The sequence below is a fragment of the Artemia franciscana genome, unplaced genomic scaffold (genome assembly GCF_032884065.1).
Source record: "Artemia franciscana unplaced genomic scaffold, ASM3288406v1 Scaffold_1617, whole genome shotgun sequence".
Taxonomy (NCBI): Eukaryota; Metazoa; Arthropoda; class Branchiopoda; order Anostraca; family Artemiidae; genus Artemia; species Artemia franciscana.
Genome location: NW_027062888.1, coordinates 1 through 71820, shown reverse-complemented (window position 1 = coordinate 71820; position 71820 = coordinate 1). Strand labels below are relative to the sequence as shown.

General features: G+C 35.2%; 1 long non-coding RNA gene across 1 annotated transcript; it reads right to left on the bottom strand.

Moving 5' to 3' along the window:
• Positions 1–22010: 22010 nt before the first annotated feature.
• Positions 22011–46082, bottom strand: LOC136042624 (uncharacterized). Its single transcript, XR_010621365.1, has 2 exons — positions 45950–46082; positions 22011–22380 (listed from the first exon to the last, which is right to left on the bottom strand). It is a non-coding gene; the product is annotated as an uncharacterized LOC136042624 (long non-coding RNA).
• Positions 46083–71820: the final 25738 nt, after the last annotated feature.

Here is a 71820-nt window from a genome sequence, read left to right as displayed (position 1 = left end):
TGGGGTGGCGCTTCGCGCCACCCCAACACCTAGTTGGTGGGGGCGCTTCGCGCCCCCCCCCCCAAGCCCCCCGCACGCGTAAGTCGTTACGCGCCATATAGTTACGCGCCATTGTAGTTGTGTCCCTATGTCCCACCTGTGAATATAGATATATATATATATATATATATATATATATATATATATATATATATATATATATATATATATATATATATATATATATATATATATATATGTTTTTAACTACGTAAACTTGCGAATATACAACATTCTTTGCTGTCCCATTGTCTGTGCATATAAATAGATTGTCAGGTTTACCGACTCTTGAACATGCAACATATAATGGTCCATGGGAAAACAATCCGTATTCAGATCTATACCTCATGATTCTAATGATTGCCCTTGAGCTTTGTTGATGGTGATTGCTAATCGACCATTCCCTGAGTCGCCATCGTCATTTATATATCCCCCTGTGCACCCCAGCGTCCCCTTTGTAGTTATGTCCCTGTGTCCCGGTCGTCATTTATATTCCCTGTGTCCCGGTCGTCATTTGTGTCCCGGTGTTCCAGTCTGTGATTTCTCTTTGAGTGTCCCGGGCGTCATTTATATTCCTTGTGTCCCGGTGTCCCGGTCGTCATTTATATCCCCCTGTGCCCCCCGGCGTCCCCATTGTAGTTGTGTCCCTGTGTCCCGGTCGTCATTTATATTCCCTGTGTCCCGGTCGTCATTTGTATCCCGGTGTCCCGGTCTGTATATACATTCGTTTTTTAGTTTTGTTTTTCTCCTTTATTTTTTTCCTTTTTTCTTTTTTTTCTTTTTTAGTTTATTTAGATTTTTAGATTTTTTAGTTTTTTTATTAGTTTTTAGTTTTTTTGTAGTTTTTACCATTTTTTTAGTTTTTTTAGTTTTTTTTTTTACTTATGTCCTGGTCGTCATTTATACTCCCTGTGTCCCGGTCGTCATTTGTGTCTCGGTGCTTTGTTGATTGCTAATTTATATTATATTTATATTTATATTTTTTATATTTATTCATATTTTTTTAGTTTTCTTTTTCTCTTATTTTTCAGTTTTTTCCTTTGTTTTAGTTTTTTCTTTTTTAGTTTTTAGTTTTTTTTTGTTTTTTACCTTTTTTTAGTTTTTTTAGTTTTTTTAGTTTTTTAGCTTTTTTAGTTTTTTTATTAGTTTTTAGTTTTTTTTTTAGTTTTTGCCTTTTTTTAGTTTTTTCAGTTTTTTTTAGTTTTTAGTTTTTTACCTTTTTTTAGTTTTTTTTAGTTTTTTAGCTTTTTTAGTTTTTTTTCTTTTTAGTTTTTTTTGTAGTTTTTACCTTTTTTAGTTTTTTTTCTTCTTTTGTATTAGTGTGAAATAATTCAGACGTCATATGCGGACAAACACGACGTCACTCGACAGACAGACAGACAGACATAACCCACAAACAACTTATTTTTATATATATTTATTCATATTTTTTTAGTTTTCTTTTTCTCTTTTATTTTTCAGTTTTTTCCTTTTTTTTAGTTTTTTTCTTTTTTAGTTTTTAGTTTTTTTTAGTTTTTTACCTTTTTTTAGTTTTTTTTAGTTTTTTTAGTTTTTTAGCTTTTTTAGTTTTTTTATTAGTTTTTATTTTTTTTGTAGTTTTTGCCTTTTTTTATTTTTTTCAGTTTTTTTTAGTTATTAGATTTTTACCTTTTTTTAGTTTTTTTTAGTTTTTTAGCTTTTTTATTTTTTTTTCTTTTTAGTTTTTTTTGTAGTTTTTACCTTTTTTAGTTTTTTTTTCTTCTTTTGTATTAGTGTGAAATAATTCAGACGTCATATGCGGACAAACACGACGTCACTCGACAGACAGACAGACAGACATAACCCACAAACAACTTATTTTTATATATATTTATTCATATTTTTTTGTTTTCTTTTTCTCTTTTATTTTTCAGTTTTTTCCTTTTTTTTAGTTTTTTTCTTTTTTAGTTTTTATTTTTTTTTAGTTTTTTACCTTTTTTTAGTTTTTTTTAGTTTTTTTAGTTTTTTAGCTTTTTTAGTTTTTTTATTAGTTTTTATTTTTTTGTAGTTTTTGCCTTTTTTTTATTTTTTTTCAGTTTTTTTTTAGTTATTAGATTTTTACCTTTTTTTAGTTTTTTTTAGTTTTTTAGCTTTTTTAGTTTTTTTTCTTTTTAGTTTTTTTTGTAGTTTTTCCTTTTTTAGTTTTTTTCTTCTTTTGTATTAGTGTGAAATAATTCAGACGTCATATGCGGACAAACATGACGTCACCTGATCCATCCACAGATCCACACACAGACAACTTATTTTTATATATATAGATATATATATATATATATATATATATATATATATATATATATATATATATATATATATATACTAGCTGTTGGGGTGGCGCTTCGCGCCACCCCAACACCTAGTTGGTGGGGGCGCTTCGCAACCCCCCCCCCCAAGCCCCCCCGCGCGCGTAAGTCGTTACGCGCCATATTAGTTACGCGCCATATTAGTTACGCGCCATTGTAGTTGTGTCCCTGTGTCCCACCTGTGAATATAGATAGATTTATATATGTGTTTCAAACTACGTAAAAATTGCGAATATACAACATTCTTGGCTTTCCCATTGTCTGTCCATATACAAAGCCGTATGTACTAATAATGACGTCATATGCAAACGCTCTTTTTACAAACAAACAAACATGCATACACACAACTCGTTTTTATATAGATAGATAGATAGATAGATACAATACAAATTAACTACGTAAAACTTGTGAATATACAACAGTCTTCGCTGTCCCATTGTCTGTGCGTATAAATAGATTGTCAGGTTTACCGACCCTCAAAGATGCAACATACAATTGTACATTGGTAAAGCAATCTGTATTAAGATCTATACCGCATTTTTCTAGTGATTGCCCTTGAGCTTTGTTGATGGTGGTTGCAAATGCTAATCGAATTGGGAATTGCAATCTTTTAAATTGAAAAAGCAGATCCGTTGGAATCATGGGAATGCGAGGAATAAGAACAGCCTCACCCTCATAAGGCCCTGTCAAGATTGTGGCATCTATTAGGTTTTCCATTGTTTTTTTTTTACGGCAAGTCGCGTGCCATTGCAAAGCTTTGGTGGGTTGATATTTCTTAAAAGTATTATTGGTACGCCTATTTTTAGTTGTAGCAGGTGTGGTGGACACCCTGAAGGATCTATGGAATTTAAAAATTCAGATGGATAATTAACCGCTTCATTTGGTTCCGAAATACAAATTAACTGCGTAAAACTTGCGAATATACAACATTCTTCGCTGTCCAATTCTCGCTGCATATAAATAGATTGTCAGGTTTACCGACCCTCGAACATGCAACGTACAATTGTCCATGGGAAAAACAATCAGTATTAAGATCAATACCACATTTTTCTAATGATTGACCTTGAGCTTTGTTAATGGTGATTGTAAATGCTAATCGAATTGGGAATTGCAATCTTTTAAATTGAAAAGGCAGATCTGTTGGAATCATGGGAATGCGAGGAATAAGAACAGCCTCACCCTCAAAAGGCCCTGTCAGGATTGTGGCCTCTATTTGGTTTTCCATTGTTTTTTTTACGGCAAGTCGAGTGCCATTGCAAAGCTTAGGTGGGTTTATGTTACGTAACAATATTATTGGTACGCCTATTTTTAGTTGTAGCACGTGTGGTGGAAACCCTGAAAGATCTATGGAATTTAAAAATTCAGATGGATAATTAACCGCTTCATTTGGTTCCAAAACTGTGTCGACTGACTTGTAAAGGACTGCCTGGTCTTGAATCTTGGTCAAAACAATATTGTTGATTTCGTGGACGTCTATATTTTTGGGTGCGAGAATCGCTCTTTCACTTAGCCATTTATTATTTTTATAATTTTTTAGAATATTCGGAAATACTTTTTCAATCAATTCATTTTTGGACGTCACTAAATTACAGAAATCAGCAGGTAGTTGTATACGTCCTGAAATTGAGTCTACTGGGAGCTTTCCGTTTCCCATTGCCAGCAATTGATCTGAAAATGTTTGACCAGAGTCATCGTTTTGCAATCGGACACGCATATTTGTAGTTAATTTTAATGTTTTTACGTGTGCCCATAAATTAGAATTTTTCAGGCAAGCATTCATTTCGTCTGCAGGAGTTGATCTAGGTATTATAGGTAATGTTTGCCTGAAATCTCCCGCAAGCAATATTAAGGTGCTGCCAAAGGGTTTCGACTTCCCTCGCAAATCTTTCAAGCATTGATCCAGAGCCTCGAGCGATTTTTTGTGTGCCATTGTGCACTCATCCCAAATAATAAGTTTGAATTGCTGCAATACTTTACCCATCCCAGATGATTTGGAAATATTGCACGTGGGAGTTTCTGTAGAATGCAAGTTCAGAGGCAATTTCAAAGCGGAATGAGCAGTTCTTCCACCAGGCAGCAATGTTGCGGCTATTCCGGGCGACGCAATTGCCAACGCTATATCATTTTTAGATCGAATTGATGCCAGAATCAGTTTTATCACAAACGTTTTACCAGTACCTCCTGGCGCATCCAAAAAGAAAATTTCTCCAACGTTGTTATCGACACAATGCATTATCGTATCATAAATGTCTTTTTGTTCCGACGTTAACTTGGAAATGTTATTTTGTACATACGACAATAGATCACTCGTACTGTAACTTCGTTCACGATCCAATTCTACACATGTCGAAACAGCAGCGATACGGTTAGGTGAAGGCATTCCCAAATCCTGAAGAGGTTTGTTTGCCATACTTATGCACAAATCTTCTATAACAACTAAAGTGTAGTTATAAATTTCTGGTGTAAAATCAAAAGTCATGTCTGACGTCTCTAACTGTTTTCGATGAAGTATATCTTCGGACATTTTTGACTTATATTTTCCCATAAATCTGTAGGAGCTGATGGAGAGCAAGTTGTTAAAATGATGCCAAACAATGCACGAATTTGACTTGGGGTTGACGTTTCGCACGCGTCATTGATGCAGTTATCCCAGTGTTGGTCATTCTCCAATAAATTCAGAGCTTGGCATGCACTACGGTAAGTGTCATGTATAGTACCATTTACAGTCCTCAAATACTCAAAGGATGTCGGACCGGGTACATTCACCAAAAGCAGGCGTAGAAAGAAGCATTCATGTTGATTGGGGTGAACGGTGTAGAGTCTTCCTATCGTGGTATCTTTGAAGATGGTAGGTTGGCCGTCGACTGACTTACCCTGTTTTCGACGTTCAAATACTTTATTTTTAGTATTCCACGTGTAATACGAAGGCACTTCAGTATACAGCAGTTTTTTCGCAAAAGAATCATTTTTGCAAAGCGAAAAAAAAGCTGTTAATGTTGTATCCGGTGGATTCAGGACTCTTTGTTGCACGTTGGTTTCCGTGAAATAAACACGTTGACCATTCTGTAAATGTACCGCTAAGTGAACAACAGCTGGACTACGTTCATGTATCGGAAATGAAAGAATTCGCCAAACAGCTTCATTACTGCTTATGTATCTTCCAGCCTGATATTCTACGATTTCATCGAAATCTTTGATTTCGGACTGCAAGCCAAAAACTGCCATGTCACTGCCTTTGTTGACGTATTTACATATGTATTTGATTGCCTTTACGGAGTTACAGTATTCAACGTTTATGTGTGCATTAAATGTTTTTGATAATAAAGGGGAATATGGAACAACCCACTGGTTATCTACTTCGATGGTGGTACCGTTACGCTTCTTTATTATTGCTGTTTTACCGCCATCTTCAGTAGATCTTCTTCTATATTGTGGGTAACCATCATTGCCAGTAATTGTTTTGGGTACTAAAAGTCGAGGATATTGCTTTGTGCACCTTCCTTTGGCCATGCATGGTGAATTTTCGTTCAGTGCACCGCAAGGTCCATGTATCATATTTTTTACAATTATATCATGTAACCCCTTATCGACATTTTTATCAGGTATTTCAGCGGAAATCACATCATCAATTTCGTTTGAAGTAATTTTTTTATGTAGCCAGATTAGTATATGTGCGTGTGGCAAACCTCATTTTTGCCATTCCACTGAGTACATCCAGCATCGCACTGACCCAAACACTTCATGTTTTACAAGGTAGTTTATCAGTGATTTCAACTTTTGCCGGAAGACACGTGCCGTAATACCGTCATTTATAACTGCATCTCGCAAATGAATGTATTGTTCAGAGCGGAGCTTGGTCTGATTCAGGCGGATATATAGCAAACGTTCTGATTCAATTTTAGCATACATATCAACCATAAATTGGTGAAACAATTCACGGCATTTTAAAATATAATTTTCTTCATCCTGCCGAATCATTAGTCTATAGGAATAATAATGCATTGCACTGCATTTCTTATTCATTTCTTTGTTAGTGGCTGGATTCATCAATTTAATATTAAAGTGATAGCCGTCGGCTCCATCCCAAAAAATGATAGGATATTGTAGGGCATCGTAGCATCGATGAGTTTCAGCAATTCTTAACAACTGAGCGTTTCGCTTATGTAGAATAATATCTCGAGGTAAAAACTGATCACCGACCATAACGATTGCCACTTCGTCGATAGTCGGAGCATTGTATCTACGCACATGTTGGCCAGGAGGCGTTTTGTCAGCGGAAATAACAATTTTATGAGTATCAGTAGGCATCAAATCGATGGCTGTTTTGAACAGACGCACTAACTTATTATTTTCGTGGAAAAGATGTTGTAATTGGGAAACGATTGTCCTTTCAACGTTGGGAGAAATTTCGCAACGTGCATTCAATTCAGAATTTCTATCACTGATAAAGTACAATTGTAAAAATTTATGATTCTCGCCTGAGAATGGTAGAAGGGACCCTGCTTTATGATAAATTTGCCCTTTTACTTTGAAAGTAGACATAAATTGATCTGGATTTTCGATTTGGGCTCCAAACGACGTCATTTGGAAACATGAGTTGTATTGTCTGATTTTTGACAAAAAACGCTTAGATTCTGACGTAGTTCCAGTAAGGAAAGTCTTCAATGGCTCTGGTGGTGCAGCCAATAGAGGAAGTTTAACTTTTCCTGAGGCGCAACACATTCCCATTGTTTCACCATTGAATTTCAAGGCCTTGCAATAGGGACAAATTTTAGACATTGTCCCGATTTGAACACATCTACTCAAGCTATAATCATCGACTGGGTTGTACCTGAATGCCAGGCGATAACTTTCAGATTGCTCTGATTCCTCGGCACGCTTTCTTTTCTTACTTTCTCTATCAGCAGCAAGCCTGTTTCCCTGCTGGTCTTTTGATTCCTCGGCACGCCTTCTTTTTTCACTTTCTCTTTTAGCAGCAAGTCTGCTTCTGCGTTGCTCTAGTATTTCCTCGGCACGCCTTCTTTTTTCACTTTCTCTTTTAGCAGCAAGTCTGCTTCTGCGTTGCTCTGGTAGTTCCTCGGTATGCTTTCTGTTCTTTCTTTCTCTATCAGCCTCAAGCCTGTTTCCCTGCTGGTCTTTTGATTCCTCGGCACGCCTTCTTTTTTCACTTTCTCTTTTAGCAGCAAGTCTGCTTTCGCGTTGCTCTGGTAGTTCCTCGGCACGCTTTCTTTTCTGACTTTCTCTATCAGCAGCAAGTTTTTTGGCATAGACTCTTTGAGCATCTTCATCAGTCATTATAAACTTAAGCATTAATAGAATTCTACGCGAACATACGTCTTATATAACTTGAATGACGTCACGCCTTCAAAGCAAAAATGATGGCAACTAATTTCATGACGTCAGCCGAAACATGACGGCGAACATATGTCTTATATAACTTGAATGACGTCACCTTCAAAGCAAAAATGATGGCAACTAATTTCATGACGTCAGCCGAAACATGACGTCACCTGATCCATCCACAGATCCACACACAGACAACTTATTTTTATATATATAGATATATATCTATCTATATTCACAGGTGGGACACAGGGACACAACTACAATGGCGCGTAACTAATATGGCGCGTAATGACTTACGTGCGCGGGGGAGCTTGGGGGGAGGCACGAAGCACCCTCACCAACTAGGTGTTGGAGTGGCGCGAAGCGCCACCCCAACAGCTAGTATGTAATAAAAACATGAGAATACAAAAGTTCTTTACGTAAGCTAATTTATAAGTTACGTATATCTTTTACTAATAAAAAGATTCGTAAAAAATTAAAAGTTCTAATTGCCTTTTTAATTAACCAAAAAATCGGATGGCAATTAGGCTTCCTCCCCCACTTTTTTTTTCTAAGAATCATTCGATCAAAATTATGAGATAGCCATTTAGCCAAAAAAATAAATATACAAATTTCGTTTTAATTCTTCCTCTGCGGAGAGCCAAAATCATAACATGCGTTGATTCAAAAACGTTCAGAAATTAAATAAAAAAAACAATTTTTTTTTAACTGAAAGTAAGGAGCGACATTAAAATTTACAACGAACAGAAATTACTTCGTATACGAAAGGGACTGCTTCCTCATCAACGCCCCGCTCTTTACGCTAAAGTTGTTTACTGTTTTAAAAAGAAGAGTTGAGAGAAAGAGTCAAAATTTAGCGTAAAGAGCGGGGCGTTGATGAGGAAGCAGCCCCTTTCATATATGAAGTAATTTCTTTCGTTTTAAGTTTTAATGTCGCTCCTTATTTTCAGTTACAAAAACTTTTTTTTTATTTAATTCAATACAGAAGCCAATATACCCTAACTCTCATTGAGCCTAAAAAAAACCCAAAAAAACCTAGAATGAGTCTTAGCAAATTGAGGGGGGTTTACATTAAATATCTAATTCTTCTTGATTTACAGCAATATTTCTGGCTGACGCCTTTATCATGAAAGTAAAAATTACGTTAAACCTAAACACAAAGAAAAAATTTGCGTATAGGAGGGGGATTACGGCTTTTTAGCCCTCCCCCTACCTAGTGGTCAAAGTAACTTCAAAGGACTCCCGTTCAATCAGAAATTGAGAGTTGCTGAGCCCTTTTCAATTGGCAAAGTGATTTTAAATGATGACGAAGACCACACTGCCTTTCCATAATACAACCACAGAAAAGGGAATAATGAGGACTTCTTTCCCAAGACAGTGAGCCAACAAAACCTATTTGAATATTCCGGCCCTATATCTAAGGGCTGTCTTCAGCAAAGGAAATAGTAAACAATAAAACACTTACAATAAAAGCTCTCGGCTAAAGATTCATTTTCTTTAAATTTCCTTGGCATCATTACTTCTTAACGAAAAGTTGTCTGTAATAAAATTTAATTCTTTTTTAATATACGGCTCTGAACAGATATTAAGTACTCTATCCGCAAGAAATATTACCCCACCTCTTTTAACCTGTGAAGGATGGTTAGATTTGAAGTGAAGGTATCTATTGTTATGCGTAGGATTTCTGTAAACATAAAATCAAGTTTATTCACACTGCGTATTATCAATACATCTAAAAAAGGTATTTTTCCATCTGTTTCCGTCTCTAGAGTGAATTGCAGGTTTCTATCGTAAGTATTTAAATGTTCTAGAAAACTTTTAAGTTCATTTTCATTTGCCAAACTGAAATTACGTCGTCCATGAAACGTCCCCAAAACACATGATTAAGAAAATACGAATCCAGGGCCAAATTTTTACAAACCAATCCAAAAAAACAAGCCCAATCCCAAAAGAACTACAAGATTAGCTGCAGAGAAGGCAAATATTGCAATAAAAAAGTATTCCAATTTTTAATAAATACGGTTAGTTCAATGAATGAACCTTTTTAGCTTGTAAAATGTTAGCTTTCATCACACAGTAATGGCTCAACTTTTCGTTAAGAAGTAATGATGCCAAGGTTATTGGATTTTTAGCCGAGAGCTTTTATTGTAAGTGTTTTATTGTTTATTATTTTCTTTGCTGAAGACGGCCCTTAGATATAGGGCCGAAATAATCAAATAGATTTTGTTGGCTCGCTGTCTTGGGAAAGAAGTCTTCATTATTCTCTCTTCTGTGGTTGCAAAGTGATTGTAGAACCACAAGCCTCCTCCTAGAATTTTTTTTTGGGAAATTGAGAGTTCTAGTGGGTTCTTTAAAGTTAAAGGTGATAGGAGAGTAACCAATTCCCATTCTAAGGCCTTACATTTATATCTTGTGCTTTTATAGCCCCTTAGGATATCTGAACAACGTTTTGATGTACCTATCTTGTTTAGAACAGCTGAAAATATAAGTAAATTTGCATTTACGGATAGTAAAAACCCCATCTTTTCCTCAAATTTGACTATTTCCTCAAATAGTCAAATAGTATGGGGACCTTTCTTTCAAAAAGAAAGTATATTTGATTTTCGGATTCCCGCTGCTTACCCTTTTGTAGGGGGAGGAAGCCAGATACGTCAAAGTGTATAATTTAAAGCAAAAACAGCCTAACTCTCACTGAGCCTCCAGATAAATAAAGAGTGAGTTCTAGAGAAATGGGGAGAGGGAAGTAGAAATTAATATATAATTCTTTTTGATTTACGATAATATTTCTGGTCTAGTCCTTCATTATGAAACTAAAAAGTAACGTTGAATCTTAAGACGAGCATACTTTTTTTACGTGCTTAGGAGGACTTCCTCCTCCACATCCAATCCCCTAGTTATGGTCATAGAATATTTGGAGCATGATTATTTGTTCAGAAATGAAGATTTTTAGTGTTTTATCCAAAAGCCAAAAGGGATTGTAGATTCAAAAGCATTGGTCCTTGAACTATTTTCTTGGAAATTGTGACTTATATTCCCTTTTTTAAAGTAAAAGGTAATTGAAGAGCAGCAAGCCCCCATCTTAGACAAAGGCAATTCCAGAAATGGGTACAGGGTGCCCCTGCCCCCTAACGTAGTGGCGGATTTAGGCCTGAATTATATTAGCAACACGACGGCAAAAGACATGATGGAATTTTGCATTGAAGAAAGGGTAAGTACTATCAAACAGTGCGTGGTAACGAACTGTAGTAAGGAGCGACTCGGCTCAATAGTAACCAAAACTCTAAAAAATGGAATTTTGATACCAATAGCTATATCAAAAGAATCGCATTTTAATGCTGGTTTTAAATATATAAGTTTCATCAAGTTTAGTCTTACCCATCAGAAGTTACGAGCCTGAAAAAATTTGCGTTATTTTAGAAAATAGGGGGAAACACGCCAAAAAAGTCATAGAATCTTAACGAAAATCACACCATCAGATTCAGCGTATCAGAGAACCCTATTGTAGAAGTTTCGAGCTCCTATCTACAAAAATGTGGAATTTTGCATTTTTTGCCAGAAGGCAGATCACGGATGCGTGTTTATTTGTTTTTTTGTTTTTTTTTTTGTTTTTTTCCCAGGGGTGATCGTATCGACCCAGTTGTCCTAGAATGTTGCAAGAGGGCTCATTCTAACGGAAATGAAAAGTTCTAGTGCCCTTTTTCAGTGACCCAAAAAATTGGAGGGCACCTAGGCCCCCTCCCACGCTAATTATTTTTCCAATGTCAACGGATCAAAATTCTGAGATAGCCATTTTATTCAGCGTAGTCGAAAAACCTTATAACTATGTCTTTGGGGACGACTTACTCCCCCACAGTCCCCGTGGGAGGGGCAACAAGTTACAAACTTTGACCTGTGCTTACATATAGTAATGGTTATTGGGAAGTATACAGGCGTTTTCAGAAGGATTTTTTGGTTGGGGGGAGGGGTTGAGAAGAGGGGGATATGCTGGGGGAGCCATCGAGAATTTGTCATGGGAAAAGAAAACTTCCATGAAGGGAGAGCAGGATTTACTAGCATTATTTAAAAAAAAAAAAAATAAATGTGAAAAAGCTTTTTCAGCTGGAAGTAAGGAACAGCAATAAAACTTAAAACAAACAGAAATTATTACCCATATAAGGGGCTCACCTCCTTATGATACCTAGCTCTTTACGCTAAAGTATTTTTAGTAATTTCAACTATTTATTCTACGGCTTTTGTTATTCAGGGGTCATTCTTAATGAATTGGGATAAAATTTAAGCTTTAGTGTAAAGAGCGAGGTACTGACGATGGGGCGAATCCCCTCATATATGTAATAAAAACATGAGAATACAAAGTTCTTTACGTAAGCTAATTTATAAGTTACGTAAATCTTTTACCAATAAAAAGATTCGTAAAAAATTAAAAGTTCTAGTTGCCTTTTTAATTAACCAAAAAATCGGAGGGCAACTAGGCTTCGCCCCCGCTCTTTTTTTCTCAAAATCATTCGATCAAAATTATGAGAAAGCCATTTAGCCCCCCCCCCAAAAAAATGCAAATTTCGTTTTGATTATTCCTCTGCGGAGAGCCAAAATCAAAACATGCATTGATTCAAAAACGTTCAGAAATTAAATAAAAAAAAACGAGTTTTTTTAACTGAAAGTAAGGAGCGACATTAAAACTTAAAACGCACAGAAATTACTTCGTATATGAAAGAGGCTGCTTCCTCATCAACGCCCCGCTCTTTACGCTAAAGTTTTTTACTGTTTTAAGAAGAAGAATTGAAAGAAAGAATCAAACTTTAGCGTAAAGAGCGGGGCGTTGATGAGGAAGCAGCCTCTTTCATATACGAAGTAATTTCTGTGCTTTTTAAGTTTTAATGTCGCTCCTTACTTTCAGTTAAAAAAACTCGTTTTTTTTATTTAATAAGAACAAGAATCTATGAGGATGTACTTTACAGGAAGATAACTGACGAAACCACGGATGCATTAAATACTTCAAAACTTAATTTTTTCTTCACTTTTCAATTTTATTTTCTGCACTTAATTTTTTTCAAATAATATAAGAATAATACGCCTTTTCTTATATGTAATGACATATCAACCAGTCCCTTAAAAAAAAATTGGTGTTTCATTGGTTTTTGCATATCCAGCTACATATTACCCATATTACCAGCTACATTTAAAATTTAGTTTAGAATCTTATATGATACACCTGCACAAAAGAGGAATAGTACTACTGTTATCAATTCAGAGTGGCCCAAAGTTGCACTAAGCCAACATGTGGAAGCTGAAAATTGATTTTTTATGGCACTTGGTATTAACCAAGTGACATATAGCAGTCGCCAATTCTGTCGGTCTGTCGGTCTGTCTGTCGGTCTGTCTGTCGGTCTGTCTGTCGGTCTGTCTGTCGGTCCCGGTTTTGCTACTTTAGGCACTTCCAGGTAAGCTAGGACGATGAAATTTGGCAAGCGTATCAGGGACCGGACCAGATTAAATTAGAAATAGTCGTTTTCCCGATTTGACCATCTGGGGGGGAGTGGGGGCCCGGTTAATTCGCAAAAAATAGAAAAAATGAAGTATTTTTAACTTATCAGCGGGTATTTGGATCTTAATGAAATTTGATGTTTGGAATGATATTGTGTCTTAGAGCTCTTATTTTTAATCCCGACCGGATCTGATGACATTGGGGGGAGTTGGAGGGGGAAAACCTAAAGTCCCGGTTTTGCTACTTTAGGCACTTCCAGGTAAGCTAGGACGATGAAATTTGGCAAGCGTATCAGGGACCGGACCAGATTAAATTAGAAATAGTCGTTTTCCCGATTTGACCATCTGGGGGGGGAGAAGGGGCCGGTTAATTCGGAAAAATAGAAAAAATGAAGTATTTTTAACTTATGAGCGGGTGATTGGATCTTAATGAAATTTGATGTTTGGAATGATATTGTGTCTCAGAGCTCTTATTTTAAATCCCGACTGGGTCTGATGACATTGGGGGGAGTTGGAGGGGGGAAACCTAAAATCTTGGAAAACACTTAGAGTAGAGGGATCGGGATGAAACTTGATGGGAAAAATAAGCGCAAGTCCCAGATACATGATTGACATAATCGGAACTTATTTGCTCTCTTTGGGGTAGTTGGGAGGGGGGGAGTAAGTCTTAAAAATTAGAAAAATGAGGTATTTTCAACTTACGAACGGGTGATCGGATCTCAATGAAATTTGATGTTTAGAAGGATATCGTGTCTTAGAGCTCTTATTTTAAATCCCGACCGGATCTGGTGATGGGGGCGGGGAGTTGGGAGGGGGAAACCTAAAACTTGGAAAACACTTAGAGTGGAGGGATCGGGATGAAACATGGTGGGAAAAATAAACACAAGTCCTAGATAGATGATTGACATAAACGGAACGGATCCGCTCTCTTTTGGGTAGTTGGGGGGGGGGGGGGGTTAATTCTGAAAAATTAGAAAAAATGAGGTATTTTTAACTTACGAATGGGTGATTGGATCTCCATGAAATTTGATTTTTAGAAGGATATCGTGGCTCAAAGCTCTTATTTTAAATCCTGACCGGATCTGGTGACATTGGGGGAAGTTTGGGGTGGGGAGACCTAAAATGATGGGAAACCCTTAGATTGGAAGGATTGGGATGAAACTTGGTTGGAAAAATAAGCAAAAGTCTTGCATACGTAATTTACATAATTGGAACGGATCCGCTCAATTGCGGGGGGGGGGGGGTAATTCTGAAAAATAAGAAAAATAACGTATTTTTAACTTACGAAGGAGTGATCGGATCTTCATGAAACTTCATATTTAGAAGGACCTCGTAACTCTGATATCTTATTTTAAATCTCAACCGGATCAAACGTAATTGGGGGGGGGGGGGCAGTTGGGGGGACCGGAAATCTTAGAAAATACTTAAAGCGGTGAGATCAGGATGAAACTGGATGGGAAGAATAGAAACCTGTCTAAGATACGTGACTGACATAACTGGACCGGATCTGCTCTCTTTGGTGGAATTGGGAGGGGGGAGGTAATTTTGAAAATTGAGGTATTTGTAACTTACGAAAGGGTGACCAGATCTTAATGAAATTTGATATTTAGAAGGATCTTGTGCTATAAAGTTTAACTTTAGGTTCTGACCTTCTCACAAGTGCCAAATGAGCTCTTGGCTCTTGGCTCTTCCGACCTCGTACCATATGAGCTCTCGGCTCTTCCGACCTCGTCACAAGTGCCATATGAGCTCTTAGCTCTTGTTTTTTGCTATATTTACCTCAAAATTCGACACAAAAGGCCTACCCCGTCCATACCAAAGGCCTTGCGGCTGACACTTTTGTACCCTTGACTGTGACTTTTTACTTGACTGTTTATGACAGGAGTATTGTAGAGGACTTCGTAGACCATGTCCGAAATGAACTATATGAGTATAACTGAATATGAAACAAACATTACAGGTGAAAGCTTAGACAAGTCTGTGTTCAAGCTAATGAAAGACATTGAATTCGTCGTTGACAGTTTTATTGGCATAAGCTGCGTTAGATAAAGTGTCGACATTTTTGAAATGCAAGGGGCAGTATCAGAGATCCAAAAAGTTGCTAAAAGAAGCAGCCTTCGTGGATGCAAAAGTCATGCTGTTAACCAATCGATTTCCAAGTGCAATAAAAACCAATATGTCAAGAATGTTATAGATGGCGTTAAAGAAGCTGCCAGTTTTTCTTAGTGCATCAGCAAAATTATCCATCAGCATTTTATCCTTAAAAATGTTTAGGTCACCATATGCAAAGTTACTCGTTGGGTTGAACGTTACGAAAGAATACTGTAATTCAGATATGATATGCCTAAAATAATTGAAGCACTTGTGTCTTCATGGCTTGACAATTGTTCATTGACAAAAGCAAATTGCTAGCTGTACTCAATTTTAACCTGCGACTTTATTATCACTGTTTACTGTTGGAGTGACATAAGTGACTCTCAACTCTTACAGTAAGCAGATTACTTCAGACTGACATATTAGATTTATTTTTCAGCCACGGATTTGTTCTGGAGAGTTGACATTTTTATAGATTTTGACTAATACGAAAAGATAATTTACGTCATAATCTTTTTCTTTATTTTACATTTTAAATTAAAATGAAAGTTGCAATTTACTGCAACTATTAATTAGTTGTATTAGTTAGTTAATTATTAGTTAACATGCTAGGTTCTGGTAGAGGAAGACAGAGCTTTTTTGTGTTATCTTTTTTTCCTTATTTTAGAGTATAAATTATTTTATACTCTAATTATTATTTTATTATTTTATTATTATTTTATTATTTTATTATTTTATAAGAATTATTTTAGAGTACAATTTATTATATATATTAATTAGTTGCATTAGTTAGTGGATAGTTAGTTAACATACTGGGTTCTGGCAGAAGACAACAGAGTTTATGTCTGTTATCTTTCTTCTTTATTTTGCAGTCTAAATTAAAAGGAAAATTTCAATCTACTGTAACTATTCGGAAGTTGAATTAGTTAGTTCATTATTGAACTAACTAATTCAACATGCTAGGTTTTGGTAGAGGACAATAGAAATTTTTTGTGTTATCTTTTTTTCCTTATTTTAGAGTATAAATTATTTTATACTCTAATTATTATTTTATTATTTTATTATTATTTTATTATTTTATTATTTTATAAGAATTATTTTAGAGTACAATTTATTATATCTATTAATTAGTTGCATTAGTTAGTGGATAGTTAGTTAACATACTGGGTTCTGGCAGAAGACAACAGAGTTTATGTCTGTTATCTTTCTTCTTTATTTTGCAGTCTAAATTAAAAGGAAATTTTCAATCTACTGTAACTATTCGGAAGTTGAATTAGTTAGTTCATTATTGAACTAACTAATTCAACATGCTAGGTTTTGGTAGAGGACAATAGAGATTTTTTGTGTTATCTTTTTTTCCTTATTTCAGAGTATAAATTATTTTATACTCTAATTATTATTTTATTATTTTATTATTATTTTATTATTTTATTATTTTATAAGAATTATTTTAGAGTACAATTTATTATATCTATTAATTAGTTGCATTAGTTAGTGGATAGTTAGTTAACATACTGGGTTCTGGCAGAAGACAACAGAGTTTATGTCTGTTATCTTTCTTCTTTATTTTGCAGTCTAAATTAAAAGGAAATTTTCAATCTACTGTAACTATTCGGAAGTTGAATTAGTTAGTTCATTATTGAACTAACTAATTCAACATGCTAGGTTTTGGTAGAGGACAATAGAGATTTTTTGTGTTATCTTTTTTTCCTTATTTTAGAGTATAAATTATTTTATACTCTAATTATTATTTTATTATTTTATTATTATTTTATTATTTTATTATTTTATGAGAATTATTTTAGAGTACAATTTATTATATCTATTAATTAGTTGCATTAGTTAGTGGATAGCTAGTTAACATACTGGGTTCTGGCAGAAGACAACAGAGTTTATGTCTGTTATCTTTCTTCTTTATTTTGCAGTCTAAATTAAAAGGAAATTTTCAATCTACTGTAACTATTCGGAAGTTGAATTAGTTAGTTCATTATTGAACTAACTAATTCAACATTCTAGGTTTTGGTAGAGGACAATAGAGATTTTTTGTGTTAACTTTTTTCTTTATTTTAGGGTATAATTTAAAAGGGAAGTTGCAATTCCTAAGGCCTTGATTAAGTGAGCTGATGGAACTCGAAAATCCCATGTTCAAATCGAAAATTTATATTTAAAAAGTACTCAAGTATTCATTGGCGGAAAGATACCGCTTTTAATATCAGGCCGTAGCTTCTTGAAGATGCTACAAAGTTTTTGCTAGGATTTTGCTCTATTTCCTCTAATTGCTTAGAAATCTTAGAAAATGTCTCGCTCTTTTTCACAAGTGTACTCTATGAAGGATATTGTCTTTACAACAAAATCGGTACTATGATGAGCAGAAGACAATAACCTGTAAGATGATTGCAACCATTTTTCTATGTATTTTCCTGTTTTCTAACAGTCCTATAGAATGTTTCATCTAGCAAAAATTTTTGCAAGTCGGATGCCAGAAAGAATCGTTTCAGGTCGCCGATAGCACCCCTAGAGACTAGATTGACAATCTCGAAGAATTAACCTTAGCTGCTTGTTAATAGATTAAATAAAAAAACAAGTTTTTTTTAGCTGAAAGTAAGGAGCGACATTAAAACTTAAAACGAACAGAAATTACTTTGTGTATGAAAGGGGCTGCTTCCTTATCAACGCCCCGCTCTTTACGCTAAAGTTTGACTCTTTCTCTCAACTCTGCTTTTTAAAAGAAGTAAAAAACTTTAGCGTAAAGAGCGGGGCGTTGATGAGGAAGCAGCCCCTTTCATATACGAAGTAATTTCTGTTCGTTTTAAGTTTTAATGTCGCTCCTTACTTTCAGCTAAAAAACTTGTTTTTTTAATTTAATTTCTGAACGTTTTTGAATCAATGCATGTTTTGATTTTGGCTCTCCGCAGAGGAATAATTAACACGGAATTTTCAAGTTTTTTTTTTTTTTTTTGGCTAAATGGCTTTTTCATTGTTTGGACCGAATGATTTTGAGAAAAAAAGGAACGGTGGAGGAAGCCTAGTTGCCCTGCGATTTTTGGTTACTTAAAAGGGCAACTAGAACTTTTAATTTTTTACGAATGTTTTTATTGATAAACGATAAACGTAACTTATAAATTAGCTTATGTAACGAACTTTTGCAATCTCATGTTTTTATTACATATATGAGGGGTTCACCCCCTCGTCAGTACCTCGCTCTTTACACTCAAAATTAGAATTTGTCCCAATTCATTAAGAATGATCCCTGAACCACAAAAGCCGTAGAATAAATAGTTGAAATCGCTAAAAATACTTTAGCGTAAAGAGCGAGGTACTAGAAGGAGGTGAGCCCCTCATATGCGTAATAATTTCTGTTCGTTTTAAGTTTTAATGCTGCTCCTTACTTCCAGTTGAAAAAACTTTTCATATTTATTTTTTCATTGTTTTTTTTTTAATAATTCTAGAAAATCCTGCACTCCCTTCATGGAAATCTTCTTCCCCCTGACAAATTCCTCGATGGAAAGTTCCCCCAACATATCCCCCTCTTGTCAACCCCTCCCCCAACCAAAAAATCCCCCTGAAAACGTCTTTACACTTCCCAATAAGCATTACTATATGTAAGCACTGGTCAAAGTGCGTAACTTGTAGCCCCTCCCACGGGGACTTTGGTGGAGTAAGTCGCCCCCGAAGACATAGTTATAAGGTTTTTCGACTACGCTGAATAAAATGGATATCTCATAATTTTGATCAGTTGACTTTGGGAAAATAATTAGCGTTGGAGGCGGCCTAGATGCCCTCCATTTTTTTTGGTCACTTAAAAAGGGCACTAGAATCTTTCATTTCCGTTAGAATGAGCCCTCTCGCAAGATTCTAGGACCACTGGGTCGATACGATCACCCCTGGGAAAAAAACAAACAAATAAACACGCATCCGTGATCTGCCTTCTGACAAAAAATACAAAATTCCACATTTTGTAGATAGGACCTTGAAACTTCTGTAGGGTTCTCTGATACTGATGGTGTGGTTCTATTTCGAATAATCTGATAATCTGATTTCGTTAAGATTTATGACTTTTAGGGGGTGTTTCCCCCTAAAATAAAATCAGATCGATAATCTTACTTCGTTAAGATTCTATGACTTTTAGGGGGTGTTTCCCCCTTTTTCTAAAATAAGGCAAATTTTCTCAGGCTCGTAACTTTTGATGGATAAGACTAAACTTCATGAAACTTATATATTTAAAATTAGCATTAAAATGCGATTTCTTTTGATGTAGCTATTCGTATCAAAATTCCATTTTTTAGAGTTTTGGTTACTATTGAGCCGTGTCGCTCCTTCCTACAGTTCGTTACCACGAACTGTTTGATTGTGAAATTTTCACAAATTATTTCAATGCAATGAAGAAACCTAGAAGCGAAAAATAGTCAGCAGCTTTCAGTAAAGTTATGCACACAAAGCCGATATCATGGGGAAAATTAAATCAAAGCAAGGTATACATCTTAAAAGTGCTACCACACATAGCCAGAGCCTTTGTAAAAAGTATTTAGAGCTGGGTCGATGCAAATGTCGAAAATATCTAATAATGCGGTACGCAGAAGAAGTAGACAAGTCAAGAGATTTAGGTCAAACGACAAACCTTGCGGCGGAGCAGAACCCTGTAGCTTTTTCCCCCTTGCCCTACCGGACCATGGCTGGTGGTAGAAACTTTGATTGCGACGAATTGAAGGATTGCCGACGGAATTTTGATCCTGCATTTTTCATGCGCGATCTGGAGACTAAGGTTTTGTAGCACAGGTGGGCTGCTATTTTACGCTCTATTTATTAAGCCGAATTCTTAGGCGTTTTCAGTTAAAATATTTTTAAAAATCCGTGAAAAACTTTTCAAAGATTAAAAATTTTTCAAACAAAGAAAAAATCCATAATTTATGGGCTTTGATGTGACCCCAGTATAGTAGCCAATCTGGAAATTACGGTGGCAAAAGGAAAGCATTAGGCCGCACACAAAAATGAAAAGTGAAATCCATGTCGAGAGTACAACAACAAACGGAGAAATAAATTGAAAGTCCTTGCTTGAATCCTGACTCGGCGATGACGGAATAGTTCATTTCCCTTTATCAGTATTAACGCAATAATTTATGTGTAACCGGAGACAACATTAAAGTAAGCGCACAGAACCCATCTCTAGCGATCGCTGAAAAAGATTATTTGATACATTTAAAAAGATAAAAATAATAATTTGTCGGCGCGACAATCTTCGAGGTTTTTTTTTAATTTTAACAAAATGGCAGGCTCGTCATTCCAACTTCCCACTGCTGCAATTCACATTGCTTATGCCTTCGCAAAAATTTGTGCATCCGGTAAATTTCTTCAGAAATGTACTTTAAAAAACAAAAATATTTGAATTAAGGATTTTTTTTTCTGTTGAATGCGTCTTTTCCCCTTGGAGGAGTGAGTTATGGATTCTGTTAAAAATATTTTACAGTTATTCTCAAATTTGACCCCAGAGCCTGGAAGGGGGGGGGAGACTACTGACCCTCTTCCTTAATTTTCGGATCTTACTGCACTTGATAGTGAAGGAAGCTATTCTATCGGTAAAACATTGTAGTGAGTAAGGTCATGGATAAGCATAATTTTCTAGCTGTAAATATTTTAGAAAACTGAATCAATTATGCCTTAGACAATGCAGCATGTTGTGTTTGGATACAAATATTCTAGCCAAAAAGGGATGAGAGGCAGAGGTTTTTTTATATAGAAATGCCAAGATAAACTTTCTAGGTCAAATAAATCGAGACCAAGAGACTGTATTTGCAGGAAAGATAAGAAGTTTATTGTTTGATATACCATAACATGTACTTAATAAGCAGAAGGAAGTAGATTTACTGCCTATTTAGAATAAAAACGACATAGAAAAAATAATAGTGAAAAATAATACAGCGCATCAAAAATTGTGTGTTTTTTTGTGGGTACCGTATTATAAAGGTAGTAGTTACAGCGGTATGGATTATAATGGTCGATTGTTACAAAATAAAAATAATAAAGGACATCAAAGATTATAATTTATTTATGTGTATATAACGCCAAATAACGGAAACGTTGTCAATATTTAAGAAAAGTCTTTCAATGGTAAGTCTGCTAACCACAAAAGAGTCAAAGATTTTTATATGGTGAGCGGTAAATTACATTTCTAGATATATTAGCAATTACAAAGTTGTTGAAAAGGAGGCTGAGCAGCATAAAGTATATTATCTTCCTGCTTTAAGACCTACCTGAGTCAATTTTTGATTTCTGCTGATCAGAGTTTTGTTTGGATTAAATTCTTAGGAAATTTATTTATATTCAATTTTTTTTATTATATTTTTTTTATATATTTATTATATTTTTTTTATTATATTCAATTTTTTATATTCAATTTTTCAGCTGAATTCTATGTCAGCCAGACTTTGAGGATGCAAAAAAAAAACAGCAGTAAAGAAATTATTGCTCCAAACTGTAAATCAATTAATTTTTTTACATACTGGAGTAATACTTCTGTACTTTAGGATACAATAGAAACCCTCTTAATTATTGTAAGTATTACAGCCATCAACGACAATCAATTTGCCTTGACAAGAAACTCTTGAGAATAAATGTTTTACATAAAATTTGCTTAGATCTGTTATTATATTAATAGGTCTACCAGTTACATGAAGAATTAATTAAATTAATAGATCAATGAAGTTAATAGATCTACCAAATAACAAGTTAACATAAACCCGTTTCTTATATTTTCAAAAATTTAAACACACATAGAATACGTAACACTTTTAATCTTTTTAACCATATAGTACTTTAATCACAATTTAACCAAATCTATCATATATGTGAATATTCTAAAGCTTAGTAAATATCATTGACCAGATTCTCATAAATTATATCTTATCAAATATTGTGTTACAGGGATAATTTTCTTCCCAGTCGCATGCCTGAATATTTGGGTTATAAACAAGGTCTTCTGGACATTGCATCTTCTCTGCGTAGTGTCCGCCAATGCACAAATAGAAGCTATGACAGTCATATGGGTTTGCATAAATGCCATCTTCTATGCATAACATATTAGGACCAGTTCTCATATGGCCATCTGAAATGGGGAGATTATATGAAACAGAAATAAAATGATTTGTTCCAAGTCGTTTAAGGTAATAAATAAACAGTTCGTTGTAAAAAATCGAAAGTGATGAGTGACTAGGACTAACAGTATCCAAAATTTTGGACAAAGGGGAATTTTAATAGCAATACATAAAGAAAAGGAATCTGATTTTAATGGTAATTTGAAATATATTTAATTCAACAAGTTTAAATCTACACATCAGAAGCTACAAATCTGAGACAATTTTCCAAATTTTCACAAAAAGAAAAACACCCTATAGGGAGCGTTTTGACATTGTCCATCATGAGTCAACCCAAAGACTTGTCTCGTCTCCTTTGCACCCCATCTACCCTTGACTACCCATGACTATTAACCTTAGTTTTGCCCTAAAAATGGATGGAAGGAATGTAGACCATCTATGAAAAAGTGAAATGACATCATTTTTATACCATTCTGAAAAATGCTTAAGCGAGCTCTGCCTCTCACTTAGACTATCTAACATGGCTTTTTCTCCAATTAGCCGTGGCATGATGGCAACCTGATTTGAAGTCAAAATTAAACGGACTTGGTCTCTGGCCTTCCGCATCGACCTCGCTGGTCGAGGATGTTAATGAAAGTTGCGCAATTAACGCCAACACATCAGAGAGCATCTGTTATTAAGATTATATGCTCTCATCCACAAAAATAGAAAATTCGATTGTCTTTTCGAGAGGGAATATAATTTATGCGTTTATAATGGTTATTGTTGTATGTCATAAAGACAATTTTTACCTCAAGCGGGATTTTTTTATTTTTCATAACATCAACCAAGCAAAGAAAGAAAATCACCGTAATAACCATGACCAGTGACAAAATCAATCAAAGTAGATTGACAGTTAAATATATATTGACATCTTTTCCTGAAAGTCTGAGCAATTTATGAGTTACTAGCTGTTGGGGTGGCGCTTCGCGCCACCCCAACACCTAGTTGGTGGGGCGCTTCGCGCCCCCCCAATCCCCCCCGCGCGCGTAAGTCGTTACGCGCCATATTAGTTACGCGCCATATTAGTTACGCGCCATTGTAGTTGTGTCCCTGTGTCCCACCTGTGAATATAGATAGATTTATATATGTGTTTCAAACTACGTAAAAATTGCGAATATACAACATTCTTGGCTTTCCAATTGTCTGTCCATATACAAAGCCGTATGTACTAATAATGACGTCATATGCAAACGCTCTTTTTACAAACAAACAAACATGCATACACACAACTCGTTTTTATATAGATAGATAGATAGATAGATACAATACAAATTAACTACGTAAAAACAAATTAACTACAAATATACAACAGTCTTTGCTGTCCCATTGTCTGTGCGTATAAATAGATTGTCAGGTTTACCGACCCTCAAAGATGCAACATACAATTGTACATTGGTAAAGCAATCTGTATTAAGATCTATACCGCATTTTTCTAGTGATTGCCCTTGAGCTTTGTTGATGGTGGTTGCAAATGCTAATCGAATTGGGAATTGCAATCTTTTAAATTGAAAAAGCAGATCCGTTGGAATCATGGGAATGCGAGGAATAAGAACAGCCTCACCCTCATAAGGCCCTGTCAAGATTGTGGCATCTATTAGGTTTTCCATTGTTTTTTTTTTTACGGCAAGTCGCGTGCCATTGCAAAGCTTTGGTGGGTTGATATTTCTTAGAAGTATTATTGGTACGCCTATTTTTAGTTGTAGCAGGTGTGGCGGACACCCTGAAGGATCAATGGAATTTAAAAATTCAGATGGATAATTAACCGCTTCATTTGGTTCCGAAATACAAATTAACTGCGTAAAACTTGCGAATATACAACATTTTTCGCTTTCCAATTCTCGCTGCATATAAATAGATTGTCAGGTTTACCGACCCTCGAACATGCAACGTACAATTGTCCATGGGAAAAACAATCAGTATTAAGATCAATACCACATTTTTCTAATGATTGACCTTGAGCTTCGTTAATGGTGATTGCAAATGCTAATCGAATTGGGAATTGAAATCTTTTAAATTGAAAAGGCAGATCTGTTGGAATCATGGGAATGCGAGGAATAAGAACAGCCTCACCCTCAAAAGGCCCTGTCAGGATTGTGGCCTCTATTAGGTTTTCCATTGTTTTTTTTTACGGCAAGTCGAGTGCCATTGCAAAGCTTTGGTGGGCTTATATTTCTTAAAAGTATTATTGGTACGCCTATTTTTAGTTGTAGCACGTGTGGTGGAAACCCTGAAAGATCTATGGAATTTAAAAATTCAGATGGATAATTAACCGCTTCATTTGGTTCCAAAACTGTGTCGACTGACTTGTAAAGGACTGCCTGGTCTTGAATCTTGGTCAAAACAATATTGTTGATTTCGTGGACGTCTATATTTTTGGGTGCGAGAATCGCTCTTTCACTTAGCCATTTATTATTTTTATAATTTTTTAGAATATTCGGAAATACTTTTTCAATCAATTCATTTTTGGACGTCACTAAATTACAGAAATCAGCAGGTAGTTGTATACGTCCTGAAATTGAGTCTACTGGGAGCTTTCCGTTTCCCATTGCCAGCAATTGATCTGAAAATGTTTGACCAGAGTCATCGTTTTGCAATCGGACACGCATATTTGTAGTTAATTTTAATGTTTTTACGTGTGCCCATAAATTAGAATTTTTCAGGCAAGCATTCATTTCGTCTGCAGGAGTTGATCTAGGTATTATAGGTAATGTTTGCCTGAAATCTCCCGCAAGCAATATTAAGGTGCTGCCAAAGGGTTTCGACTTCCCTCGCAAATCTTTCAAGCATTGATCCAGAGCCTCGAGCGATTTTTTGTGTGCCATTGTGCACTCATCCCAAATAATAAGTTTGCATTGCTGCAATACTTTACCCATCCCAGATGATTTGGAAATATTGCACGTGGGAGTTTCTGTAGAATGCAAGTTCAGAGGCATTTTCAAAGCGGAATGAGCAGTTCTTCCACCAGGCAGCAATGTTGCGGCTATTCCGGGCGACGCAATTGCCAACGCTATATCATTTTTAGATCGAATTGATGCCAGAATCAGTTTTATCACAAACGTTTTACCAGTACCTCCTGGCGCATCCAAAAAGAAAATTTCTCCAACGTTGTTATCGACACAATGCATTATCGTATCATAAATGTCTTTTTGTTCCGACGTTAACTTGGAAATGTTATTTTGTACATACGACAATAGATCACTCGTACTGTAACTTTGTTCACGATCCAATTCTACACATGTCGAAACAGCAGCGATACGGTTAGGTGAAGGCATTCCCAAATCCTGAAGAGGTTTGTTTGCCATACTTATGCACAAATCTTCTATAACAACTAAAGTGTAGTTATAAATTTCTGATGTAAAATCAAAAGTCATGTCTGACGTCTCTAACTGTTTTCGATGAAGTATATCTTCGGACATTTTTGACTTATATTTTTCCCATAAATCTGTAGGAGCTGATGGAGAGCAAGTTGTTAAAATGATGCCAAACAATGCACGAATTTGACTTGGGGTTGACGTTTCGCACGCGTCATTGATGCAGTTATCCCAGTGTTGGTCATTCTCCAATAAATTCAGAGCTTGGCATGCACTACGGTAAGTGTCATGTATAGTACCATTTACAGTCCTCAAATACTCAAAGGATGTCGGACCGGGTACATTCACCAAAAGCAGGCGTAGAAAGAAGCATTCATGTTGATTGGGGTGAACGGTGTAGAGTCTTCCTATCGTGGTATCTTTGAAGATGGTAGGTTGGCCGTCGACTGACTTACCCTGTTTTCGACGTTCAAATACTTTATTTTTAGTATTCCACGTGTAATACGAAGGCACTTCAGTATACAGCAGTTTTTATGCAAAAGAATCATTTTTGCAAAGCGAAAAAAAAGCTGTTAATGTTGTATCCGGTGGATTCAGGACTCTTTGATGCACGTTGGTTTCCGTGAAATAAACACGTTGACCATTCTGTAAATGTACCGCTAAGTGAACAACAGCTGGACTACGTTCATGTATCGGAAATGAAAGAATTCGCCAAACAGCTTCATTACTGCTTATGTATCTTCCAGCCTGATATTCTACGATTTCATCGAAATCTTTGATTTCGGACTGCAAGCCAAAAACTGCCATGTCACTGCCTTTGTTGACGTATTTACATATGTATTTGATTGCCTTTACGGAGTTACAGTATTCAACGTTTATTTGTGCATTAAATGTTTTTGATAATAATGGGGAATATGGAACAACCCACTGGTTATCTACTTCGATGGTGGTACCGTTACGCTTCTTTATTATTGCTGTTTTACCGCCATCTTCAGTAGATCTTCTTCTATATTGTGGGTAACCATCATTGCCAGTAATTGTTTTGGGTACTAAAAGTCGAGGATATTGCTTTGTGCACCTTCCTTTGGCCATGCATGGTGAATTTTCGTTCAGTGCACCGCAAGGTCCATGTATCATATTTTTTACAATAATATCATGTAACCCCTTATCGACATTTTTATCAGGTATTTCAGCGGAAATCACATCATCAATTTCGTTTGAAGTAATTTTTTTATGTAGCCAGATTAGTATATGTGCGTGTGGCAAACCTCGTTTTTTCCATTCCACTGAGTACATCCAGCATCGCACTGACCCAAACACTTCATGTTTTACAAGGTAGTTTATCAGTGATTTCAACTTTTGCCGGAAGACACGTGCCGCAATGTCATGCCTAAGAACCGCCGATTGTCCTTGAAGTAAAAGCTGCAGTATCTCGTCCCAAGATTGATTACATGTAAATGTAATAAATAAATCTGGACGACCATAGAGACGAACATACGCAATAGCATCTTGAGCATATTCATGCATATGACGGGGACTGCCAGCATATGACGAAGGTAAAATTGTTAATCTTCCAACGTTTGTGGTATTACCGTCATTTATAACTGCATCTCGCAAATGAATGTATTGTTCAGAGCGGAGCTTGGTCTGATTCAGGCGGATATATAGCAAACGTTCTGATTCAATTTTAGCATACATATCCACGACAAATTGGTGAAACAATTCACGGCATTTTAAAATATAATTTTCTTCATCCTGCCGAATCATTAGTCTATAGGAATAATAATGCATTGCACTGCATTTCTTATTCATTTCTTTGTTAGTGGCTGGATTCATCAATTTAATATTAAAGTGATAGCCGTCGGCTCCATCCCAAAAAATGATAGGATATTGTAGGGCATCGTAGCATCGATGAGTTTCAGCAATTTTTAACAACTGAGCGTTTCGCTTATGTAGAATAATATCTCGAGGTAAAAACTGATCACCGACCATAACGATTGCCACTTCGTCGATAGTCGGAGCATTGTATCTACGCACATGTTGGCCAGGAGGCGTTTTGTCAGCGGAAATAACAATTTTATGAGTATCAGTAGGCATCAAATCGATGGCTGTTTTGAACAGATGCACTAAATTATTATTTTCGTGGAAAAGATGTTGCAATTGGGAAACGATTGTCCTTTCAACGTTGGGAGAAATTTCGCAACGTGCATTCAATTCAGAATTTCTATCACTGATGAAGTACAATTGTAAAAATTTATGATTCTCGCCTGAGAATGGTAGAAGGGACCCTGCTTTATGATAAATTTGCCCTTTTACTTTGAAAGTAGACATAAATTGATCTGGATTTTCGATTTGGGCTCCAAACGACGTCATTTGGAAACATGAGTTGTATTGTCTGATTTTTGACAAAAAAAGCTTAGATTCTGACGTAGTTCCAGTAAGGAAAGTCTTCAATGGCTCTGGTGGTGCAGCCAATAGAGGAAGTTTAACTTTTCCTGAGGCGCAACACATTCCCATTGTTTCACCATTGAATTTCAAGGCCTTGCAATAGGGACAAATTTTAGACATTGTCCCGATTTGAACGCATCTACTCAAGCTATAATCATCGACTGGGTTGTACCTGAATGCCAGGCGATAATGCTCTGATTCCTCGGCACGCTTTCTTTTCTTACTTTCTCTATCAGCAGCAAGCCTGTTTCCCTGCTGGTCTTTTGATTCCTCGGCAAGCCTTCTTTTTTCACTTTCTCTTTTAGCAGCAAGTCTGCTTCTGCGTTGCTCTGGTAGTTCCTCGGCATGCTTTCTGTTCTTTCTTTCTCTATCAGCAGCAAGCCTGTTTCCCTGCTGGTCTTTTGATTCCTCGGCACGCCTTCTTTTTTCACTTTCTCTTTTAGCAGCAAGTCTGCTTCTGCGTTGCTCTGGTAGTTCCTCGGCATGCTTTCTGTTCTTTCTTTCTCTATCAGCCTCAAGCCTGTTTCCCTGCTGGTCTTTTGATTCCTCGGCACGCCTTCTTTTTTCACTTTCTCTTTTAGCAGCAAGTCTGCTTCTGCGTTGCTCTGGTAGTTCCTCGGCATGCTTTCTGTTCTTTCTTTCTCTATCAGCCTCAAGCCTGTTTCCCTGCTGGTCTTTTGATTCCTCGGCACGCCTTCTTTTTTCACTTTCTCTTTTAGCAGCAAGTCTGCTTTCGCGTTGCTCTGGTAGTTCCTCGGCACGCTTTCTTTTCTGACTTTCTCTATCAGCAGCAAGTTTTTTGGCATAGACTCTTTGAGCATCTTCATCAGTCATTGTAAACTTAAACATTAATAGAATTCTACGCGAACATATGTCTTATATAACTTGAATGACGTCACCTTCAAAGCAAAAATGATGGCAACTAATTTCATGACGTCAGCCGAAACATGACGTCACCTGATCCACAGATCCACAGATCCACAGATCCACAGACAACTTATTTTTATATATATAGATTAACGTTACAAATGTGAGAATGCGCAAATGACGTTTTTTGTCTTTATATGGCACAGCGACTCCCGTTTATGCTATTTAGTATGTTGTATATTTCACCCCAGGGGTGATTGTATCGACCCAGTGGTACTAGAATGTTGTAAGAGAGCTCAAGAGAGCTAGAATGTTGCAAGAGAACTTAAAATTTCAAGCGCCCTTTTAAGTGATCGAAAAATTGGAGGTTATCTAGGCCCCCTCCCACACTCTTTTTTCCTCAGGTCATCGGATCAAAATTTTTAGATAGCCATTTTGTTTAACATAGTCGAAAAATCTAACAATTGCTTCTGTCGGGACGACTTAATCCCCTACAGTCCCTGGAGGAGGGGTTTTAAGTTACAAAAATTTGACTACTGTTTATGTATAGTAATGTTTACTGGGAAGTGTACTGACGTTTTCAGGATGAGTTTTTCACGTCATGGGAAGGGGGATCGGGGGGAAGGGATTATATGGGAGCATGTTTCCATGGATGAATTTATCATGTGCGAAGAGAATTTCCAAGAAGGATTTTTTAGCATTATTTAAGTAAGAAAATTCTAGGATTTTCTAGTATTATTTGAAAAAATGAGAAAATAAATGAAAAAAAAGTTTTTTCAGCTGGAAGTACGGAGTAGCATTAAAACTTATAACAAACAGAAATTATTACGTATGCAAGGGGGTTTCTCTCCTCCACAATACCTCTATCTTTACGCTAAAGTATTTTTAGTAATTTCAACTATTTATTCTACGGCCTTTGTGATTCAGGGGTTATTCTTAAAAAATCGGGACAAAATTCAAGCTTTAGTGTAAAGAGCAAGGTATTGACGAGGGGGTGAACTCCCTCATATACGCATTAAAAATATACAAATATAGAAGTTCCTTACGTAAGTTAATTTATAAGTTACATATATTTAATACTAATAAAAACGTTCGTATAAAAAGTAAAAAGTTCTAGTTGCATTTTTAAGTAACCAAAACTTGGAGGGCAACTAAGCCTCCTCCCCCCTCATTTTCTATAAAAAACGTCCAATCAAAACTATGAGGAAGTCATTTAGACTAAGACATTAATATGCGAATTTCGTTTTGATTATTCATATGTGGTGAGCCAAAATCAAAACATGCACTAATAAAAGAACATTCAGAAATTCAGTAAAAACACAAATTTTCTTAACTGCAAGTAAGGAGCAACACTAAAACTTGAAACGAACAGAAATTTATTCCGTATATGAAAGGGGTTGTCTCTCCCTCAACGCTTCCCGCTTTAAGCTAAGGTTTTCTATTGTTTTAAAAAGTAGAGTTGTGAGAAAGAGTCAAACTTTAGCTTAAAGAGCGGGGTGCTGAGGCAGTTAAAGCTCTTTAACGGAGTTAAAGAGCTTTAGCTTAAAGAGCGAGGTGCACCAACACCTAGTTGGTGGGGGTGCTTCGTCCCCATAGCCCCCCCCCGCACGTAAGTCGTTACGCGCCATATTAGTTATGCGCCATTGTAATTGTGTCCCTGTGTCCCACCTGTGAATATAAATAGATATATATATATATATTTTCAACTACGTAAAACTTGCGAATATACAACATTCTTGGCTGTCCCATTGTCTGTGCATATAAATAGATTGTCAGGTTTACCGACTCTTGAACATGCAACATATAATTGTCCATGGGAAAAACAATCTGTATTCAGATCTATACCTCATTATTCTAATGATTGCCCTTGAGCTTTGTTGATGGTGATTGCTAATCGAACATTCCCGGTGTCCCCGTCGTCATTTATATATCCCCCTGTGCCCCCCAACGTCCCCGTTGTAGTTGTTTCCCTGTGTCCCGGTTGTCATTTGTGTCCCGGTGTCCCAGTCTGTAATTTCTCTTTGAGTGTCGCGGTCGTCATTTATATTCCCTGTGTCCCGGTGTCCCGGTCGTCATTTTTGTCCCGGTCTTCATTTGTGTTCAGGTGTCCCGGTCTGTAAATTCTCTTTGAGTGTCCTGGTCGTCATTTATATTCCCTATGTCCCGGTCCTCATTTGTGTCCCGGTACTTTGTTGATGGTGATTGCTAATAGAACATTCCTTGTGTCCCGGTCGCTATCTATTTGAGTGTCCCGGTCGTCATTTATATTCCCTACTAGCTGTTGGGGTGGCAGTTAGCGCCACGCCAACCCCTAGTTAGTGGGGGCGCTTCGCAACCACCCCCACCCCAAGCCTCCCCGTGCGCGTAAGTCTTTACGCGCCATTGTAGTTGTGTCCCTGTGTCCCACCTGTGAATATAGAAAGATGTATATATATATATATATATATATATATATATATATATATATATATATATATATATATATATATATATATATATATATATATATATATATATATATATATATATATATATATATATATATATATATATATATATATATATATATATATATATATATATATATATATATATATATATATATGTTTTTAACTACGTAAAACTTGCGAATATACAACATTCTTCGATGTCCCATTGTCTGTGCATATAAATGATTGTCAGGTTTACCGACTCTTGAACATGCAACATCAAATTGTCCATGGGAAAAACAATCCGTATTCAGATCTATACATGATTATTCTAATGATTGCCCTTGAGCTTTGTTGATGGTGATTGCTAATCGAAAATTCCCTGTGTCCCCGTCGTCATTTATATATCCTCTGTGCCTCCGACATCCCCCTTGTAGTTGTGTCCCTGTGTCCCGGTCGTCATTTATATTCCCAGTATCCCGTTCGTCATTTGTGTCCCTGTGTCCCAGTCTGTAATTTCTCTTTGAGCGTCCCATTCGTCATTCATATTCCCTATGTCCCGGTCGTCATTTGTGTCCCGGTCTGTAATTTATCTTTGAGTGTCCCAGTCTGTAATTTCTCTTTGAGTGTCCCGGTTGTGATTTATATTCCCTGTGTCCCGGTTTTTAGTTCTCTTTTTCTCCTTTATTTTTCAGTTCTTTCCTTTTTTTAGTTATTTTTCTTTTTCAGTTTTTAGTTTTTTTAGTTTCTTTTTATTAGTTTTATTTTTTGTAGTTTTTACCTTTTTTAGTTTTTTAGCTTTTTTAGTTTTTTTAGTATTTTCTTTTTAGTTTTTTTTTGTAGTTTTAACCTTTTTTAGTTTTTTTCTTCTTTTGTATTTTACCTTTTTTAGTTTTTTTCTTCTTTTGTATTAATGCTAAAGCCAAGGTTCGAACCTGGAACCTCTCGGACCCGTAACATAACGCTTTACCAACTCAGCTACTTCGGCTTGAATAGATACGTTAGTTGACAAACATGACGTCAGTCGACACACAAACATGACGTCAGTAGACAGACACACAGACAGACAACTTATTTTTATATATATAGATATAGATAAGTTGTTTGTGTACTGACATCATGTTCGTCGACTGTTGACTGACGTCCAGTTTTTCGACTGACGTCATTATAAGGATTGAGCATTATGCAGTCATGAAGTTGTTTGTCGACTGACATCATGTTTGTCGACTGACGAAATTACAGACCGACTACCTTTTTTAGTTTTTTTTCTTCTTTTGTATTAATGCTAAACCCAAGGTTCGAACCTGGAACCTCTCAGACCTGGAACATAACGCTTTACCAACTCAGCTACTTCGGATTGAATAGATACGTTAGTTGAGAAACATGACGTCAGTCGACACACAAACATGACGTCAGTAGACAGACACACAGACAAACAACTTATCTATCTATATATATAAAAATAAGTTGTCTGTGTGTGGATCTGTGGATCAGGTGACGTCACACTAAATTATTTCACACTAATACAAAAGAAGAAAAAACTAAAAAAGGTAAAAACTACAAAAAAAAACTAAAAAGAAAAAAAAACTAAAAAAGCTAAAAAACTAAAAAAAACTAAAAAAAGGTAAAAATCTAATAACTAAAAAAAAAACTGAAAAAAATAAAAAAAGGCAAAAACTACAAAAAAAATAAAAACTAATAAAAAAACTAAAAAAGCTACAAAACTAAAAAAACTAAAAAAAACTAAAAAAAGGTAAAAAACTAAAAAAAACTAAAAACTAAAAAAGAAAAAAACTAAAAAAAAGGAAAAAACTGAAAAATAAAAGAGAAAAAGAAAACTTAAAAAATATGAATAAATATATATAAAAATAAGTTGTTTGTGGGTTATGTCTGTCTGTCTGTCTGTCGAGTGACGTCGTGTTTGTCCGCATATGACGTCTGAATTATTTCACACTAATACAAAAGAAGAAAAAAAACTAAAAAAGGTAAAAACTACAAAAAAAACTAAAAAGAAAAAAAACTAAAAAAGCTAAAAAACTAAAAAAAACTAAAAAAAGGTAAAAAACTAAAAACTAAAAAAAAATGAAAAAACCAAAAAAAGGCAAAAACTAAAAAAAAAACTAAAAACTAATAAAAAAACTAAAAAAGCTAAAAAACTAAAAAAAAACTAAAAAAACTAAAAAAAGGTAAAAAACAAAAAAAAAACTAAAAACTAAAAAAGAAAAAACTAAAAAAAAGGAAAAAACTGAAAAATAAGAGAAAAAGAAAACTAAAAAAATATTAATAAATATAAAAAATATAAATATAAATATAATATAAATTAGCAATCAACAAAGCACCGAGACACAAATGACGACCGGGACACAGGGAGTATAAATGACGACCAGGACATAAGTAAAAAAAAAAACTAAAAAAACTAAAAAAATGGTAAAAACTACAAAAAAACTAAAAACTAATAAAAAAAATAAAAAATCTAAAAATCTAAATAAACTAAAAAAGAAAAAAAAGAAAAAAGGAAAAAAATAAAGGAGAAAAACAAAACTAAAAAACGAATGTATATACAGACCGGGACACCGGGATACAAATGACGACCGGGACACAGGGAATATAAATGACGACCGGGACACAGGGACACAACTACAATGGGGACGCCGGGGGGCACAGGGGGATATAAATGACGACCGGGACACCGGGACACAAGGAATATAAATGACGCCCGGGACACTCAAAGAGAAATCACAGACTGGAACACCGGGACACAAATGACGACCGGGACACAGGGAATATAAATGACGACCGGGACACAGGGACATAACTACAAAGGGGACGCCGGGGTGCACAGGGGGATATATAAATGACGATGGCGACTCAGGGAATGGTCGATTAGCAATCACCATCAACAAAGCTCAAGGGCAATCATTAGAATCATGAGGTATAGATCTGAATACGGATTGTTTTCCCATGGACCATTATATGTTGCATGTTCAAGAGTCGGTAAACCTGAAAATCTATTTATATGCACAGACAATGGGACAGCAAAGAATGTTGTATATTCGCAAGTTTTACGTAGTTAAAAACATATATATATATATATATATATATATATATATATATATATATATATATATATATATATATATATATATATATATATATATATATATATATATATATATATATATATATATATATATATATATATATATATATATATATATATATATATATATATCTATATTCACAGGTGGGACATAGGGACACAACTACAATGGCGCGTAACGACTTACGCGCGCGGGGGGGCTTGGGAGGGGGGGTTATGCGAAGCGCCCCCACCAACTAGGTGTTGGGGTGGCGCGAAGCGCCACCCCAACAGCTAGTTTTTATATATATAGATAAGTTGTTTGTGTACTGACATCACGTTCGTCGACTATTGACTGACGTCATGTTTGTCGACTGACGTCATTATAAGGATTGAGCATTATGCAGTCATGAAGTTGTTTGTCGACTGACATCATGTTTGTCGACTGACGAAATTACAGACCTAACCTAACCTGCAGTGAAATATTAACACTCCAATATGGATTAAAATTCGAAAAATTTTTAATACCAGAACAATTGTTTTAAGTTTATTTACAATTTCCTTTAAAATTAAAGAGAGGTCAGTAGCAGCAATGCGGGTGGGATATTTAGCTGCTCCAGCAATAAACCGTGGTTTAGGGGGATTTTTATGAAATTTTACAGTCCAATATAGGAAAGGGAACTTTTTATCATTGTCATTTATTTTAATATTAAAATTTTTAAAAAGTATTTCTTCAGTCTTTTCAATTAAATTCTCATCCTCTAAATTTATCTTTTCGTAAACATTAGTTGTGCATAACTCCCTTTTTAAGATATCACAATACAGCTTCTGACAAATTATGGCAAAATTATTATTAGCTTTATCCACTGGCACAATTACAAATTCATTCTGTAGATTAGCAATTGCTTGTTTGATCTTCGCATTATAAAATAATGATTTAGTGTTACTATTTTTTAAGTTAGAATATATTTTATTTTTTATTCTACTAATAATTAAATTCTTCCAACTTTGAAAACTCTCTTTATTTTTATTCTCTTTCTTACACCACTTATTAATAAATAAATCAAAATCATTTTCCAAGCCATCAAGAACACTCGATGGTTTCAGACGATGAGAAAGACAGAAATTAGCCCCTTTATTCATTATAATTTGAAGATCATCTTGCTTTATTATTGACAAGTCCCCTGTTATAACATGTTTGTAAGTAGGATTTACAAATGGCTCAAGTTGCTTACAATTACAAACCGGTTTCCAATTTATATCACTATCTAATCTTTTAAGTATTAAATTATAATTAAAAAGAATTTGCCCAATAGTTTTTGAAAATTTATAAGTTAAAACTGGACTATCATTATAATTCAAATTACTAGGAAGGGCCTGTTTTACATGCCGCTGATTTAAAATTTCTGGTAAATTAATATCTTCAATCTGCTTACAAGTAAAATTAATAGGTAAATATAATCTGTTATCCTTACTACTAATCTTATCAAGCTTTTTCTTTTTTGAAATAAATTTCGTTTTAGTTAGAATGCAAATTGTATCACATATTACTTTAAAATTATATTCAAGAGCTGTATTATTCTTAACAATCCAGAAAAGTTTGATTAAATTCCTCTTGGATAAATTATTTAGACATTTTATTACAGAAATCATACCCCTAGATTCAAGTAGCTGGCATAGATCTATAGAAAGCATATGTAAATCTAATTCATTTTTTCTATTATTTTTCCTATGACCTCTCGATCGTTTTTTACGCTTAGTAGGACAAGTAAAAGAAGGATGGTCCATAAAACCTGAGACATGTCACCATATTTTGCTACACGATCATTTAGCCCAAAAGGATAAGCTGTACCAAGAGTATGGATCCAGAAATCCTCCTGTTTACGTAGTCTATTATTCTTCTCTTCTTTATTTAAATTTTCTAACTCTAAATTTTCTAAAATTGTGACAGTTATGATATGGAACATTTACCATTATTACGATGTTGAACTAGATAGTTATTAGTTTTTTCATTATTAACTGTTTTCTTGTGTCCAGAAAATCTTTTATATATATTATTAATTGCTACCATGCTACCCCGTGCTACAATGCTACATCAAGCCCATGCTACCTTTTTTAAAGCCATTCTGAAGGCTTCTTAGCCCCATCCCTTGCCTATAAATTATACCCTGTCATTCCTCTTTTGGAAATCTTAATCAAGAACCAGAATTTCCGTTTTATCGTTTTTAACCATTTCCTTTGTTTGGCTGGTACACACCCAATGAAGTAAAAAAAATAATCAGGAGTTTTTTAAAAACTCCTAATTGGATCAGACAGATCAAATGACAGGATTAACACAGTGCACGTAAAGTTGAACTTCTGGTGATTAGTATTCAGTCAAATCTGGCACATTTGAAAAAATACACGGTTATTCTGAAACATGTGGGAATGATAAAAAAAAATATTCAAAATATTTTTTTCCCTTGTTTGGCTGGTAGACACCCAACGAAGTCCAAAAAAATAATCTGAACCAATTTCCAACACAACGGCTTGAAAGAAAAAGATTATCAAAACAATTAAGTACAGTGAAAAAACTTCTGATTGGATCAGACATATCACATGACAGGATTAATACATTGCACATAGAGTTGAACTTTTGGCGATTAGTGTTCAGTCAAATCTGGCACGTTTTATAAAAATACAGGGTTATTCTGAAACATGTCGGAATGGTGGAAAAAACATTGAAAATAGAAAAATAAACTTTGGATTGGCTTTAAAACAGATAAAAGGTAATAAAGTAGTTCATTCTCTGATTCAATAAGTAAAAACCTTAGCAAAAAAACTCAAATTTAAAAGTAAGGAGCCAAGTGAGTCAGTTGCAGACTTTTTTTAATAAGAGAAATCAAGGCTCAGCGTTCTGAAAGAAAATAAGAGTATGAAAATGAAGTCTTGATTCACACTTTGATGACATGTCTCGCCCTCGGCACCTTTACAAGGAAACTGTCACAAGTTTTCAAGTTAAATTTCAGACGCGCTATGAAAATGTACGGCATCTATATCCTTTGGCTGGTTTTCACTCAAGCAAGCCGCGTGCTATGTAGTCAATTCAGATGGTCGGTAAAACTCCCGACAAACATATATTGTAAAATCACAGGCCTGCAGCAAGCCCGCTGATTCAGACGCATTCCATGCGGCTGCTCAAACTGCAGAATGAATGAATGAATGATTGAATGAACTTCATTATCAGTAAAAGTATAAAAAAAACACAAAGTACGGAGTATTATAAATAAACAAAAACAAAGATGATAAACAGCAAGAAAAAATTCTAACTAACAAAAGACAACATGGACTAATTAACCAGTATCAATATGGAAAAAAAGCTGCAGTGGGTCGGAAACGTTAATAAAGTAGATAGTCTTTTTTCATAAATCATCAATGGAAGACCAAACCCAAGAAGGCATATCTATTAAACCAAATAGAGCAATTATTTTTCTGTTTTGGTGCCATCTAGGAAGCCAGAGGAGGAATTTGCAATATCTGAAACGTTGAGTATGGCGACTTTTCTTACGAAACAAATGAGCCATGCCTGATAAAAACAAAAGCACAGGGGCGCAATAAGCGTTATAAATCATGCACAAACCGTTGCGGTTGTAACGGTTTTTGTTTGGAGATATTTTTTCGTAAGCGACGCGTAGGTTTTTCACGGCTTGATTCAATAGGGATGAAAAGGCAGTGGATAGTGTTGGACCGAGACACAGACCAAGCAAACTAACTAAAGAAGAGCACGGCAGAATTGCAGTCCCAGCAACGAATGGAGCGACCGCATAAGGGCTATTAAAACAAATAAACTCGCATTTAGACGCAATAACTGACAGTCCAATTTTAGATAGTTCATTGGTTAATATTGTAAAATTGGAAAGCAATCCACGGCGAGTCCGGGCAACAAGAAGAACGTCGTCTGCATATGCAACAGAAGACAAACCAATATTACCATAAGAAACAGAACTTTTAAGGGGACGCAGGCACAATGCAAGCACACATTTAAATATATTAGAAGACAATACGGCAGAAATTGCAATCCATCTATTTCTAGCAGCAGTTTTCACACCATGAAGTGGTAAAAACCATGAGACTTAGTCGAAAATGTTCTGAGAAAAAAGGAATAAAGCAAGAGCTAAGAGCTCATATGACACTAGTGATGAGGTCGGAAGAACCAAGTGCTCATATGGCATGAGCTCAAGCAAAATTATAAGAATCAAAAGATTAATTTAAAAGAAAAATCAGAGCCTTAATGCCGGTCGGCATTTAAAATAAGAGCTCTGAGACACAAGGTCCTTTTAAATATCAAAATTCATTAAGATCCGATCACCCACTCACACGTTAAAAATACCTCATTTTTCTAATTTTTCCTCTCCGTTCAGCCCCCCCCCAGATTGTTGAATCGGGTAAATCAACTTTATCAAGTCAATTTGTGCAGGTCCCTGACACACCCACCAATTTTCATTGTCTTAGCACGTCCAGAAGTACCGAGCTTGCCAAAGCACTGGAGCCCCCTAACTACCCCAAAGAGAGTGGATCCAGTCCGGTTTCGTCAATCACGTATCTACGACATTTGTTTATTCTACCCACCAGGTTTCATCCCGATCTCTCTACTCTAAGCTTTTTCCAAGGTTTCCGGTTTCCCCCTCCAACTCTCCCCCAATGTCACTAGAACTGGTCGGGGTTTAAAATAAGAGATCTGAGACATGAGTTCTTTCTTAATATCAAATTCAAAAATACCTTACGAACGGTCACCCGCTCGTAAGTTAAAAATACCTCAATTTTTATAATTTTTCCGAATCAACACCCCCTCCAACTCCCCCAAAGAGAGCGAATCCATTTTGGTTATGTCAATCACGTATCTATAACCTCTGCTTATTCTTCTCACCAAGTTTCATCCTGATCATTCCACATTAAGCGTTTTCCAAGATTTCCAGTCTCCCAACCCCCCAAATCCCCCCAATGACACTGGATCTGGTCGGGATTTAAAACATGAGATCTGAGTTACGAGGTCCTTCTAAATATGAAATTGCATCCGATCAAATTCAAGATCTGATCACTCCTTCGTAAGTTAAAAATACCTCATTTTTTCTAATTTTTCAGAATTAACCCTCCCCCCAACTCCCCAAAAGAGAGTGAATTCGTTCTGTTTATGTCAATCACGTATCTAGAACTTGTGCTTATTTTTCCCACTAGGTTTCATCCCGATCCCTCCACTCTAAGCATTTTCCCAGATTTTAGGTTTCCCCCTCCAATGTCACCTGATCCGGTCGGAATTTAAAATAAGAGCTCTGAGACATGATATCCTTCTAAATATCGAATTTAATTAAGATCTCTCCTAATTTTTCCAAATGAACCGTGCTCCCACTCCCCCCTAGATGGTCGAATCGGGGAAACAACTATTTCAAATTTAATCTGGTCTGGTCCCTGATACGCCTACCAAATTTCATCGTCCTAGCTTATCTGGAAGTGCCTAAACTAGCAAGACCGGGACTGAATGTCACTCGGTAGATACCAAGTGCCATACAAAGTAATTTTTCTCTGAGGATGGAATATTAGGTTGAAGGTTGGGTTCGGTATGACTTATTTTGGAAAAGGGTTATTTCCAGGCTTAGGGCAATCCATGAGTGGAAGTAGTTATAGGCCCTACTAAACTGAAGGAAAATTCGACTTTCTTATAACTTTAAACTCCCTCCCCCTCGCCCTATTTTAGGTAGGGCTTGTGATATCAGAGCTCGATATGAGCCCTGATCCTAGTCATCTTTGGCCTAGCTTTCATTTGGATCCATTGCTCCATTCGCAAGTTATACTAAATTAAACCAAAAGCTTGACTTTTTTTCAGCACTTAAAACCCACTCCCCCTCATTCTATTGGAGCTAGGGTTTTCATCTAAAAACTTGATGTTTGTCACGGTCTTAGGCACCTTTGGTTCAATCTTCACTGAGATCCATCAAACTCTCGCAAGTTACACTGAATTAAATGAAAAACTCAACTTTTCTTAGCACTTATATCCCCCCTCCCCCTAATTAAGCTAGGGTCTTCATCTCCAAAAATTATGTGCGTTATGGTTTTGGCATCTTTGGCTTGACATCATTGAGATCCATTAATTCATTTGCAAGTTAAACTGAGTCAAACAAAAAACAACTTTTTTAGCCCTTAAAGCCCCATCCCCCTCGCCATAGTTAAGCTTGGGTCTCCATCCCAGAACTCAATGTATATCATGCTCTTAGGCATCTTTATTCAATTTTCATCGAAATTCATCTCTCCATTTGCAAGTTACAGTGAATTAAATGAAAAACTCGAAATTTTTTAACACTTAAAGCCCCATCACCCTAATTAAGCTCAATTTCAATCCAAATAGTTCAATTTTAATACAGATCTGACTGGCGGTTCTCCCGCTATTCTCGATTCCACAGACGGGCGGACAGACAGACAGATCTCAAAAACCTATCTTGATGGACATTTTCCACTATCCAAACAGGTGATGATGCCTGGATGATGATATGCTATTGTTTTCCTTTTTTTGGATCCAATGAGCCAACATGGCTACATAAGACGTTGCAAAATCCGTCCGTCCGTCTGTCTGTGTAATCACGTATAGGGGTAGAACCGCTGGTTGGATTTGGAGAAAATTTTGATGGCCAGATTTGCTGCCAAGGATCATGAGACACGTCAAGTTGAAAGATGAAGACCCTAGCTCAAATAAAACAGGGGGGAGAGGGCTTTACCTGCTAACAACAGTTTTCCGTTTAATTCAGAGAAACTTGCGACTGGAGTGATGGATCTGAATCCATCCAAAGAGGTCTAAGACCATGACATATATCAAGTTTTGAGATCAAGACCCTAGCTCAAATTTAACAAGGGGGAGTGGGTTTTAATTCCTGAAAATCTAAGTTTTCTGTTAATTTAGCATAACTTGCAAATGCAGTAACGGATTCGAATGAAAACTAGACCAAAGATGCCTAAGATCAGGGCTCATATCAAGTTCTGGAATCACAAACCCTATCTCAAATACGGCGAAGGGGAGAGGGTTTCAAGTCTTAAGAAAGTTGAGTTTTCCTTTAATTTAGTAGGGCCTATAACTTATGAATGGAGTGACAAATCTGAAGTCAGATTCGTCTGAATACCTGAATTTGCATGAGTTACATGAGTTTGCTCTAAATCTAAAGTTGATGTTTTCTTGTACATTGTCAAAGCACACACACACAAGATTTTCGTGTCAAAGGTAAAGTATTTGAAATACAAGTACATTAAAAGTATCTTAAGTAATAAGTATTTCGTAATCTTACTTAAGTATCAAGTAATAAGTACATCCTAGAGTTTTTACTTAAGTACAAGTACAAGTAATGGAAAATTTTACTTAAGTAGTACTTCAAGTAAAAATACTTAAAGTAAGTGACAGCACTGCTTTCAATAGGTAACATTAAACTTGGTGAATATCATGTTTGGAATCAGCAAAAAAAACAAGTTCTTCTGAGGTATTAATTGTTATCAAAATTACTTTTTTTAGAGTTTTACTTACTATTGGGCTTTACTTTCAGGTCGCTCTTTACTTACAGACCGTTACCACAAACAGTTTGAAAACTGGATTATGCTTACGCAACTAAATTCTCTCGTTCGCGGATTTATCTCACGAGAGAAATTCGCCCTAGCTAATCTACCGACATTCTTTTTTTTTCTCTAATGGTTTTAATAGCTTTAGTCCCTTGCTACCATGCAGTTGAACTTAATTGCCTGAAAAATTGTGCTAATCCTCAACCGAATTTTTGTGTTACCAATCTATAATGTCACCAATCAATTTGGAAGCATTGATGTTTTCAAATTAGCAGCAACCAATAAAAAACACATATGACATATTTGCCGAACGTTTGAAACTCCAAGCAACAACAACCGGTGATAGGCTTATGGGAGAGGTAGGCCTAAAACAGGGATAAGTATAATATGAAAAACAATCTAAAAATAAACAAAAAAGCTATAATTTTCAAACAGAATTAAAAAGAGACATTAAACCTAGAAACGAATATATATATAATGCCGTATTAAAAAAATATAAGGCTCCAGGTACTGATTGTATGGTAAATGAGTTTCTTAAATGTATAGGCTCTGAGGTTAGAAATAAGTTACTGAAGATTATGAATATGCTTTTCGGAAAAGGGGAAGTACCTAACAATTTTAGAAAAATCTTAATTAAACCACTGTATAAGAAAGGTGATAAGAGTGAGTGTGGTAATTATTAAGGCATTAGTCTGGAATCTGGAGGTAGCAGGCTATTTAGTAATACAATAATTTTTAGACTGAGAAATAGCTTAGCCTTATCCCAAGTCTCCACAAGATTGTGAGAAAAAAGAGGATGGCTGCCGCGCACCATACAACTTCCAGGCTGAAGGGGAAAAACCAGAGATGATCTCTACTGTAAGGACTGTCTCGTTCTTCAAATTTTTTTAGAAGCTACATAAATTTTCAACCAGTAAACTATGTGATTCTCCGTTTTATGCCACCGAACGAATCTTTGACTAAAACGCTGTCACATTAAACTTGAAAAATTTAATGACGAGACCAAGGTTTTTAAAAATTTGTAAAATTAACATTTAAAAAGTCAGATCCCCATTGTTTGTTTGGTTTTAACCACATTGCTCCCTCTTATACATATTTACATATTATAAACAAATGAGACCTGACAAAGATTAGGAAATGGACGTTTTTTAGAAAAAAAAGGAAAAACTCGGTCAATATTTAAAAAGTATATTGTCTTACTATCAGTGACATGGCCACCCCCCATGCCTCTCAGCTGTTCCAACCGGAACTCAACCTGATCTTTCCTAAAAGCTTATCATAAAAGAATAAATGTAGTTTACTGCTATGTTTTATTTACCTGATGTTTTCAAAATTTTAAATAAACATTTTATTGTAGAGGATAGCTGCCCCTGACCATTGTTCATTCTGGCTGAATGGCCAAGAACTAGAGATAAACTCTAATGCAGGGACTGCATAGCCTAGTGCCATATTACTAACCTTTTGTGAACCCAAATAAATTGTCTCCCAATAAGTAGTGATTCTGCTTTTTATGCCACTGAACAAATTTTGACCAAAAATTTTTTTTACCTTAACCTCATCTTTCTTAAATAGTTATCATAATGAAATAAATTTTGTTTTATAAAAAAGATTTGTACCTGTTGCATTTCAAAAACTGAAAATAAATATTTTACGCTTTTCAATTTTACAGCAAATTCAAGTATGTGCAGTTAAAAAATTAAGGCACTTCAAACCAATGTGATGGCGATCACGCGTTTGAGAATGTTCCATTTTTGCTTCAAATCATGTATTAAATTGACCGTAAACAGCGGAAGAGGAGAGTAAGCAATGCCTGTTTTAAGTTTCAACATAGCCTTATAAAGTAAAAAAAAAAAACAATAAAAAACTTATTTCCTATTTTGTTTAAAAAGAGAATGCAAAACCATGCGATTAATTAGTGTGAAAAATTGGGCGCAGACAACTGAAACTTGCCGTTGGCAAAATGTCAACAAATATATTTGAAAATAACTTGGGATTTCATTCTTACTGATAGTAAATCGCATTTTCTTAAAAATTATCTTTGAATATTTGTTGCGCTAAGGAATTGACAACTTTGGTTTTCTGTTGAATTTCATGAGGAGCCCTCAATTTGTTCAAACAAAATTAATCCTTACGCGCATCTGACCAGCCTTTCTACTAAGTGTTTTGGGGCTGGTTTCTTAAGCTTTATTTCCAAAGCAGCCAGGGGCAGCCGAGCAATTAGGCATACAAACGCATAATTTAAAGAAGGATTCTATAGGTAACGGTTTATTTATTATTATTTTTTAAGGAATGGGTTGATAATATATGGGTATTTTTTTCTTTTTGTGTTTTATTTACAGTTAATCATTTGTTAATAACCGATGTAAGTACCTACTCTGATGCAGATTTTTTGTAGCGTTTTTGGGTGGCGATTAGTAATTCAATTGATGCTATTTTGTTTGTAATAGATTTAATTGAAATGTCTCTATGAGTAGTAAGTCTGGATATCACAAATGGTTTTTTGATTGACTCTTGAATAACATTGACTTAAAAACATGGGCTGAAGCTCAAGCACTCTGGGCCAGGCTGAGGGAGGATAGTTTATTCTATTTTAGTTAGTCTAGCTGTAATTCCACTAAGATTAACTTGCTTCTGCGAAAAAAAAAGTATACACAAAGCAAACTCATTTTTAATAGGGAAGTTTTTTGAACTGACACACCTCCTGCGACGGTCCACTGCTACGCATCATATTTTCCCTAAAGATTTCACTTTATAATATAAAGAAACTTTAAAAAGGAAGTTGTGACAAATGAGCCCTTCTAAAACTTCCCTTGATTCTTTTTTCTGAATGATGAATCTAAGAAAAAGAAAATAATAGAGCCAAAGAGACATGCTTTTTTTTTACATCTATCCTACCGCGAAACTATATTCAAACTGCTTCCATCTATTGTAAAAGATTTGTATCCTAGAATTACAGAATATATGAGATAGTAAAATAAAATAAAGGAAATAGACGAAGTATGTAGGATTCAGTTTTGGATTAGTCAAGCCAAAAACAATAATTTTCAAGATACATCCTTGAATATTGATATATCCCGCAAATTTCCACAATTGTATAGTCTAAGATCAATAAAAAGAAAAATTGAAGCGCTATAATAATAAAAAAATATAAAAAAATAAAATTAAAAAATATAATAAATAAAAAAATAAAAAATAAAATATAATAAATAAAATAAATAAAAAAATATAATAAAAAAAATATAATAAAAAAAATATAAAAAGAAAAAGCATTATAATATTCTGGTAGAATTTGAGAGCATGGTTAGGGAAAAACTCGAATTTACCAATTACCCATGGATTGATGGCAACTTGATTTTAATGTATGAAATATCTTAACTAGTGCAGGAATTAAATAAGCTTAACAAGTTAAACTTGCGGTTTAGCTTGTTAAAATTGAATATTAAGAAACATGTTGCACTTCTTCTAAGCTATAATATTGTTTACTTAGAACTCTTCAACTTTCAAAATAAAGCAAGTCCTCCATAAAATGAATGAAAAATACTTATGGTAATAGTTGCCAAAGAAATGACATTTAAAGATATATGCATTATTCAAATGATAATATGAAATAAAACCACACTGGCTCTGCTTTTGACGTTTAAAGAGAAATTAGTCAACAAATAAAGAGACAAAGAAGCTGCCCTTTCCCACAAAGCCAGGAAAAACGAAGTATCTAATTGGCTGGTTTCTTTTGCCTTCTTGCCAGTAAAACACCAATTGGAAACATGATATAACCCAAAAAGAACTTATATGGAACATTAAAAGTAGCTGTTTTTTAAATAGCTGCACTTACCGCTTGGTCGCGTGGCAAAAAAACAAATCAGGAATACAGCTATAGAAAAGACTTTATATGCTTTCATTCTAATAGGATGGATGACCGACTGATTAATTGCAATAAAATGTCTCCTAAGTACATTAAAGCTTATCATACTAAAGGATAATTGATGTCGTCAATGATCTAATACCTTGATAGCTAGATAAACTTATATTTGAAGTAAACAGTAAGGATCAGGTAAAAAATAAACATCATATATTATTGAAAATTCCTATTTTCTTTAAATTCTTTTTAAATAGACACAATAGTTTTGAATTAAAGGAATGTATGAAACGACAAGGCTAAGTTTGAAGTTTGTAGTGGAATTTGTACAATGGCTGAACTGTTTGATGCACGAACCATAACCCTTTGATCAAATTAAATAAAAAAAACTAGATTTCTTAACTGAAAGTTAGGAGCAACATTAAAACTTAAAACGAACAGAAGTTACTCCGTACATGTAATGGGTTGTCCCCTCCTCAACGCCTCGCTCTTTACGCTAAAGTTTTTAATTGTTTTAAAAAGTATAACTGTGGCAAAGAGTCAAAATTTAGCGTAAAGAACGAGGGATTGCGGAGGGGACAGCCTATTTCACATACGGAGTAATTTCTGTTCGTTTTAAGTTTTAATGTTGCTCCTAACTTTCAGTTAAAAAAGTTAGTTTTTTTTATTTAATTTCTTTATGTTTTTGAATTAATGCATTTTTGATTTTGGCTCTACGCACATAAATTATTAAAATGAAATTTGCATATTAATTGGTTTTTTTTTTGGCTAAATGGCTTTCTCTTAGTTTTGATCAGACGATTTTGAGAAATAAGGGGCGAGGAAGGAGGCCTAGTTGCCCTCCAATTTTTCTGTTACTTAAAAAGGTAACTAGAACTTTTAATTTTTAACGAACCTTTTTATTAGTAAAAAATATACGTAACTTGAGAATTAACTTAACGTAACAAACTTTTATATTCTTATTTTTTTTTATGTATATGAGGGGGTTTGTCCCCTCGTTAATACCTCGCTCTTTACACTAAATCTTAAGTTTTGTCCCAATTCTTTAAGAATGGCCCCTGAATCAGGAACGCCGTAGGTAAATAGTTGAAACTATCAAAAATACTTTAACATAAAGAGCGAAGTATTTATCTCCTCCAAAATAACTCGCTATTTATGCTAAAGTATTTTTAGAACCCCTCATATGCGTAATAATCTCTGTTCGTTTTAAAATTTAATGCTACTCCTTACTTTCAATTGAAAAACATTTTCATGTTTATTTTTTCATTGTTTTTTTTTAAAGTAATGCTAAAAAATCCCGCTCCCTTTTCATTGAATTTCTCTTCCCCCGTGACAGATTCCTCCAAGCAAAGATCCTCCCACATAGCCCCGTGCCCTCAACCCCACCCTCAAACCAAAAAAGTCCCCTCTGAAAACGTCTGTACACTTCCCAGTAACCATTACTGTATGTAAACACTGGTCAAAGTTTGTAACTTGCATCCCCTCCCCCAGGAACTGTGGGGGAGTAAGGCATCCCCAAAGACATAGTTATTATGATTTTCGACTATGCGGAACAAAATGGCTATCTCAAAATTTTGATCCGTTGACTATGGGAAAAAATGAGCGTGGGAGGGGACCTAGGAACCTTTCATTTCTTTTGGTCACTGAAAAAGGTCACTAGAACTTTTCTTTTCCGTTAGAATGAGAACCATAGGGTTCTCTGATACGTTGAATGCGACGGTGTGGTTTTCGTTAAGATTCTATGACTTTTTGGGGGTGTTTCCCCCTATTTTCCAAAATAAGGTAAATTTTCTCAGGCTCGTAACTTTTGATGACAAAGACTAAGCTTGATGAGACTTATATATTTAAGTCCCGTTAGGAGGTCTCGTTTTATATATTAAGTCTCGTTAAGTATCAAAAATATGATACTTAATATGGCAATAGGATATTATCCCCAAATCACAAATACGTTAGGAGGGGGCGAATGCCCCCACCTGGATCCCTCAGTGATAGATGTATCTATCAACAAGTGAAATGACATCATTTTTATACTATCCAAAAAGGGTTAATGCCAGAATTTGCTTCTCACTCTAACTATCTGTCCCGGTCTTTTTTCCAGTTAACCATAGCTTGATGCCAGCAACTTGATATTAATTCATGCGATGAAAGCCCTATTCTAATATCATCAGATGTGCTTGAAATATTGTTGACATGTCCATTTGATAGCATGTCAAGTTATCCAATAGACCAATTTTTGATTTAGTTATTATCCCCCTCAAGCTTCTCTGAGAGTTTTCTAATAATGTCCTTACCCTTTTTTGGACACACAAGCAGGGCCGTCAAGTATAGGGGAGGTGGGACACCCCACAGTGTTTTTGGTCACTCGGAAACTAAAGAAGTTGGAAAAATTGTCGTGGTTCACTACAATTTTTCCGACGCTGCTAAAATTCTTTGTTCTGTTCAATTAAGACCACGAAAATACTGACTTGTCATCTACAGGAATTTTGAACTTGGGTCGTAAACCCAGCAGTTTCACCGACTCCTGTCGTAATTTTACAGATGGTGCCACAATTTTCTATTTGGTTAAACAAACAGTATTACAATAGTGACATAATATGTACCGAAATCTCAATCTCGGTCAGTAAGTGCAGCAGTTTTACCGACTCGTGCAGTGACGTATTGTATTCGAAACAGACATTATGCTAATTTTTGGGAAAAACAGACGGTAAAAATAACCAGCTAGTCGGTAAAATTTCTTCCCCACCCCAGACATTTTGGCTATTAACGACCCTTTACACAAGATATAATGTATCGTTTTTTCCGGTAATAAAACCTATAAAGTTTGACTATTACGAACAAAATAGTTGTCTCAAACTTTATATTATATATCCATGGGAGTTGAAGGGAGAGATGTTTAGAAATCAACGTAAAAGATGTGAGTTGAGACTGCTCTCCAAGTACTCTTTATCTTAAAAATGACTTTCAATCTACAATCAAATGCTCCACTTTTGGAATTCCTTTCATGCGAAGTTGCTAAAGAAAAAAAGTAATTCATACAAACTTTGACTATTGCGAACAAAATTGTTATGTCAAACTTCATATTAGATATCCGTGGGGATTGAGGGGAGAGATGTTTAAAAATCAACCAAAAGGAAATGGGTGGGAGACTGCTCTACAATCACTCTTTATCTTAAGGATGACTTTCAATCTACAATCGAATGCTCCACTTTTGGAACTCCTTTCATGTGAAGTTACATAAGAAAAAGTAATTCATTGAAACCATGTCGTTGTTTAATTAGGGATACCTATTTAATTAATTGGGGTTATTTAATTAATTATAGGTTATTTAATCGTAGTACCCACGGTTCCCAAAAGTCTTTAAATCTACGTTACTCTTTTAGAAGCCTAGTTTGTCGTACACTAAATTAGAAAATGACGCCAAGGAGTTCTAATATGTGACAGATATTTCTAGAAAATATCAAACTTCTTTAAATAGTTTTCTATTGTATTAAAATGTAGTGTTGGCTTGAATCTTCAAAATATTTCCAATCTCAGTTTCTCAACGGTTTACGATATTCTAGAAAACAGTAAACGGTGATATAAAGATTTTGTGGAAAAGGATACTTGTATGATAAACCTTGTACCGCTCAAATTACGCATTGTACAACCTTTTTTTTCCTTCGTTCCTTTTCGTTCGTTCGTTTCGTCCGGTTTTTTCGTAGCGTGAGACAAGACAAAGAGAAGTGACAGAATAGATGAAAAAATTTAGTTTGGGCTATATAACGAAAAGAGAAATCATCAATGCAACAGCACAAACACATTAAAAAAAAGAAAAAAAGGAGATAGAAGGAGAAGGGGAAAACTGTTTTCCTAAAACCAGCACTTGAATGAGGAATTAACCCTACTCATCCATACAAGCACATAGGTCAAACAGCATAGCCATACACAATCAACCATAAAGAATAAATCATGGACAGGCAGTCATGTCGTCAATAAGTATAAGTCGTCATTTACAAAACAATAAAACCACTATAAAAACCCGCTATACTTTACCCCCTCCCTTATGTGCAAATATATAGCCCAAATTTGTTTCCAAAGTATTAACAGTTTTATCTTACTTTGGTATACTTCATTAGGATAGAGCGTCAGAGAAACACACAAGAAGAATATTAGGCAGGGGGTCTATCAAACAGTTTGTGGTAACGAACTGAAGTAAGGAGCGACCCGGCTCAATAGTAAACGAAACTCTAAAAAATGGAATTTTGATACTAAAAGATACATAAAAAAATTAGATTTTTATGCTGATTTTAAATATGTTTCATCAAATTCAGTCTTTGTCATCAAAACTTACGAGCCTGAGAAAATTTGTCTTATTTTAGAAAATAGAGGGAAGTACCCCCTAGAAGTCATAGAGTCTTAACGAAAATCACACCATCACATTCAGCGTATTAAAGAACCCCATTGTAAAAGTTTCAAGCTCCTATCTAGAAAAATGTGGAACTTCGTATTTTTTGCCATAAGATCGATCACGGGTGCGTGCTTATTTGTTTTTTTTTTTGTTTTTTTTTTCTCAGGGGTCATCGTATCGACCAAGCGGTTCTAGAGTCTCGAAAAAGGGCTCATTCTAACGGAAATTAAAAGTTGTGGTGCCCTTATTAACTGACCGAAAAATTGGAGGGCACCTAGGCCCCCTCCCACGCTCATTTTTTCCCAAAGTCAACGAATCAAAATTTTGAGATAGCCATTTTGTTCAACATAGTCCAAAACCACAGTAACTATGTTTTTGGGGATGAATTACTCCCCCAGAGTCCCCGGGGGAGGGGCTGTAAGTTACAAACTTTGACCAGTGTTTACATGCAGTATTGGTTATTGTAAAGTGGACAGACCTTTTCATGGGGAATTATTTTGGTTTGGGGTGGGGGTTGACGGGGGGTGGATATGTGGGGGGATCTTTCCTTGGAAGAATATGTCATGGGGAGATAGAAATTCAATAAAGGGGGCGCAGGATTTTCTAGCATTATTATTAAAAAGAAACGATGAAAAAATAAATATGAAAATTTTTTCAACTGAAAGTAAGGAGAAGCATTAAAACTTAAAATGAACGGAGACTATTGCGCATATGAGGGATTCATCTCCTCCTAAATACCTTGCTCTTTATGCTAAAGTATTTTTAGTAATTTCAACTATTTATTCTTCGGTCTTTCTGATTCAGGGGTCACTCTTAGAGAATTGGGACAAAATTTAAGCTTTAGTCTAAAGAGTGGATATTATCGAGGGGACAAACCCCCTCATATACATAATAAAAATATAATAATAAGAAAGTTTGTTACGTAAGTTGATTCTGAATTTACGTATAATTTTTGCTAATAAAAACGTTCGTTAAAAATTAAAAGTTCCAGTTGCCTTTTCAAGTAGCCGAAAAATTGGAGGGCAGTTGGGCCTCTTCCCCCACTCCTTTTTCTCAAAATCGTCTGATCAAAACTAAGAGAAAACCATTTAGCCAAAAAAAGAATTAATATACAAATTTCATTTTGATAATTTATGTGCGGAGAGCCAAAATCAAACATGCATTAATTCAAAAACGTTCAGAAATTAAATAAAAAAAAACTATTTTTTTAGCTGAAAGTAAGGAGCGACATTAAAACTTAAAACGAACAGAAATTACTCCGTAAATGAAATGAGTTGTCCCCTCCGCAATCCCTCGCTCTTTACGCTAAATTTTGACTCTTTGCCACAATTCTACTTTTTAAAACAATTAAAAGCTTTAGCGTAAAGAGCGAGGGATTGCGGAGGGGACATCTCGCCTGAGAATGGTAGAAGAGACCCTGCTCTATGATAAATTTGCCCTTTTACTTTGAAAGTAGACATAAATTGATCTGGATTTTCAATTTGGGCTCCAAACGACGTCATTTGGAAACATGAGTTGTATTTTCTGATTAATTTATATTCCTTATGTCCCGGTGTCCCGGTCGTCATTTATATCCCCCTGTTTAATATCCCGCTTATTTTTCAGTTTTTTCCTTTTTTTAGTTTTTTTTTACTTTTTTAGTTCTTTTAGTTTTTACGTTTTTTTTAGTTTTTTAGATGAATTTTTTTTTTAGTTTTTTACCTTTTTTTCTTTTTAGTTTTTATTGGTTTTTACCTTTTTTTAGCTTTTTATCTTTTTTATTTTTTTTTATTTTTATTTTTAATTTTATTAGTATTCTTTCTCTCTTCTATTTTTCATTTTTCCTTTTTTTAGTTTTTTTAGTTTTTAGTTTTTTAAGTTTTTTCCTTTTTTTAGTGTCTTTAGTTTTTTTAGTTTTTCGGCTTTTTATTTTTTTATTAGTTTTTAGTTTTTTTTGTAGTTTTTGCCTTTTTTTAGTTTTTTCAGTTTTTTTTTAGTTTTTAGTTTTTTACCTTTTTTAGCCTAACCAGGATTTGAACCTGGGACCTTCATTCTCCGTTCTGACACCCTCTCTCACCGAGTGACTACTCCAGCATGTTCATTTTGGTGTTTTAAATGGTATATTATTAACCAAATTAATGTATTTTACAATATACTAAGCATCGTCATAACAAAAATGACAGCAACTAATTTCATGACGTCAGCCGAAACATGACGTCACCTGATCCACAGATCCACAGACCCACAGACAGACAGACAACTTATTTTTATATATATAGACTAGCTGTTGGGGTGGCGCTTCGCGCCACCCCAACACGTAGTTGGTGGGGCGCTTCGCGCCCCCCAAGCCCCCCCGCGCGCGTAAGTCATTACGCGCCATATTAGTTATGCGCCATTGTAGTTGTGTACCTGTGTCCCACCTGTGAATATAGATAGATTTATATATGTGTTTCAAACTACGCAAAAATTGCGAATAAACAACATTCTTGTCTTTCCCATTGTCTGTGCATATGCAAAGCCGTATGTACTAATAATGACGTCATATACAAACGCTCTTTTTACAAACAAGCAAACATGCATCCACATAACTCGTTTTTATATAGATAGATACAATACAAATTAACTGCGTAAAACTTGCGAATAAACAACATTCTTCGCTGTCCAATTGTCGCTGCATATAAATACATTGTCAGGTTTACCGACCCTCGAACATGCAACGTACAATTGTCCATGGGAAAAACAATCAGGATTAAGATCTATACCACATTTTTCTAATGATTGACCTTGAGCTTTGTTAATGGTGATTGCAAATACTAATCGAATTGGGAATTGCAATCTTTTAAATTGAAAAAGCAGATCCGTTGGAATCATGGGACTGCGAGGAATAAGAACAGCCTCACCCTCATAAGGCCCTGTCAAGATTGTGGCCTCTATTAGGTTTTCCATTGTTTTTTTTTTACGGCAAGTCGCGTGCCATTGCAAAGCTTTGGTGGGTTGATATTTCTTAAAAGTATTATTGGTACGCCTATTTTTAGTTGTAGCACGTGTGGTGGAAACCCTGAAGGATCTATGGAATTTAAAAATTCAGATGGATAATTAACCGCTTCATTTGGTTCCAAAACTGTGTCGACTGACTTGTAAAGGACTGTCTGGTCTCGAATCTTGTTCAAAACAATATTGTTGATTTCGTGGACGTCTATATTTTTGGGTGCGAGAATCGCTCTTTCACTTAGCCATTTATTATTTTTATAATTTTTTAGAATATTCGGAAATACTTTTTCAATCAATTCATTTTTGGACGTCACTAAATTACAGAAATCAGCAGGTAGTTGTATACGTCCTGAAATTGAGTCTACTGTTTGACCAGAGTCATCGTTTTGCAATCGGACATGCATATTTGTAGTTAATTTTAATATTTTTACGTGTGCCTATAAATTAGAATTTTTTAGGCAATCATTCATTTCGTCTGCAGGAGTTAAACTACGTAAAAATTGCGAATATACAACATTCTTGGCTTTCCCATTGTCTCTGCATATACAAAGCCGTATGTACTAATAATGACATCATATGCAAACGCTCATTTTACAAACAAACAAACATGCATACATACAACTCGTTTTTATATAGATAGATAGATAGATAGATAGATAAAATACAAATTAACTGCGTAAAACTTGCGAATATACAACATTCTTCGCTGTCCAATTGTCGCTGCATATAAATAGATTGTCAGGTTTACCGACCCTCGAACATGCAACGTACAATTGCCAATGGGAAAAACAATCAGTATTAAGATCTATACCACATTTTTCTAATGATTGACCTTGAGCTTTGTTAATGGTGATTGCAAGTGCTAATCGAATTGGGAATTGCAATCTTTTAAATTGAAAAGGCAGATCCGTTGGAATCTTGGGAATGCGAGGAATAAGAACAGCCTCACCCTCAAAAGGCCCTGTCAAGATTGTGGCCTCTATTAGGTTTTCCATTGTTTTTTTACGGCAGGTCGAGTGCCATAGCAAAGCTTTGGTGGGTTTATATTTCTTAAAAGTATTATTGGTAGGCCTATTTTTAGTTGTAGCACGTGTGGTGGAAACCCTGAGAATAATATCTCGAGGTAAAAACTGATCACCGACCATAACGATGGCCACTTCGTCGATAGTTGGAGCATTGTATCTACGCACATGTTGGCCAGGAGGCGTTTTGTCAGCGGAAATAATAATTTTATGCGTATAAGTAGGCATCAAATCGATGGCTGTTTTGAACAGACGCACTAAATTATTATTTTCGTGGAAAAGATGTTGTAATTGGGAAACGATTGTCCTTTCAATGTTGGGAGAAATTTCGCAACGTGCATTCAATTCAGAATTTCTATCACTGATGAAGTACAATTGTAAAAATTTATGATTCTCGCCTGAGAATGGTAGAAGAGACCCTGCTCTATGATAAATTTGCCCTTTTACTTTGAAAGTAGACATAAATTGATCTGGATTTTCAATTTGGGCTCCAAACGACGTCATTTGGAAACATGAGTTGTATTTTCTGATTCATTTATATTCCTTATGTCCCGGTGTCCCGGTCGTCATTTATATCCCCCTGTTTTATATCCCGCTTATTTTTCAGTTTTTTCCTTTTTTTAGTTTTTTTTTTACTTTTTTAGTTCTTTTAGTTTTTACGTTTTTTAGTTTTTTTTAGTTTTTTAGATGATTTTTTTTTTTAGTTTTTTACCTTTTTTTCTTTTTAGTTTTTATTGGTTTTTACCTTTTTTTTAGCTTTTTATCTTTTTTATTTTTTTTTATTTTTATTTTTAATTTTATTAGTATTCTTTTTCTCTTCTATTTTTCATTTTTCCTTTTTTTTAGTTTTTTTTAGTTTTTAGTTTTTAGTTTTTAGTTTTTTCCTTTTTTTAGTTTCTTTAGTTTTTTTAGTTTTTCGGCTTTTTTATTTTTTTATTAGTTTTTAGTTTTTTTTGTAGTTTTTGCCTTTTTTTAGTTTTTTCAGTTTTTTTTTTAGTTTTTAGTTTTTTACCTTTTTTAGCCTAACCAGGATTTGAACCTGGGACCTTCATTTTCCGTTCTGACACCCTCTCTCACCGAGTGACTACTCCATCATGTTCATTTTGGTGTTTTAAATGGTATATTATTAACCAAATTAATGTGTTTTACAATATACTAAGCATCGTCATAACAAAAATGACGGCAACTAATTTCATGACGTCAGCCGAAACATGACGTCACCTGATCCACAGATCCACAGACCCACAGACAACTTATTTATATATATATATAGATTATGTATATGAGGGGGTTTGTCCCCTCGTTAATACCTCGCTCTTTACGCTAAATCTTAAGTTTTGTCCCAATTCTTTACGAATGGCCCTTGAATCAGGAACGCTTTAGAATAAAGAGTTGAAACTATTAAAAGTACTTTAGCATAAAGAGCGAAGTATTTATCTCCTCCTAAATCATATTAGGTAAATCATATGCGTAATAATCTCTTTTCGTCTTAAAATTTAATGCTACTCCTTATTTTCAATTGAAAAACTTTTTCATGTTTATTTTTTCATTGTTTTTTTTTTATAGTAATGCTACGAAATCCCGCGCACTTTTCATTGAATTTCTCTTCCCCCATGACAGATTCCTCCAAGGAAAGATCCTCCCACATAGCACCTTACCCTCAACCCCACCCCCAAACCAAAAAAAAATCCCCCCTGAACACGTCTGTACACTTCCCAGTAACCATTACTGCATGTAAACACTGGTCAAAGTTTGTAACTTGCATCCCCTCCCCCAGGAGCTGTGGGGGAGTAAGTCATCCCCAAAGACATAGTTATTATGGTTTTCGACTATGCAGAACAAAATGGCTATCTCAAAATTTTGATCCGTTGACTTTGGGAAAAAATGAGCGTGGGAGGGGACCTAGGTGCCCTCCATTTTTTTGGTCACTGAAAAAGGGCACTAGAACTTTTCTTTTCCGTTAGAATGAGAACCATAGGGTTCTCTGATACGCTGAATGAGATGGTGTGATTTTCGTTGAGATTCTATGACTTTTTGGGGGTGTTTCCCCCTATTTTCCAAAATAAGGCAAATTTTCGCAGGCTCGTAACTTTTGATGACAAAGACTAAGCTTGATGAGACTTATATATTTAAAATCAGCATTAAAATCAGATTCTTTTGATGTATCTTTTAGCATCAAAATTCCTTTTTATAGAGTTTCGTTTACTATTGAGCCAGGTCGCTCCTTTCTACAGTTCGTTACCACGAATTGTTTGATTGCAAGGTCATAGAGAGGAGTGAATAATAGCCATGAGTGACCAAAAGCAAGCAAAAAATTAAATATTTCTTGCCCAATAGTTGTAGCAGAAAAAAAGAATAAAGGGCTGATTTGACAAGGCTAGTGGTATAATCAATTAAGAATCAAAAGAACACCAATCCCTCTCGGAGGATCTTGCAGAAATACTTTTTTGAAAAGATGCATGTACATAATATCTCTTAATTAAATTTGCTCAAAATCAATCCGATCATTCCTCCCTTAGTTCTACGACTATCTACCTTAGTTCTGCCCTAAGATGGACGGATGCATGATATATGTCAGGGGCGGATCTAGGATTTTTTCTTAGCGGGGGGCGCAAAATGTTTTATTTCGTTAAACTTACGAACAAAGAAATACCAGCAATTTAAAGGGAACCTCAACGATTACACGCGTGGGTAGGTTGTGGATGTGGATGTAGGTTGTGGTCGCAAACTTAATTTAAAATCTGCTGACGGTTAAAGTTCTAATAAATCTTTTGAAATAAATGATGTAAAAATATTGATACAAAAACAGAAAATTATAGAAACCACCCCGTCATAAAAAAAAATGTAAGGATGTTCACCCTCCACGAAAAATATGATACTTAATATGGCAATAGGATATTATGCCCAAACCACAAATACCTTAGGAGGGGGCAAATGCCCCCACCTGGATCCCTCAGTGATAGATGTATCTATCAACAAGTGAAATGACATCATTTTTATACAATCCAAAAAGGGTTAATGCCAGAATTTGCTTCTCACTCTAACTATCTGTCCCAGTCTTTTTTCCAGTTAACCATAGCTTGATGCCAGCAACTTGATATTAATTCATGCGATGAAAGCCCTATTCTAATATCATCAGATGTGCTTGAAATATTGTTGACATGTCCATTTGATAGCATGTCAAGTTATCCAATAGACCAATTTTTGATTTAGTTATTATCCCTCTCAAGCTTCTCTGAGAGTTTTCTAATAATGTCCTTACCCTTTTTTGGACACACAAGCAGGGCCGTCAAGTATAGGGGAGGTGGGACACCCCACAGTGTTTTTGGTCACTCGGAAACTAAAGAAGTTGGAAAAATTGTCGTGGTTCACTACAATTTTTCCGACGCTGCTAAAATTCTTTGTATTGTTCAATTAAGACCACGAAAATACTGACTTGTCATCTACAGGAATTTTGAACTTGGGTCGTAAACCCAGCAGTTTCACCGACTCCTGTCGTTATTTTACAGATGGTGCCACAATTTTCTATTTGGTTAAACAAACAGTATTACAATAGTGACATAATATGTACCGAAATCTCAATCTCGGTCAGTAAGTGCAGCAGTTTTACCGACTCGTGCAGTGACGTATTGTATTCGAAACAGACATTATGCTAATTTTTGGGAAAAACAGACGGTAAAAATAACCAGCTAGTCGGTAAAATTTCTTCCCCACCCCAGACATTTTGGCTATTAACGACCCTTTACACAAGATATAATGTATCGTTTTTTCCGGTAATAAAACCTATAAAGTTTGACTATTACGAACAAAATAGTTGTCTCAAACTTTATATTATATATCCATGGGAGTTGAAGGGAGAGATGTTTAGAAATCAACGTAAAAGATGTGAGTTGAGACTGCTCTCCAAGTACTCTTTATCTTAAAAATGACTTTCATTCTACAATCAAATGCTCCACTTTTGGAATTCCTTTCATGCGAAGTTGCTAAAGAAAAAAAGTAATTCATACAAACTTTGACTATTGCGAACAAAATTGTTATGTCAAACTTCATATTAGATATCCGTGGGGATTGAGGGGAGAGATGTTTAAAAATCAACCAAAAGGAAATGGGTGGGAGACTGCTCTACAATCACTCTTTATCTTAAGGATGACTTTCAATCTACAATCGAATGCTCCACTTTTGGAACTCCTTTCATGTGAAGTTACATAAGAAAAAGTAATTCATTGAAACCATGTCGTTGTTTAATTAGGGATACCTATTTAATTAATTGGGGTTATTTAATTAATTATAGGTTATTTAATCGTAGTACCCACGGTTCCCAAAAGTCTTTAAATCTACGTTACTCTTTTAGAAGCCTAGTTTGTCGTACACTAAATTAGAAAATGACGCCAAGGAGTTCTAATATGTGACAGATATTTCTAGAAAATATCAAACTTCTTTAAATAGTTTTCTATTGTATTAAAATGTAGTGTTGGCTTGAATCTTCAAAATATTTCCAATCTCAGTTTCTCAACGGTTTACGATATTCTAGAAAACAGTAAACGGTGATATAAAGATTTTGTGGAAAAGGATACTTGTATGATAAACCTTGTACCGCTCAAATTACGCATTGTACAACCTTTTTTTTCCTTCGTTCCTTTTCGTTCGTTCGTTTCGTCCGGTTTTTTCGTAGCGTGAGACAAGACAAAGAGAAGTGACAGAATAGATGAAAAAATTTAGTTTGGGCTATATAACGAAAAGAGAAATCATCAATGCAACAGCACAAACACATTAAAAAAAAGAAAAAAAGGAGATAGAAGGAGAAGGGGAAAACTGTTTTCCTAAAACCAGCACTTGAATGAGGAATTAACCCTACTCATCCATACAAGCACATAGGTCAAACAGCATAGCCATACACAATCAACCATAAAGAATAAATCATGGACAGGCAGTCATGTCGTCAATAAGTATAAGTCGTCATTTACAAAACAATAAAACCACTATAAAAACCCGCTATACTTTACCCCCTCCCTTATGTGCAAATATATAGCCCAAATTTGTTTCCAAAGTATTAACAGTTTTATCTTACTTTGGTATACTTCATTAGGATAGAGCGTCAGAGAAACACACAAGAAGAATATTAGGCAGGGGGTCTATCAAACAGTTTGTGGTAACGAACTGAAGTAAGGAGCGACCCGGCTCAATAGTAAACGAAACTCTAAAAAATGGAATTTTGATACTAAAAGATACATAAAAAAATTAGATTTTTATGCTGATTTTAAATATGTTTCATCAAATTCAGTCTTTGTCATCAAAACTTACGAGCCTGAGAAAATTTGTCTTATTTTAGAAAATAGAGGGAAGTACCCCCTAGAAGTCATAGAGTCTTAACGAAAATCACACCATCACATTCAGCGTATTAAAGAACCCCATTGTAAAAGTTTCAAGCTCCTATCTAGAAAAATGTGGAACTTCGTATTTTTTGCCATAAGATCGATCACGGGTGCGTGCTTATTTGTTTTTTTTTTGTTTTTTTTTCTCAGGGGTCATCGTATCGACCAAGCGGTTCTAAAGTCTCGAAAAAGGGCTCATTCTAACGGAAATTAAAAGTTGTGGTGCCCTTATTAACTGACTGAAAAATTGGAGGGCACCTAGGCCCCCTCCCACGCTCATTTTTTCCCAAAGTCAACGAATCAAAATTTTGAGATAGCCATTTTGTTCAACATAGTCCAAAACCACAGTAACTATGTTTTTGGGGATGAATTACTCCCCCAGAGTCCCCGGGGGAGGGGCTGTAAGTTACAAACTTTGACCAGTGTTTACATGCAGTATTGGTTATTGTAAAGTGGACAGACCTTTTCATGGGGAATTATTTTGGTTTGGGGTGGGGGTTGACGGGGGGTGGATATGTGGGGGGATCTTTCCTTGGAAGAATATGTCATGGGGAGATAGAAATTCAATAAAGGGGGCGCAGGATTTTCTAGCATTATTATTAAAAAGAAACGATGAAAAAATAAATATGAAAATTTTTTCAACTGAAAGTAAGGAGAAGCATTAAAACTTAAAATGAACGGAGACTATTGCGCATATGAGGGATTCATCTCCTCCTAAATACCTTGCTCTTTATGCTAAAGTATTTTTAGTAATTTCAACTATTTATTCTTCGGTCTTTCTGATTCAGGGGTCACTCTTAGAGAATTGGGACAAAATTTAAGCTTTAGTCTAAAGAGTGGATATTATCGAGGGGACAAACCCCCTCATATACATAATAAAAATATAATAATAAGAAAGTTTGTTACGTAAGTTGATTCTGAATTTAAGTATAATTTTTGCTAATAAAAACGTTCGTTAAAAATTAAAAGTTCCAGTTGCCTTTTCAAGTAGCCGAAAAATTGGAGGGCAGTTGGGCCTCTTCCCCCACTCCTTTTTCTCAAAATCGTCTGATCAAAACTAAGAGAAAACCATTTAGCCAAAAAAAGAATTAATATACAAATTTCATTTTGATAATTTATGTGCGGAGAGCCAAAATCAAACATGCATTAATTCAAAAACGTTCAGAAATTAAATAAAAAAAAACTATTTTTTTAGCTGAAAGTAAGGAGCGACATTAAAACTTAAAACGAACAGAAATTACTCCGTAAATGAAATGAGTTGTCCCCTCCGCAATCCCTCGCTCTTTACGCTAAATTTTGACTCTTTGCCACAATTCTACTTTTTAAAACAATTAAAAGCTTTAGCGTAAAGAGCGAGGGATTGCGGAGGGGACATCTCGCCTGAGAATGGTAGAAGAGACCCTGCTCTATGATAAATTTGCCCTTTTACTTTGAAAGTAGACATAAATTGATCTGGATTTTCAATTTGGGCTCCAAACGACGTCATTTGGAAACATGAGTTGTATTTTCTGATTAATTTATATTCCTTATGTCCCGGTGTCCCGGTCGTCATTTATATCCCCCTGTTTAATATCCCGCTTATTTTTCAGTTTTTTCCTTTTTTTAGTTTTTTTTTACTTTTTTAGTTCTTTTAGTTTTTACTTTTTTTTTAGTTTTTTAGATGAATTTTTTATTAGTTTTTTACCTTTTTTTCTTTTTAGTTTTTATTGGTTTTTACCTTTTTTTAGCTTTTTATCTTTTTTATTTTTTTTTATTTTTATTTTTAATTTTATTAGTATTCTTTCTCTCTTCTATTTTTCATTTTTCCTTTTTTTAGTTTTTTTAGTTTTTAGTTTTTTAAGTTTTTTCCTTTTTTTAGTGTCTTTAGTTTTTTTAGTTTTTCGGCTTTTTATTTTTTTATTAGTTTTTAGTTTTTTTTGTAGTTTTTGCCTTTTTTTAGTTTTTTCAGTTTTTTTTTTAGTTTTTAGTTTTTTACCTTTTTTAGTCTAACCAGGATTTGAACCTGGGACCTTCATTCTCCGTTCTGACACCCTCTCTCACCGAGTGACTACTCCAGCATGTTCATTTTGGTGTTTTAAATGGTATATTATTAACCAAATTAATGTATTTTACAATATACTAAGCATCGTCATAACAAAAATGACAGCAACTAATTTCATGACGTCAGCCGAAACATGACGTCACCTGATCCACAGATCCACAGACCCACAGACAGACAGACAACTTATTTTTATATATATAGACTAGCTGTTGGGGTGGCGCTTCGCGCCACCCCAACACGTAGTTGGTGGGGCGCTTCGCGCCCCCCAAGCCCCCCCGCGCGCGTAAGTCGTTACGCGCCATATTAGTTATGCGCCATTGTAGTTGTGTCCCTGTGTCCCACCTGTGAATATAGATAGATTTATATATGTGTTTCAAACTACGCAAAAATTGCGAATAAACAACATTCTTGTCTTTCCCATTGTCTGTGCATATGCAAAGCCGTATGTACTAATAATGACGTCATATACAAACGCTCTTTTTACAAACAAGCAAACATGCATCCACATAACTCGTTTTTATATAGATAGATACAATACAAATTAACTGCGTAAAACTTGCGAATAAACAACATTCTTCGCTGTCCAATTGTCGCTGCATATAAATACATTGTCAGGTTTACCGACCCTCGAACATGCAACGTACAATTGTCCATGGGAAAAACAATCAGGATTAAGATCTATACCACATTTTTCTAATGATTGACCTTGAGCTTTGTTAATGGTGATTGCAAATACTAATCGAATTGGGAATTGCAATCTTTTAAATTGAAAAAGCAGATCCGTTGGAATCATGGGACTGCGAGGAATAAGAACAGCCTCACCCTCATAAGGCCCTGTCAAGATTGTGGCCTCTATTAGGTTTTCCATTGTTTTTTTTTACGGCAAGTCGCGTGCCATTGCAAAGCTTTGGTGGGTTGATATTTCTTAAAAGTATTATTGGTACGCCTATTTTTAGTTGTAGCACGTGTGGTGGAAACCCTGAAGGATCTATGGAATTTAAAAATTCAGATGGATAATTAACCGCTTCATTTGGTTCCAAAACTGTGTCGACTGACTTGTAAAGGACTGTCTGGTCTCGAATCTTGTTCAAAACAATATTGTTGATTTCGTGGACGTCTATATTTTTGGGTGCGAGAATCGCTCTTTCACTTAGCCATTTATTATTTTTATAATTTTTTAGAATATTCGGAAATACTTTTTCAATCAATTCATTTTTGGACGTCACTAAATTACAGAAATCAGCAGGTAGTTGTATACGTCCTGAAATTGAGTCTACTGTTTGACCAGAGTCATCGTTTTGCAATCGGACACGCATATTTGTAGTTAATTTTAATATTTTTACGTGTGGCTATAAATTAGAATTTTTTAGGCAATCATTCATTTCGTCTGCAGGAGTTAAACTACGTAAAAATTGCGAATATACAACATTCTTGGCTTTCCCATTGTCTCTGCATATACAAAGCCGTATGTACTAATAATGACATCATATGCAAACGCTCTTTTTACAAACAAACAAACATGCATACATACAACTCGTTTTTATATAGATAGATAGATAGATAGATAGATAAAATACAAATTAACTGCGTAAAACTTGCGAATATACAACATTCTTCGCTGTCCAATTGTCGCTGCATATAAATAGATTGTCAGGTTTACCGACCCTCGAACATGCAACGTACAATTGCCAATGGGAAAAACAATCAGTATTAAGATCTATACCACATTTTTCTAATGATTGACCTTGAGCTTTGTTAATGGTGATTGCAAGTGCTAATCGAATTGGGAATTGCAATCTTTTAAATTGAAAAGGCAGATCCGTTGGAATCTTGGGAATGCGAGGAATAAGAACAGCCTCACCCTCAAAAGGCCCTGTCAAGATTGTGGCCTCTATTAGGTTTTCCATTGTTTTTTTACGGCAGGTCGAGTGCCATAGCAAAGCTTTGGTGGGTTTATATTTCTTAAAAGTATTATTGGTAGGCCTATTTTTAGTTGTAGCACGTGTGGTGGAAACCCTGAGAATAATATCTCGAGGTAAAAACTGATCACCGACCATAACGATGGCCACTTCGTCGATAGTTGGAGCATTGTATCTACGCACATGTTGGCCAGGAGGCGTTTTGTCAGCGGAAATAACAATTTTATGCGTATAAAAAGGCATCAAATCGATGGCTGTTTTGAACAGACGCACTAAATTATTATTTTCGTGGAAAAGATGTTGTAATTGGGAAACGATTGTCCTTTCAATGTTGGGAGAAATTTCGCAACGTGCATTCAATTCAGAATTTCTATCACTGATGAAGTACAATTGTAAAAATTTATGATTCTCGCCTGAGAATGGTAGAAGAGACCCTGCTCTATGATAAATTTGCCCTTTTACTTTGAAAGTAGACATAAATTGATCTGGATTTTCAATTTGGGCTCCAAACGACGTCATTTGGAAACATGAGTTGTATTTTCTGATTCATTTATATTCCTTATGTCCCGGTGTCCCGGTCGTCATTTATATCCCCCCGTTTTATATCCCGCTTATTTTTCAGTTTTTTCCTTTTTTTAGTTTTTTTTTTACTTTTTTAGTTCTTTTAGTTTTTACGTTTTTTAGTTTTTTTTAGTTTTTTAGATGATTTTTTTTTTGTAGTTTTTTACCTTTTTTTCTTTTTAGTTTTTATTGGTTTTTACCTTTTTTTTAGCTTTTTATCTTTTTTATTTTTTTTTATTTTTATTTTTAATTTTATTAGTATTCTTTTTCTCTTCTATTTTTCATTTTTCCTTTTTTTTAGTTTTTTTTAGTTTTTAGTTTTTAGTTTTTTCCTTTTTTTAGTTTCTTTAGTTTTTTTAGTTTTTCGGCTTTTTTATTTTTTTATTAGTTTTTAGTTTTTTTTGTAGTTTTTGCCTTTTTTTAGTTTTTTCAGTTTTTTTTTTAGTTTTTAGTTTTTTACCTTTTTTAGCCTAACCAGGATTTGAACCTGGGACCTTCATTTTCCGTTCTGACACCCTCTCTCACCGAGTGACTACTCCATCATGTTCATTTTGGTGTTTTAAATGGTATATTATTAACCAAATTAATGTGTTTTACAATATACTAAGCATCGTCATAACAAAAATGACGGCAACTAATTTCATGACGTCAGCCGAAACATGACGTCACCTGATCCACAGACCCACAGACAACTTATTTATATATATATATAGATTATGTATATGAGGGGGTTTGTCCCCTCGTTAATACCTCGCTCTTTACGCTAAATCTTAAGTTTTGTCCCAATTCTTTACGAATGGCCCTTGAATCAGGAACGCTTTAGAATAAAGAGTTGAAACTATTAAAAGTACTTTAGCATAAAGAGCGAAGTATTTATCTCCTCCTAAATCATATTAGGTAAATCATATGCGTAATAATCTCTTTTCGTCTTAAAATTTAATGCTACTCCTTATTTTCAATTGAAAAACTTTTTCATGTTTATTTTTTCATTGTTTTTTTTTTATAGTAATGCTACGAAATCCCGCGCACTTTTCATTGAATTTCTCTTCCCCCATGACAGATTCCTCCAAGGAAAGATCCTCCCACATAGCACCTTACCCTCAACCCCACCCCCAAACCAAAAAAAAATCCCCCCTGAACACGTCTGTACACTTCCCAGTAACCATTACTACTGCATGTAAACACTGGTCAAAGTTTGTAACTTGCATCCCCTCCCCCAGGAGCTGTGGGGGAGTAAGTCATCCCCAAAGACATAGTTATTATGGTTTTCGACTATGCAGAACAAAATGGCTATCTCAAAATTTTGATCCGTTGACTTTGGGAAAAAATGAGCGTGGGAGGGGACCTAGGTGCCCTCCATTTTTTTGGTCACTGAAAAAGGGCACTAGAACTTTTCTTTTCCGTTAGAATGAGAACCATAGGGTTCTCTGATACGCTGAATGAGATGGTGTGATTTTCGTTGAGATTCTATGACTTTTTGGGGGTATTTCCCCCTATTTTCCAAAATAAGGCAAATTTTCTCAGGCTCGTAACTTTTGATGACAAAGACTAAGCTTGATGAGACTTATATATTTAAAATCAGCATGAAAATCAGATTCTTTTGATGTATCTTTTAGCATCAAAATTCCTTTTTATAGAGTTTCGTTTACTATTGAGCCAGGTCGCTCCTTTCTACAGTTCGTTACCACGAATTGTTTGATTGCAAGGTCATAGAGAGGAGTGAATAATAGCCATGAGTGACCAAAAGCAAGCAAAAAATTAAATATTTCTTGCCCAATAGTTGTAGCAGAAAAAAAGAATAAAGGGCTGATTTGACAAGGCTAGTGGTATAATCAATTAAGAATCAAAAGAACACCAATCCCTCTCGGAGGATCTTGCAGAAATACTTTTTTGAAAAGATGCATGTACATAATATCTCTTAATTTAAATTTGCTCAAAATCAATCCGATCATTCCTCCCTTAGTTCTACGACTATCTACTTTAGTTCTGCCCTAAGATGGACGGATGCATGATATATGTCAGGGGCGGATCTAGGATTTTTTCTTAGCGGGGGGCGCAAAATGTTTTATTTCGTTAAACTTACGAACAAAGAAATACCAGCAATTTAAAGGGAACCTCAACGATTACACGCGTGGGTAGGTTGTGGATGTGGATGTAGGTTGTGGTCGCAAACTTAATTTAAAATCTGCTGACGGTTAAAGTTCTAATAAATCTTTTGAAATAAATGATGTAAAAATATTGATACAAAAACAGAAAATTATAGAAACCACCCCGTCATAAAAAAAAATGTAAGGATGTTCACCCTCCACGAAAAATATGATACTTAATATGGCAATAGGATATTATGCCCAAACCACAAATACCTTAGGAGGGGGCAAATGCCCCCACCTGGATCCCTCAGTGATAGATGTATCTATCAACAAGTGAAATGACATCATTTTTATACAATCCAAAAAGGGTTAATGCCAGAATTTGCTTCTCACTCTAACTATCTGTCCCAGTCTTTTTTCCAGTTAACCATAGCTTGATGCCAGCAACTTGATATTAATTCATGCGATGAAAGCCCTATTCTAATATCATCAGATGTGCTTGAAATATTGTTGACATGTCCATTTGATAGCATGTCAAGTTATCCAATAGACCAATTTTTGATTTAGTTATTATCCCTCTCAAGCTTCTCTGAGAGTTTTCTAATAATGTCCTTACCCTTTTTTGGACACACAAGCAGGGCCGTCAAGTATAGGGGAGGTGGGACACCCCACAGTGTTTTTGGTCACTCGGAAACTAAAGAAGTTGGAAAAATTGTCGTGGTTCACTACAATTTTTCCGACGCTGCTAAAATTCTTTGTTCTGTTCAATTAAGACCACGAAAATACTGACTTGTCATCTACAGCAATTTTGAACTTGGGTCGTAAACCCAGCAGTTTCACCGACTCCTGTCGTAATTTTACAGATGGTGCCACAATTTTCTATTTGGTTAAACGAAGAGTATTACAATAGTGACATAATATGTACCGAAATCTCAATCTCGGTCAGTAAATGCAGTAGTTTTACCGACTCGTGCAGTGACGTATTGTATTCGAAACAGACATTATGCTAATTTTTAGGAAAAACATACGGTAAAAATAACCAGCCATTCGGTAAAATTCCCCCCCCCATACATTTTGGCTATTAACGACCCTTTACACAAGATATAATGTATCGTTTTTTCCGGTAATAAAACCTATAAAGTTTGACTATTACAAACAAAATTGTTGTCTCAAACTTTATATTATATATCCCTGGGAGTTGAAGGGAGAGATGTTTAGAAATAAACGTAAAAGATGTGGGGTGGGACGGCTCTCCAAGTACTCTTTATCTTAAAAATGACTTTCAATCTACAATCAAACGCTCCACTTTTGGAATTCCTTTCATGCGATGTTGCTAAAGAAAAAAAGTAATTCATACAAACTTTGACTATTGCGAACAAAATTGTTATGTCAAACTTCATATTAGATATCCGTGGGGATTGAGGGGAGAGATGTTCAAAAATCAACCAAAAGGAAATGGTTGGGAGACTGCTCTACAATTACTCTTTATCTTAAGGATGACTTTCAATCTACAATCGAATGCTCCACTTTTGGAACTCCTTTCATGCGAAGTTGCTGAAGAAAAAAAGTAATTCATACAAACTTTGACTATTGCGAACAAAATTGTTATGTCAAACTTCATATTAGATATCCGTGGGGATTGAGGGGAGAGATGTTCAAAAATCAACCAAAAGGAAATGGGTGGGAGACTGCTCTACAATTACTCTTTATCTTAAGGATGACTTTCAATCTACAATCGAATGCTCCACTTTTGGAACTCCTTTCATGCGAAGTTGCTGAAGAAAAAAAGTAATTCATACAAACTTTGACTATTGCGAACAAAATTGTTATGTCAAACTTCATATTAGATATCCGTGGGGATTGAGGGGAGAGATGTTCAAAAATCAACCAAAAGGAAATGGATGGGAGACTGCTCTACAATTACTCTTTATCTTAAGGATGACTTTCAATCTACAATCGAATGCTCCACTTTTGGAACTCCTTTCATGCGAAGTTGCTGAAGAAAAAAAGTAATTCATACAAACTTTGACTATTGCGAACAAAATTGTTATGTCAAACTTCATATTAGATGTCCGTGGGGATTGAGGGGAGAGATGTTCAAATATCAACCAAAAGGAAATGGGTGGGAGACTGCTCTACAATTACTCTTTATCTTAAGGATGACTTTCAATCTACAATCGAATGCTCCACTTTCGGAACTCCTTTCATGCGAAGTTGCTGAAGAAAAAAAGTAATTCATATAAACTTTGACTATTGCGAACAAAATTGTTATGTCAAACTTCATATTAGATATCTGTGGGGATTGAGGGGAGAGATGTTCAAAAATCAACCAAAAGGAAATGGGTGGGAGACTGCTCTACAATTACTCTTTATCTTAAGGATGACTTTCAATCTACAATCGAATGCTCCACTTTTGGAACTCCTTTCATGTGAAGTTGCATAAGAAAAAGTAATTCATTGAAACCATGTCGTTGTTTAATTAGGGATACCTATTTAATTAATTGGGGTTATTTAATTAATTATAGGTTATTTAATCGTAGTACCCACGGTTCCCAAAAGTCTTTAAATCTACGTTACTCGTTTAGAAGCCTAGTTTGTCGTACACTAAATTAGAAAATGACGCCAAGGAGTTCTAATATGTGACAGATATTTCTAGAAAATATCAAACTTCTTTAAATAGTTTTCTATTGTATTAAAATGTAGTGTTGGCTTGAATCTTCAAAATATTTCCAATCTCAGTTTCTCAACGGTTTACGATATTCTAGAAAACAGTAAACGGTGATATAAAGATTTTGTGGAAAAGGATACTTGTATGATAAACCTTGTACCGCTCAAGTTACGCATTGTACAACCTTTTTTTTCCTTCGTTCCTTTTCGTTCGTTCGTTTCGTCCGGTTTTTTCGTAGCGTGAGACAAGACAAAGAGAAGTGACAGAATAGATGAAAAAATTTAATTTGGGCTATATAACGAAAAGAGAAATCATCAATGCAACAGCACAAACACATTAAAAAAAAGAAAAAAAGGAGATAGAAGGAGAAGGGGAAAACTGTTTTCCTAAAACCAGCACTTGAATGAGGAATTAACCCTACTCATCCATACAAGCACATAGGTCAAACAGCATAGCCATACACAATCAACCATAAAGAATAAATCATGGACAGGCAGTCATGTCGTCAATAAGTATAAGTCGTCATTTACAAAACAATAAAACCACTATAAAAACCCGCTATACTTTACCCCCTCCCTTATGTGCAAATATATAGCCCAAATTTGTTTCCAAAGTATTAACAGTTTTATCTTACTTTGGTATACTTCATTAGGATAGAGCGTCAGAGAAACACACAAGAAGAATATTAGGCAGGGGGTCTATCAAACAGTTTGTGGTAACGAACTGAAGTAAGGAGCGACCCGGCTCAATAGTAAACGAAACTCTAAAAAATGGAATTTTGATACTAAAAGATACATCAAAAAATTAGATTTTTATGCTGATTTTAAATATGTTTCATCAAATTCAGTCTTTGTCATCAAAACTTACGAGCCTGAGAAAATTTGTCTTATTTTAGAAAATAGAGGGAAGTACCCCCTAGAAGTCATAGAGTCTTAACGAAAATCACACCATCACATTCAGCGTATTAAAGAACCCCATTGTAAAAGTTTCAAGCTCCTATCTACAAAAATGTGGAACTTCGTATTTTTTGCCATAAGATCGATCACGGGTGCGTGCTTATTTGTTTTTTGTTTTTTTTTTGTTTTTTTTTTTCTCAGGGGTCATCGTATCGACCAAGCGGTCCTAGAGTCTCGAAAGAGGGCTCATTCTAACGGAAATTAAAAGTTGTGGTGCCCTTATTAAATGACCGAAAAATTGGAGGGCACCTAGGCCCCCTCCCACGCTCATTTTTTCCCAAAGTCAACGAATCAAAATTTTGAGATAGCCATTTTGTTCAACATAGTCCAAAACCACAGTAACTATGTTTTTGGGGATAAATTACTCCCCCAGAGTCCCCGGGGGAGGGGCTGTAAGTTACAAACTTTGACCAGTGTTTACATGCAGTATTGGTTATTGTAAAGTGGACAGACGTTTTCATGGGGAATTATTTTGGTTTGGGGTGGGGGTTGAGGGGGGGTGGATATGTGGGGGGATCTTTCCTTGGAAGAATATGTCATGGGGAGATAGAAATTCAATAAAGGAGGCGCAGGATTTTCTAGCATTATTATTAAAAAGAAACGATGAAAAAATAAATGTGAAAATTTTTTCAACTGAAAGTAAGGAGAAGCATTAAAACTTAAAATGAACGGAGACTATTACGCATATGAGGGGTTCATCTCCTCCTAAATACCTTGCTCTTTATGCTAAAGTATTTTTAGTAATTTCAACTATTTGTTCTTCGGTCTTTCTGGTTCAGGGGTCACTCTTAAAGAATTGGGACAAAATTTAAGCTTTAGTCTAAAGAGTGGATATTATCGAGGGGACAAACCCCCTCATATACATAATAAAAATATAATAATAAGAAAGTTTGTTACGTAAGTTGATTCTGAATTTACGTATAATTTTTGCTAATAAAAACGTTCGTTAAAAATTAAAAGTTCCAGTTGCCTTTTCAAGTAGCCGAAAAATTGGAGGGCAGTTGGGCCTCTTCCCCCACTCCTTTTTCTCAAAATCGTCTGATCAAAACTAAGAGAAAACCATTTAGCCAAAAAAAGAATTAATATAAAAATTTCATTTTGATAATTTATGTGCGGAGAGCCAAAATCAAACATGCATTAATTCAAAAACGTTCAGAAATTAAATAAAAAAAAAACTAATTTTTTTAGCTGAAAGTAAGGAGCGACATTAAAACTTAAAACGAACAGAAATTACTCCGTAAATGAAATGAGTTGTCCCCTCCGCAATCCCTCACTCCTTACGCTAAATTTTGACTCTTTGCCACAATTCTACTTTTTAAAACAATTAAAAGCTTTAGCGTAAAGAGCGAGGGATTGCGGAGGGGACAACTCATTTCATATATGGAGTAATTTCGGTTCGTTTTAAGTTTTAATGTCGCTGTACTGTACCTGTAGCCTGTCGCTGTAATGTAGCCTGTACAAACACTTGATTTGTTTCCAACTATTCTTTACTTCTACTATATCTTCTTACCTTTGTCAATTTCTTATTACACATGGGAAAATTTTTGTTTTTAGCTTCCATCTTATTTAGTTTCGGAAAGTAACACCTTAACTTTTGACTTTAATAGGACAACCAAAGGTTTATGCTTGAATGTTCAACAATGTGCACTTAAATCCTTCGAAGAAAATGTATACACAAATGTAACTCTTAGGTGGTACAGGCATCGAAAACATTAAGCGACTCTTACAGCAAAAATAGTTTATAGAAGTGTTTCCCGGTCTTCTCTGTCTTTATTTTATCGAAGCATCTATAAAGCTCAAGTGAACCCCCCTCCTAATAGCAAGTAAATATTCAACAATGAATATTTATAAAGTTATAATA